Source organism: Phaseolus vulgaris, chromosome 8 (assembly GCF_051622355.1).
Source record: "Phaseolus vulgaris cultivar YP4 chromosome 8, ASM5162235v1, whole genome shotgun sequence".
NCBI classification, from domain to species: domain Eukaryota; kingdom Viridiplantae; phylum Streptophyta; class Magnoliopsida; order Fabales; family Fabaceae; genus Phaseolus; species Phaseolus vulgaris.
The window spans coordinates 32320748-32392836 of record NC_143505.1 but is presented as its reverse complement, the minus strand read 5'-3'; the positions used below and the strand labels follow the sequence as shown (position 1 = coordinate 32392836).

The following is a 72089-nucleotide window of genomic DNA, read 5'->3' as shown; positions in this document are numbered from 1 at the left end:
GAGCTTGATGCTACTAATCCAAATTCTGTCAAAGAATCTACTGTGAATGCAGGACTGCCTAAAGAATGGAAGACTCCAAGGGATCTCACTCTTGACAATGTAATTGGTAAAATTGAGAAAGGAGTATCAACAAGGAATTCACTCAACAATTTCTGCAGAACAGTAGCTTTTGTGTCACAGATTGAGCCTAAAAGCCTGGAAGAAGCACTGCAAGACAGCAATTGGATAACAGCAATGCAGGAAGAGCTGAACCAGTTTGAATACAATGAAGTATGGACTTTGGTTCCAATGAAGCATGAGATGAACATCATAGGAACCAAGTGGGTGTACAGGAACAAGATGGATGAACATGGAGCTATCACTAGAAATAAAGCAAGACTGGTTGCTAAAGGGTATAACCAAGAAGAAGGTATTGATTTTGGTGAAACCTATGCACCAGTAGCACGTCATGAAGCTGTCAGACTTCTTCTAGCATTTTCCAGCATACAAGGTTTCAAGCTGTTTCAAATGGATGTCAAGAGTGCATTTCTAAATGGCTACATAAATGAAGAGGTGTTTGTATCTCAGCCTCCAGGGTTTGAAGATCACAAAAATCCAGAACATGTGTTCATGCTTAAGAAAGCCTTATATGGATTAAAGCAAGCACCTAGGCAATGGTATGAAAGACTAAGTGAATTTCTGCTGTCTCAAGGTTATAGCCGTGGCAATTCAGATAAAACTCTCTTTCTAAAGAAGAAAAGTGAAGATATCATACTTGTGCAAGTTTATGTAGATGATATTATCTTTGGATCCACAAATGAAGAGATGTGTGAAGACTTTGTGAAAACCATGAAAAGTGAGTTTGAGATGTCAATGTTAGGAGAAATGAATTTCTTCCTTGGTCTACAAGTTAAGCAACTCAAGGATGGGATTTTCATAAGCCAAGAAAAATACTGCAAGGAACTGCTCAAGAAGTTTGATATGAATCAATGCAAAGCAATCAGCACTCCTATTTCAACAAGTTGTCAGCTGGATCAAGATTCTGCAGGAAAATCAGTGGATCAAACGAAATATAGGGGTTTAATTGGTTCCTTATTATATCTAACTGCCAGCAGGCCTGACATTATGTTTGCTATATGTCTATGTGCTAGATATCAATCTGATCCAAAGGAATCACACTACAATGCTGCAAAGAGAATTCTGAAATATTTGCAAGGATCTAAAGATGTTGGATTGCGGTATCCTAACAAGGTATCTTTGAATTTGATTGGTTTTTCAGATTCTGATTTTGCAGGCTGCAAAGTTGATAGGAAGAGCACAAGTGGGACTGGTCACATGCTTGGATCAAGTCTAATCTCTTGGCATTGCAAGAAGCAAGCTTGTGTTGCTCTCTCCACAGCAGAAGCAGAATACATAGCTGCTGGAAGTTGTTGTGCTCAAACCTTATGGCTAAGGCAGCAGCTAAGTGATTTTGGTATTCTGTTAAATAACATACCTATAAATTATGATAATACAAGTGCCATAAATCTGTCTAAGAATCCTGTCATGCACTCAAGAACTAAGCACATTGAAATTAGACATCACTTTCTAAGAGAACATATAGCTAATGGAACATGTGATATACAATTCATTGGTACTGAATTTCAACTAGCTGATCTGTTCACTAAACCACTTGCTAAAGACAGGTTTCACTTTCTTTTAAATGAATTGGGTATTATTAGCTTGAATTGTCCTCTGCAGTGAAAATTTCAATCTGTTTTTTTATGTTTTAACATGTTTCGTTCCCGGTTTCAGAAATCACAACTGTGACTAGGAAAGAGAAAGATTTATTTTTCTCTCTCTCACTTTATTGTTGACTGCTTTTACGGTTATTGACCAGCAGATCCATGCAAATCAATGTGTGGGTATCCTAACTAATTGGATTCTGTGTAGATGCAACAAATTTGATGTACCAAAATCAGGTTCCAAGATATTCCTACGTGAATCCACACCTGAACCTGCTGCACCATTGGAATAAAATCTGCAGCATATCTGTGGGATTTGATTTTTCTTCAAAATTCATTATTTCCAAAATCTGATTACATTGCCCTGAATTAAAATTTGTGCTTTTCAATTTTGGTTTAATAATCCTATATAAACCTAGCACAATTTAGCTCGTCTCTCACACCATCTCACTTGCACTATAAGCTGTCCAGGTGCACATTGCTTCACCACAGGTTTTGTTTCTGCTTTTGAATAATAATCTGTAATGTTTTTTTCTTCTAGAATTGTATGGTAATATATTGATGCAGGGAAAAACAGATTAAGCATGGCATCCTCCTCACATAGAAAGAAGAAATCCAAGGAGCAATCTCAAAGCAGCCAAGGTATCCTGGAAAACTGGTTTGCTGGAGATTCAGAGGCAATGACAAGGTTCATACATGAGACTGGCAGGAAGCAAATCAATGTACCCAAGCTGCTTGAGTTCTCATGGCTGAGAGAGGAGAATCTGATAGAAGCCAAAGACTTGCTCAAGCATCAAAAGCTGAAAGGATTTCTGGAGATGAATGGAAATGTTTGTCCAAACTTTGTGAAGGTGTTTTACTGCAACCTTGAACAAGAGGGTAAAAATCTGGTTTCCCATGTAAAAGGAGTGAAGCTGAAGATCACTAGGGAAATCTGGAGCAGTGTGGGTGGAATCAAATATTCAGGACTGAAAGTGAGCAAAGGAAACACTACTGGAATTCAAGGATTCAACAAATTGCAATTTTATAGAAGCTGTGTGAGGAATCCCACTGAACCAGTAGCTAGGTATCATGCAGGTAGCCTAACTCTAATTCCTAGACTCTTAGCGCATATAATTGCTTGGTAGCTTACCCCTAGAGGAAGTAATCATGCTGTACTTCATGAGGAAGACTTGATACTGCTGTATTGCATCATGAACCAGCTTAAGGTAAATTGGGTAAGTACTATGGTTGAACATATGCTGAAATCTGCAAGACTACCTGATTATCGTCTTCCCTATGCAATATTTGTGTCAAAACTAATTGATCACTTTAAAGTGGACACTACCAATGAAAGGAATGACTCTATTAAGGCTGCAAGTGAAATAGATAACTCCACACTCATGAAAATGGGATTCTATAAGGATGAAGATGGCTGGGTTTTTAGAAGGAATGCTGGACAAAGGGCTGAGCAAGAAGCTGCTCCTCAAGGAAATGAAGAAGAAGAAAATGCTGATGGTGTGCAACACATGGACGAATCACCAGTACATTCTGCTGAACATGAAGATGTTGCTGCCACTAGTCAGAATGCAATAGTTGCATATGAGGCACCTGAGTACAGAGGTGAACCTCTGTCTATGTTTGAAAGACAGGTGCTAAGCAGGCTGGACACACTCACAGATGAGCAGAAGGCACACTATGAGATGACTTACGCCAGGTTTCAACACTTGGATGATCAACTTGAAGGAATTCAAGTGCAGCTAGCTGAGCTCTATTACAACAACAAGTGATCCTATTTCTAAGTCTTTATCTTTTATATGTTGTTAAACAATTTGGGATTAATCTGTACTGTTTTTTTTTTGCACTAGTTTTTAGTTGTTTTGTGGTTTGTAATGAACCTCTATGGTTTGTTGGTTTTATTTGAACTGTTATGTATGGCTATTATTTTGTTTCTGTGGTATTTTGTGCTCCCATTCTGTTTGATGAATCCAAAGGGGGAGAAGAATAGCCTAGTACAGAACAGCCTAAGAAGAATAGCCTAGTACAGAACAGCCTAAGAATAGCCTGGTACAGGTTCTGCAGATGATATTCACAGTGGCTGCTGATATGATTCAGATGTTAAATCTGCAGGTATATCATTTATAAATCTGTTTGTTCTGCCTTAACACCTATTTTTCTGGTATATAGTTCTGTACAGGTTTGGTCATGATCTTTCTTCAAAGCTGTGCAAAGCAAATGGAATTTGTCTCCATCAAATAGGGGGAGATTGTTGAAGCTGCAGGAAGCTTCTTCCCTACCAAGGCTTGTTATGTGTTTGATGAAGAAAATGGCTTTAGTGCTTTGAAGATTGTAATAGGTTTTTAGATTCATTTGCAATTAGGCTTGTAAATTGTGTATGATTGCCTTTTGCTGTATAACCTATCCTAGATGCCTAACCAAGTCTAGATCAAGCACATGATGTGGTTAAATGGTTTTTGAAAAGCTTTTGAAAGTGTTCTATGCTGACCACCGACCGGCGATCATGCACCGTTTTTTTCAAGTAGCTGTACTGACCACCGACCGGCGATCATGCACCGTCTTTTTCAAGTAGCTATGCTGACCACCGACCGGCGATCATGTGGAGCATTGCCATCTACGATCGCCGTCTGCTCAGAGAAGCTTTTGAAAGTGCTCTTAAAAGTTTTAAATCAGTACAAAAATAAATCTGTTTTATGGAGAAAGAATCTGTTTATTTCTTCTCTGTTAAAAGGTTTTTTCAAGATTTTGTTAGGGCACCACAGGTAAAGCTCAGTTAGTTATTTCAGTTAAAGCTGAGCTGGCCTGTTTGCTATACTTTAATCTGTTTTACTGTGAAAGAACAGGTTTATTCTTTGGTTTGCTGAAAGGTTTTTTACAAGTTAGTTAGGGCACCAAAGGTACAACTCAGACAATTATTTAAGTTAGCTGAGTTGGCGGTTTTTACAAAATAAACCTGTTAAGTTCAAAAATGAATCTGCTGTTTTCATAACTGCTTTTCAACTGTTTTTTGAAAAGAAGTTAGAAACTGTTTTCTATATAAAGAGAAGTCTCTCTCACATGAAAAGAAGCTGAGAAATTACGTTTTTGACAGAGATAAAACACTTTCCATGTGAGAAGAAGGATTAAAAAGAGTTTTTGAAAGGTTTTCCAAAGACATTTTCAAGTGTGCTTGTTCTAGGAAACCTTTGATCTTGGTGAAGGTGCTGGTGCAGTTCTGCAGCAAATTGAACTACTGGTTTTGAGTTCTTGCATCTTCTTTTCAGGTTTAATCCTTCCTTTATTCTGTTTTGTAAAGGTGTAAGTGTTAGTCACTCCTTGATAGGGTTTCTTGGAGTGCAAGGTGTGCTGAAATAGGGTTTTTCAGCATTGTGTGTGTTGTTCTTGTAGTGTTCAAGAACTGCTGGTTTTGTAAGTGATTGGTACTGTTTTTAGTGAATTCCACCTTGGGGTAAGGTGAGACTGGATGTAGCTCTGTATGAGTGAACCAGTATAAAAACGTGTGTATCTTGTATTCTCATCCCTGCACTCTTTTCTGGTTTTTGCTTAATTCTTTCAAGAACTAAATCTGTTCGTTTGAAATTGAATCTGTTAATTCTGGGTTAAGTGAAAACTGTTCTTCCTGATTTGTTAAAGTTTTCTGATCATAAACAAGGTTGCTGCATACAATGGTTTAAGTGAATCGTGAACAAATTGACCATTCATTAAAACCTAAGAAAGGATCATACTTCTTGAAATCTTGTGTTGTGTAATTTTTAGTTGATTTCTAAGCATAGCTGTATCCTTCATCCTCACAATATTAAGCTGATCTGATTCTGTCATAATTCTCTGTTGATCACAATTTTACATTGAACAAAATTCAAATTGTGCCAAGACTGCTCTGAAGAATCAATCTGTTTCATGTAAAAACAATCTGTTCTTTTTGCCTCTGGAATACTGTAAAATTGTGTGTTCTTGCGAAAATTTTATAAGCTCAATTCACCCCTCCCCTCTTGAACTTAGACTCTAATAGACCCAACATTACTAAGTCAATATTGATGTTTCACTTACGGGGGGAAAGGTGTTTTTCTTCCTTTCCCGCCGTTTAAGGTCACGAACACCCCTGACTTTTCAGTTCATCTTGCCTGAACTCACTCTGAGGTGAGAAGGACTTTTTCTCGCTTGAACTCGCTCTACGGCGAGAAGGACTTTATCTTGCCTGAACTCGCTCGACGGCGAGAAGGACTTTATCTGGCCTGAACTCGCTCGACGGCGAGAAGGACTTTATCTGGCCTAAACTCGCTCGACGGTGAGAAGGACTTTATCTGGCCTGAACTCGCTCGACGGCGAGAAGGACTTTATCTGGCCTGAACTCGCTCGATGGCGAGAAGGACTTTATCTGGTGCCTCAACTTGCCCAGGGTGTACATCTCCTCCCCCCCGGATGCACTGAGGACTTTTTCTCTTTCTCGCCTGCACTCGCTCGAGGGCGAGGAGGTCTTTTACTCTTTCTTGCTTGCACTCGCTCGAGGGCGAGGAGGTCTTTTTCTCTTTCTCGCCTCCACACGCTCGAGGGCGAGGAGGTCTTTAGTCATCGCTGGTGCCTCCGATCGCCGAAAGACGATGAGGACTTTAAAACTTTAACTGATGCCGCCAATCGTCGAAGAGCGATGGGGACTTTAAAACTTTTTCTTAGAAAACATGCAGCATAACTTTAAACTTGCCTTGAATCACGTACGAGCGATAAGGTCTTTTTCTTAAAACTTTCGAAACAACAAGCATGCAATCTTAGAAACTTTAAACTCTTTGAAAACTCTTCTTTATTGGGTGGCCTCATTAAAAACCCTTCTTAGGGAAAAAAGAGTGCCCCCTTCAAACTGTTTTAACAGAAAGCTTGCAAATCTCTTCATGTTCGTTTTTACTTACAAAGCTTTAACTGTAATATAACTTGAGGTGTGTGGCGTTCCAAGTGCGAGGAATCGCCCCTCCTTCCAACGTTTCTAAGCGGTAGGCGCCGTTCCCGAGCGCCTCGGTTATTCTGAACGGTCCTGTCCACTTAGGCGATAACTTGTTTTCCATCTCGTACTGGTGGGCCTTCCTCATCACCAGGTTGCCCTCTCTAAACTGCCTTGGCATCACCTTCGAGTTGTACCTTCGCTCAATCCTCCTTTTCACTGCCTCAGCCTTTACCCTTGCCTCCTCCCTGACCTCATCCAGCAAATCCAGATTCAACCTTCTTTCTTCGTTTGAGTCTTCCGCCACGAAATTCTGAAATCTCGGCGAGCTCTCCTGGATTTCCACTGGGATCATTGCATCACATCCATAGACCAAGCTAAACGGGGTCTCGTGGGTTCCTGACTGCTCAGTGGTGTGGTACGCCCAAACTATGCGGGGCACCTCTTCAGCCCACGATCCCTTGGCTTTCTCTAGCCTTCTCTTCAAGCCTCTTAGCAACACCCGATTGGCGGACTCTACTTGGCCATTTGTCTGAGGGTGCTCGACGGATGCAAACACCTGCTGAATTCCCACCTCTTCGCACAGCTTCTTCAGTAGGTGACTTGCAAACTGAGTCCCATTGTCTAACACCAGGCGCTTAGGCACACCAAACCGGCATACGATGTTCTTCCATACAAAGCTCTCAATCTTGTGTGCGGTGATCTAGGCTACTGGTTCTGCTTCGATCCACTTGGTGAAGTATTCAATCGCCACCACCAAGTACTTCATCTGCCTGATCGCCAATGGGAAAGGTCCCAGAATGTCAATTCCCCACGTATGAAACGGCCAAGGGCTGTAAATTGACTTTAACTCTTCTGGAGGCGCTTTGTGCCAATCGGCGTGCTGCTGACATTGCTTGCAACACTGTGCATACTTCTTGCAGTCCTCCCTCATTGTTGCCCAGTAATAACCTGCACGGAGAGTTCTTGCAGCCAGAGTTCGACCCCCGACGTGACTTCCACATATCCCTTCATGGATCTCGGTCATGATTCTAGTGCATTTTTCTCCGTGCACACATTCTAGGAGTGGGTGTGTAAACCCAAACCTATACAGCTCGCCATCTATCATGGTGAACTTGCTGGAGTTCTTCTTTATCTTTCTAGCCTCCGTCGGGTCCAGCGGGAGAAAGCCATTTGCCAGGCAGCGCTGGTACTGGGTTATCCATGTGTCTGGCTCATGCGTGGCACAGACCTGCGTCATGTTCACCCTCTCCCCCCGACATGCTCTTATTCTCGGCGACCTCAAGGTCTCCTGAGTCAAGGACCTGTGACTCCTCGCCGCTTTCTCCGTCGACATGCTTATCTGAAGAACCAGGTGGTCTGCCACAAATGCTCTAGGCGTCTTCAGAGTTTCTTGGATCACTGTCCTCTGCCTACCCCCCTTGCCCGAACTGGCGAGCTTGGCTAGCAAGTCTGCTCGGGCATTCTGCTCTCTAGGCACATGCACCACTTCAAATGAGACAAAGGAACTCTTCAACTCCTGCACATACTCTAAGTAAGCCACCATTTGTGGATCCTTGGCCTGGAACTCGCCTGTTACTTGCCCCGTGACTAATAACGAGTCACTCTTGGCCATCAACACCCTAGCCCCCATCTCCTTGGCCAGCAAGATTCCGGCGATCAACGCTTCATATTCTGCTTGATTGTTGCTGGCCTTGAAGGCAAACCTCAGGGATTGTTCTATCAGCACGCCGTTGGGCCCTTCTAGAATGACTCCAGCACCGCTACCCTGCTGGTTTGACAATCCGTCCACCGAGAGCACCCAACGAAAATCATCCCCTTCAACTCGTACTGCTTCTGACGAGAGCTCGACCACAAAATCAGCGAAAATATGCCCCTTGATTGGGCCTCGGGGCTCATACTTGATGTCGAACTCCGACAGCTCTACCGCCCACTTCACCATTCTCCCAGCTACATCAGGCTTCTTCAATCCTTTCTGGATGGGCAAGTCAGTCATTACCAGCACTGTGAAACTGTGAAAATAGTGGCGCAACCTCCTTGCCGAAAATACTACCGCCAGTGCAGCTTTCTCCAAGGCCTGATACCTCACCTCCGGGCCTTGCAACACTTTGTTGACGAAATAAATAGGCTTCTGAGCCTGGTCTTGATCTTGGGCGAGCACCGCACTCACCGCCCTCTCAGTCACAGCAAAGTACAACCTGAGAGGGGTTCCTACTAAGGGTTTACACAAAACCGGCGGGCTCGCCAAGTACTCTTTAAGCTTCACGAAGGCTTCTTCACACTCCTTCGACCAGACAAACTTGTTGTTTCGCCTCAAACATTGGAAATACGGGTGGCCCTTCTCTCCGCTAGCTGATACAAAACGAGACAGGGCGGCCATCTGACCTGTAAGCTGCTGCACTTCCTTCACGGTAGCCGGGCTCCTCATCGCCAATATGGCAGCACACTTATCAGGATTTGCCTCTATTCCTCTTTCAATTAAGAGGAATCCCAAGAACTTCCCTGCCTCCACGCCGAAAATGCACTTCTCGGGGTTTAACTTTAATCTGAACTTGGCAATCGTGGTGAACAACTCCTCCAGATCCGAGACGTGCTTGCTCTTTTCTGGCGAGGTCACGACCATATCATCTACGTACGCTTGCACATTCCTTCCCAGCATTGGTGCAAGTACCCTATCCATCAATCTTTGGTACGTGGCCCCCGCATTCTTCAACCCAAAGGGCATCACCTTGTAACAGTAGCACGACCTCTCGGTCATGAAGGCAGTTTTCTCTTCATCCATATGATGCATCTTTATCTGATTATACCCCGAGAAGGCGTCCAGAAAACTTAGCAACTTGCATCCTGCTGCACTGTCGACCAGGGCATCTATGCTTGGCAAAGGATACGAATCCTTTGGACAAGCCTTGTTCAAATCGGTGAAGTCGACGCACATGCGCCACTTCCCATTGCTCTTCTTTACCAGTACGACATTAGCCAACCACTCGGGGTACTGGACCTCCCTGATGTGGCCTGCGGCGAGGAGCTTCTGTGTTTCATCCCTAATCGCCTACCTCCTTTCCTCGTTAAACTTCCTTCTTCTCTGTCGCACTGGTCTGACTTGCGTGTCCATTGCCAAATGGTGACACAAGAAATCGGGGTCAATTCCCGGCATGTCTGAAGCAAACCATGCAAAAGCATCCAGATATCGTTCTATCACCTTGGCGATCTGGTCTTGAAGCTCAACCTCCAAAGATCTTCCCAGCTTGAAGACCTTTCCCCCGATCTCCCTTTCGAGCCACTCCTCGACGGGTTTGGGTCTGGTTTCCCTGGCGATCACCGCCCTGGCGATTCCCAATTCCCTCGCTTCCTCTGGGCGGTTCCTCGCTTCTTCTTCCCGTCCGGCGCTCTCTCCCTCAACCTCAGCATCCACCATGGTGGCATCGCCTCCGGCGGCCACTTCCATCGCCGCATCAACGACTCGCCATTCTGTTGGCTTGAGCTTCACACCGGGAGGCGGCGTCGTGGTGATGTAACTTACGGACCTCTTATTCTTGAGGCTATTCTCATAGCACTTCTTCGCCTCCTTCTGGTCAGATCTGATGGTGATCACCACCCCCTCCATCGATGGTAACTTAACCTTCATGTGCCTGGTTGAGGGCACTGCTCCTATTCTGTTGAGGGTTGGTCTCCCCAACAGAATGTTATATGCTGAGGGGGCATTCACAACGAGGTACTTGATTTTCTCCGTCCTCGAGGCCACCTCATTCATGAACGTTGTTCTTAGCTCGATGTACCCCTGACCTCCACCTGATCGCCAGCGAACCCATACAAGCACCCTCCATAGGGTCTTAGCTGGTCAAGGGGTAGTTGCAACTGTGTGAAAGTCAGCCAAAACATTACATCCGCCGAGCTTCCTTGGTCCACCAGTACCCGATGGACTTTCCTTCCCGCCGTGACAAGCGAGATGACTATGGGATCGTTGTCGTGAGGCACAACGTCCCTAAGATCCTACTTTGTGAACGTGATGTCCACATCTGGCGAGTGATCCTCGAACATATCCACCGTCATCACAGACCTTGCGTATTTCTTCCTCTGTGACGCAGTGAATCCACCACCCGAGAATCCTCCAGCGATGGTGTGGATCTCGCCATGAGTGGGCATCTCGTGCTGCTGAGCCTCACCACTCGCCGGCTGGGAGCTCGACGCACCTCCGGTCCTCTTGTCCAGCAGATAATCGTTCAAAAACCCGCTCTTGACCAGATCGTCGAGCTGGTATCCCAGGGCCAAACACGAATCAACAGTGTGACCAAAACTCTGGTGGAACTCACACCAGGCGTTTGGTTTTGGTCCTAGCATCTTGTCGCCCACTTTCTCAGGCGCCTTAAGCCTGGCTGCTACGTTGGGAATGGCGATCAGATCTGCCAACCCCATCACAAACTTGTACTTTGGTGGGCGATTATACTCCCTGGGGCGTCCTGGGCCCCTTCCCTTGTTCTTCCTCGGATCATAAGGATGGCGAGTCCTCTGATCCTTCTTGGCCGCCATCGTCTCCAGCACCCTCTGCGGCTGGATTCTAGTCTGGGCACGTGGCCTAGCAGGGGCCACGCTCCCTCTCTTCTCGGCGATCTCACTCTCGTCGGCGATGTGGGCCACCGCAAGTCGCCTAACTTCAGCAAACGTGGCGGGGTGAGCCCTAATCAGCGCCTCACAGAAAGGTCCCGACAGCACGCCCTTTTTGAAGGCGTATACCAGCATCTCCTCGTCTTTAGCAGGCGAGCGGACCATCTGTGCTCCAAAGCGATTCAAGTAGTCCCTGAGGGACTCTCCCTGGTACTGCCTGATATCGAACAGGTCATAAGACACCCTAGGTGGCGCCTTGTTCACAATGTACTGCTCGACAAAAAGCTTCGAAAACTGCTGGAAATTGGTTATGTGACCTGTAGGCAAGCTCACAAACCATTTCAGCGCTGTTCCCTGGAGCGTGCTCACAAACATCTTGCAATATACAGCATCCGAGCCTCCTGACAGCATCATCTGCGTGTGAAACGTGGTGAGATGTGCCTCAGGGTCCTCCACGCCGGTGAAAGAAGCTTTCACAGGTACTACGCTCGCAGGGATAGGCGTGTCTGTGATCGCCTGAGCAAACGACATAGGGAAAACGCGCGGTGGTGACGACAGCGCGACCTCTTCAACAACTGGGCGTCCTCTCTGCTCCTGAAGAGCTTGACGCAACTCCTCAGTCACTTTGCTGAGCTCTTCATTCCTGGCCTAAGAGGCGACCAGGTCTTCATGCATCTTCGCTTGCTCTATGCGCGACGCCTCCACATTCGCCTGCAGCGCACGCATGACCTCCATAATCTGTGCCATGGTCATGGCGCCTTCTGCAGCAACTGGCACAACGGGACTTGAACGGTTGCTTCTCATCTTTCTCGTGAAAACTCAGCAGACCAAACTTCAACGAACAAAACCTTCTCCAGCAAACGATTGATCCAGCAATCAATCGGTCAGAAACTCTCAAACTCCCAAGAACTTCCAAAAACGCAACTGCAACAGCACGCCGACAGATTCAGACGTCGAAACCTTCACCAAAAACCTGCAATCTCACCATGAACGGAAAAAGCTCCGAACCAACCGATTGAAAACCGCGCAAACAGCAAGAAACTTCAAGAAACCGATCGAAAGCTCGAAGCACGGTGAAAAACTTTAGACTATCAATTAAAACCCAAACAAACAGCAGAAAACTCGAATTCACCGAACAAAAACTAGAACGAACGGTGGAAAATGGTTGCACCAGCACACAACCACACAGAAACCACAGAAACTTCAAAACTCATGTTGTGGATGGGGACAGGTTTTACACGGCCCCACGGTGGGCGCCTGATGATCCTGCCGGTTGACCAGAGGGCAAAAAGCCTTGCCACGTCAAAGGTACCTTCCTCTGGATCGACCTTGCACCACGCTAGCTTCCGTCCTTCACACCTCGATTCTCCTCAAGAACCTGCAAAAGACAGAGTGGCGCCGCTGCGGCCGATCGCGCTCCGGCGCTTAAGTCAGTGACGGAACCACCAAAACTCTAAGAGAGAAAAGCTAGAAGCTCTAGGAACCGTGCAAAAACTCTCTCAACGTACTCAAGTATTCTCAAAGCGTAAAGAAGTGTTCTGAACGCGCGTACCTCAGAAGTTCGTTAGAATCCCTTATATACCTGTGCACTTTCTCTCTCCTGACGGTTACACCTCTGGACACGTGGCTCGCATCCAGCTGTACACGTGTCACCATCTGAAACGTCCTCTGCTTGAGCGTCACTTCTTACTCTTCAGGTTGTTCGACTAAGTTACCCATGCAAGGAGTAACTCGGTGTATAGCTACCTTGGAGCGCGATCTTCTTCTAGTGGCGAGCACGGGGTGTCACCATGCACACCTTCTCTGTGGTCTCGCCTGCCGCTATCACGATCTGCATTACTTGCTCATCGTGCATGTCCTGGTAAACTGTTCCCTTGCCTCGACCTCTGGCTAGGGAATGATCATCTGATAACTCCATCCTTCGTACTCGTGCCCTTTGGAAGCCTTGAACAAGCTTTCCTGATCTTTCGGCGATGTCCCCCTCTCGGCGATCTCTGACCACTTGGTCGCCTAGGCTCACGCACGGTGACCACGACACAAGCCCGGTGACCGCCGGTTTAGATATGCTAGAGATCGGACCACGCCAACTTAATGATTGGCGACTACACAGACTCCCCGATGTCCTTCCCTTCTGTCAGCCAGGTGTCCCGTTCAACACGCCTATATTATTGCTCGCTGCCACGTCATCACTTCCGACTACCTGGTCGGTACACCTTCCAAGAGGTTTGGAAACTTCTATAAATAGACTTTCATTTTCAAGCATGGTCCACATCTATTCTTCTTCAATTTGAGAGCTATCGAATTTTGATTTCGGTTGTGAATTATGCTATAGGTATGTCTTCCTTTAGTTATGTTTCATCATCAGAAGGGTTTTCAAGTGGAAGTGACCGAGAGAGTGTTGGTGCTAAGGAGAATTCTCATAATTTGTCTGCCGAAGAGAGAGCCGAAAGAGCGGAAGAAAATTGGAGCTTATGGTGTGGTTACGAATGGGTTGATTTCCACATTCGTGAATATTTTTCTTAGTATCCGTGATAGGCTTCACTTCGGTATTTTTTTTTATCAAAGGCAGGTAAATTTAACAAAGATATCATTGCCTTTCGGAGATGTCGAGCCATTAATAATGTCTACCACGGTCAAAAAGATTCAGTTGAAAATTTTCAATATTTCTAATCATGTTTACTTACGGATATGCATATGTGATTTTCCTTGGATGAATTTCAAATTAGAGTGCTTCGCGTTCTAAATTTTGCCCCTACTCAACTTTATCCGAATAGTTGGGTTGTTGTTCAAGCCTCTCTATGTAAATTTTTACATATGAAAGCAAGCCGGCAAGTGTTTCTACACTTTTATAGTACTCGGCCCAGCAAGAGAGCAGGTTGGCTGTCTTTGATAAGCCTAGCACAAGCTACGCTCCTGGCTCTTTTCTCGTCTTCATACAAGAACGTCAATTGTGGATTTTTCAAAGTATTGGTCGAAAAGGATGGCCGTAAATACTTTTATGATGGAGATAAACCTAAGTTCCCCTTTTATTGGACCAAAACTCCTTTAAAATATAATTCTTGGCCTCGTTCCTTAATGACTGTTGATGACTTGGAAACGTTATCGGTTCTTAATGAACTACCTCGAAAGCTTTCAAATCGGAGTCTTCTTCGCGGCTTTCTTTCTCCTCAAGTCGAAGATGACTTCTTCGGTATATTTTCTTTTCGGTTATATGTTTTCTTATTGATGTCTTTTTAACTTTGCTGAATTTTTTCGTATTTATCAGGTATCGTGACTGTTGCTAACAAAAAAAGGCAAGAATTATTTTCGTGATTTAGCTCTAAGAAATTATCAATCTGGAAGTTCTCACGATGTTCGAGCCCGATAAGAGTCTGTAATTTATGATGCAGTGATTCCTATCAATCAAGTCCAGCCAGAAGTTGTTGTTGAAGGTACCACTTCCCGGAAGCATAGGAAGCGAGACTGTTCAAATTGTCAATCTCACTCTTCTAATAAGTCACATAGAAAGAGTCGACATGGTGGACCTTTTGCACCTTTTCCTGATGGTCTTTTCAGCTCTTCATTAAAGCTTTCGGAATATCTATCTTTTAGCTTAAATAATTATGAGAAAGAGCTTTTCCGCAACTCTTCTACAAAATAGCTTTCCAATGTTATGGAACTTGCTGCTTGAACTCTACTTATATGTAGAAGGCTTGGTGATGAGTCCGCCAAGGGTGTGCCTCCTACTGAAGTTGAATGCCTAAAGAAAGAATTAGCTAATTTGGCTCAAACGCTCGAAACAACTCTCAATGCCAATACTTCTTTATCCGAAAAGATGAAAGAGCTAACTGATGTGCATTCTCGGTGTGGCTCTTTGAAAGAAACTCTAGAAAATAAAATTGTAAACTTAACTAATGCATAAGGCCGCTTACTGGGTCAGATGGAAAACGTTCGTCAAGATTCCTATTAACGAAGGAAACTTTGATGTTATGAAAGATTTTCACAAAGGCCAGTTAATGCCTATTGATGAGATTTCTAACGATGAAAAAGATGAACATGAAGATGTTGTTGTCAGAAACACTGATAACCGTGAAGATAATAATCTTGTTGATATTAACTAGGGACTATCAATGTGTTTTGTTATATTTTGCAAGTGTATTGTGTTTTGATTTTCTTTAGGCCTCTCAATTTGTCAGCCTCTTAACTATGTAATACACTTGAACTTTTGTGGATAGATTCGTGTTTGTCTTGTCATTAATTTGCTTATTCGCAAGATAATTATTTATGGTTGATAGAGATCAAATAACGAAAGCTTTCTTTCGGCGCTAACTCAGTTAAGACCAAATAATGATTCTTGGTAAGAACAACATCCTCAATCGAGAGGTTTACTCGGTTTTAGTAAATACTCACCTGATAATGATAGCTTTCCTAACCAAGATGTCTTACTTGCTTTCAGTAGAGATTCATTTTACAATAAAAACTTTCTTAACCACGAGACTTAGTCGTTTTCGGTAGGGATTCACTTAGTAATGAAAACTTCCTTAACCAAGATGTTTAATTGCTTTTGGTAGGGATTCACTTAGTAGTGAAAACTTCATTAACCGATATGTTTAATTGCTTTCAGTAGGGATTCACTTAATAAGGAAAACTTCCTTAACTGAGATGTTTAATTGCTTTCGGCAGGTATTCACTTAGTAGTGAAAACTTCCTTAACCGACATGTTTAATTGCTTTCGGTAGGGATTCACTTAATAGTGAAAACTTCCTTAACTGAGACTAGAAAAAATGAAGACAAATAAATAAGACAGATTTTAAACTTCACGATGAAATGCTTCATTTATTATGTGAATACATTAAGTACTTTAAGCAAAATAATGTTTCAAATGACTTGCCATTTAACTCTTTAAGCCTATATGCTCCATTTTTAAGTCTTTTGTAACTCTAAATGACCTTTCCCAATTGGAAGTAAATTTCCCATGCCTTGCATCCTTTCGGGCTTCCTCCATACCAAATAATTTTTGTTGAAACATTTTGGTATCAACTTAGCATTATACCTTATGACAACTCCCTTATTCTCGCCTTGTCTCTCAACTCCTCTTGCAAATCTAACTCGGTTTTAAGACACTCTTCATTCATCTTTAAATCTAAAAATTGTTTGCGTATGTTGGTTCCCCAATCTCTACCAGTTTCATCGCATCTATCCCGTATGTTAAATTGAAAGGAGTTTTCCAAGTTGTAGTCTGGGGTGGGCATCTGTAAGTGATGTGAGTTTATTTAGGATTGCACATTTTATGTGTTACTCTTTTGTTTGAGTTTTTTAGATTAGCAATTATGGTGAGAAACCCAAAGAAGATTCCCACTGGACACGAACTTAACCAAGTGGTTAAGTAAGTGTGAAGGTGCACTTCTAGAGACCCAATTTCTAGGAGACAAAGCTCACTAAACACTCCTGCAGATTTCCTTTCTATTTCAAATTCAAGTGTAAATTACATGAGGCAATGCACCCTTTATATAGGAGAAAGTGACTTGGAAAGCAAGAGTGGGAGGGGTAGAGGAATCATTTATGAGAAACCTTCTAGAAGGCAGGTCAAAGAAACCCTAAACCTAGGTGCACATGTCATGAAAGGTGGGCTTGACACAAGTCCAAATTACTAAACACACCATACTCAAATTAATAAGCACACCTTACTCTATCTTATTCTTCTATTTGGACCCCCAAAGTGAGCTCAATTTATTTACAAAACCTTGTTTTTTAAAAAGACAAGATGAAGGAACATCTGATGTTTTGGCCCATGTCCAATTCTTCTTCTGCTAAGGTCCTTTTGCAATTTTGTGGGGCCTTGTCTTTGATGCTGAGATGACTGACTTAATTTTTAAGTGTTTGTTGTGTCCCTAGTCATATGTTTGTCGAGATGGTTTATATCATGCCCCCCAAGTTGGAAAGAATTCGACCTCGAATTTAGAACTCCTGCAAATAACATAGTTAGTTTGTTCACTTGATTTATATATGTGAGTTGTGAAGCAAACTTATGTTCATTGAATTTTAGGAGTTTGGGTGGAATGGTTCTAGTTACATGTATTGTTTGTAGAGAATGTGTAGGATCAAAGGAAATTTGGTGTGAAAAGCTTCTTATAAGGTGTAAACCTTCAGAAGGATTTTGAAAAATATTCTCACATTTCTCTAACAAATATTGCATGTAATTAGAGCTATGAATAAATAAACAAGAGAAGGAAGGAGAGTACCGAAGTGAGCTGACAATATTTATTTTTGGACGAATCAACATTACGGTTTTCACCACGTTTGGTTAAGTGATGAGCCCCGTGTTGTTATTTTCGTCATCTTTTTTGTTTCATTTTTATTTGGTCTTTATTTACCTCTTTTGGAGATAAAGGTTTCAATATGATCTCACGACCTTGGAAGTGAAAATAAATCTTGTTAGTTAGGCCATCATGTAAAGTTTTCCTATCATATTGACATGGCTTTCCTAAAAGAATATGGGTTGCTTCCATGGGAACAACATCACATAACACCTCATCTTTATATTTGCCAATTGAGAAAGATATGAGAAATTGTATATTAACAATTATTTCACCCTCTTCACTTAGCCATTGCAATTTGTAGGGTTGTGTATGAGAAATGGTGGGTAATCTGAGTTTCTCCACCACTTGTACTTGCCACATTTGTACAACTACCCCCATCAATTATCAAGGAACATAATTTGTCATTAATAAGCACCGGGTATGGAAAATATTTTCCCTTTGACTTTCATCAAAAGGTTTTTGAAGTTACCCTAACATGCGTCTTACTACTAACAAATCACCTTCACATGGTATTTCACACTCGTCCTCACTAGGGGTTTTTGAAGAGGAAGGGGAGCTAGCACTAGATGATTGGGAACTATGGTCACTCACGACTATCCCCCCTTTAACCATCATTGTTCTTTTACTTGGGCAATTAGCACCAATGTGCCCATAACCTAGACATTTAAAGCATTTTTTACTTGAGGTTTTGAGGGTGATTTAGGAGTAGAAGGTTTATCTTTATAATTTTTATGATGGGGTGGTTTCATTTGAGAAATTGGAAGGAACTAGTATTGGTTTTGAAATTTGTGTTTGTCCTTCCAAGATGATTTATAAAAGCCGTCATTATGAGTATTTTTTAAATAATTTCTCTTCAAAACTTGTGATTCAACTTTGATGACTAGGTGAATCAATTTTTCCAAAGAAGTATACTCATATAATTCTACAACATGTATTTCTCACTGTAATCCACTCACAAATCTAGCAATCTTTGACTCTTCACTTTCATGCATATTAATTTTAGTCAAAGTTACTTCTAAATCTTTGAAATACTCGTTTACACTCCTAGATCCTTGATGAAGCCGTTGGAGCTTCAACAAGAGTTTCTTCCTATAGTGAGGAGGTACAAATTGCGGGCGCATGCATAACTTTAAATTGCTCCAAGAAACCATGGTTGGCCTCTTGTTTAGTCCAATGTCCATTACAATTTGATGCCACTATTGCATGGCATAGTCCTCAAATTTTAGGGAAGCTAACTTAACCTTTTGGTCCTCTTTGACCTCATACACATTAAAAGTTTGTTCTACCTTAGCTTTCCATTCTAGATATACATTTGGGTTGCTATCCCCATTAAAACTAGGTAATTTTACAAAAGGTAGGGTCTTCTTTAGTTGTTGATGATGACGCCTAGCTTCATAATTTTGCACTCTCCAATCTTCTTCTTCTTGACATCCATAGTTCATGTAATGTCTTGTATCTCTCTAGGATCCCATCTCCACTCGCGGTTTTGTCTTGCTTGTGTATCCTCTAGCCTTTGCATCCTTTCCATTAGTTGTTGCATTTCCTCTTCCTTGTGGGCCAAACTCCTCTTGGTATCCTCAAACTCCCTCAAAAGAAGTGCCTTTTGAGGAGATTGTAGTTTGGAAGATTCCCCTAAAGATAAATGATGTATATTTGTGCACAACAAAAATTAAACAAATAGTTTTTAACAACAAATAATGCACTCACTCACGTGTATCACTCGACTATTTAGTAAAGAATGAAGAAAAGGGTAGAATCACTCAAGAAAGGTTCTCAAAAACACCTAAGGGTCTATACTTGGCAGCAACACTTCAAGTGAAAGAGGTCAAAACTCTTATCACTTGCTCATGCAAAGAATCCCAAACAAAAATTAAAGAGAATTTAATGACAAGCAAGAAAAGTTTAAAGAAAGAAAGCTAAATCAAAATGGAAGTATGATAATGACAAAACTTAAACAAGACAAACAAGAAAACACACTTATGAAGACTCAAAGAAACTTACTTAAACTTTTAACTATGAAATTTTGATTTTCTTAGAAATTGTAAAAACAAGAAGGATAAAATTCCACAACTACGAAAACAATTTGTCAAATAAAAAGAATCCTATTTTGTAATTAAATTTTGAAATTTGAATGTAGTCAAATTGTTTCTTTTGTCTTTGTTTTTATGGATTCAATAGCTTCACATTCTTGCTATGCATATTTTTACTTCACTTTTCAATTTTCACAAATGGATTGAGATTCAAATCATGTGATCACTTGAGTTCTTTGTTTGGAACTAAATCAACTACCACTTAAACAAATTCTATTTGTTTTTTTATTCTTCACAATTTAAAGAAAAGTAAGCAAAATGGATTTAAAGAATCCTATAACATTAAGAACATAAAACTCAAGGAAAAATAAGTAATGAAAGATAAAGAATGTCACAAATAATACAAAAGCATAATTTAAATTTCTTAATGAATAAAAAGGCAGAATTGTAAATGACAAGAATTTTTTATACATCAAAATCGTGATAGAGCTTCCAAAGCGAACAATACACTATAAGTTAATCATTAAATAAAAATCAATTTCAGAGACAAAAAAATTAATTAGTCAGCTAATTAGATATAAATTTAGAAACTAGTTTTACATTTTATTAATAAAATAAATTACTTTAGATACCAATAATATTTTTAGTCTCTAAAATAATATCTAATTTAGTTAATATAATGACTAATTATTTTTTGTCTCTAAAATTGGTTTCTATTTAATTATTAACTTGTAGTGTACCTCGAATGTGGTGATTGACTTTAGGGATGTCATTTCAACGAATTTGAGGTTAGAACATTAGTGTCGTATGTGGGAATGGAAAAGTGGTTCTAAAGGAAAACTCTTGTTCCTTTATTTCTCGACTATGAGGCTTGTTTCAGTATACTCAATAGTTTTATATTGCTTAGAAGTCGAGGCTAGGAGAAATTTAAATACATATTCCTCCATTAACCCCCCGATCCACTTTTTAAGGATAAAACATGACAGAGTTCTATGCTAAAAAACAAACAATGCCACATATGGGATGAGTGACCTTAATAATATCTCAACAAACTTAAGATCGAAACATTAACATTATTTGTGAGAATCGAAATTAATGTTCAGAACACTAAATATATTAATCACAATATAAAACACATAGAATTACAACCTTTGAGAAATTAAATGTGTAATTCAGCCAATAAAACATATTTATTAGAATTAAAATCAGATGTAAAAGTTTTCGAAGGAGAATTAATTTTTTTTACTTATGAATTAATTAAAATAGTAAATGTCTTTAAATGTATATGATAAGTTCGGAAATTAAATATTGCACTTTTATTTATTGATATTTCAATATATTTATTAAAATAGTAAATGTCTTTAAATGTATATGATTAGTTCGGAAATCAAGTATTGGGAATTAATTTTTTTACTTATGAATTAATTAAAATAGTAAATGCCTTTAAATGTTTATGATAAGTTCGGAAATTAAATATTGCACTTTTATTTATTGATATTTCAATATATTTATTAATTCTCTCTGGATATCTGCACCTAATATTTTAGGTTGATTGCTTTACTTTATATTATACATAAAATCCTTACTTTATAAGAGTAGAATTCAAAAATGAAAAAAGAATATGTTGTTCCAACATAAATAAAATATAAACATCAAACTATTTTCTCAAATTTTCAATAAAATTCATTTACTTTATTTTAAATATTATACGTGACAAAAAAGGTATTAGAAAGAATAATGTTATTTATACCATTTGTGTACCACTACAAAAAAAATCAGTATTATCTAGGAATTTTTACCCATGGATATGAATTCGTAGGTAAATTCAGCATTATCTATGGATATTACCCACAGACAATATTACATCCGGATATTACTCATAGATTCTGAATCTGTAGATAAATTCAGTATTACCTACCAACTATTATCACGAATCTCTATTACCTACGAACTAACATACATAATCTTTATTACCTACCAACTATTATCATGATAATTATATACATAATATTAAAAATATTATTGTAATATAAATAATTATAAAATCATAATTAATATTCATAGATAATAGTAATAAATAATAATAATCACAACTAATAAGTATACATATTATTAATATTATAAAATTAATAATATTTATATAATAATAAAAATAATATAATTAGTATTATATTAAAATATGAATAATAATAATAATAATAATAATAATAATAATAATAATAATAATAGTAGTAGTAGTAATATTAATAGTATTGATGATATTAATAATATAACAAAATTAATAATATTAGTAACAATAACATTAATAATATAAATACTATTAATAAAAATATTAATAAAATTAATATTATTTATAATATTAACACTATTTATAATATTTAATAATATTAATAATATTATAATATTTAATAATAATAGTAATATTATAATATTTAATAATAATAATAATAATAATATTATAATATTTAATAATAATAATAATATTTAATAATGCTTACAATATTTAATAATATTTAATAATATTAATAATATTTAATTATAATAATATTAATAATATTTAATAGTTATAATATTTAATAATATTAATAATATTAAATATATAAATAATGTTATTAATTTTTATTTTATTAATTATATTAGTATTGATAATTATACTAATAAATATAATAAAAATTATGATAATAAAACTTGACTGGTATAATGGTTAAAGCTTTTTTTGGACATTTTTGAAGGTACTTGACTTCGAGTTTCACCTGCAGTTTAACTCTAAAGGTAAATTACCTACCTGTGTGTAATTCATATACGGATTTTGGTTGTTACCTACGGAAATCATCTTGGATTTTGCTTCCTTATAAAAATATATATTGGTTGGCAAAACATTTTACAACATGTAACCACTTGCAGGTTCTGTTAAATTTCCAAATATCACAGAAGAATTAATTTGTAGCTTCTCTGATAGGGAGAGATACAATTTATAACCACTATGGTTGAGCTTTTGGCTGTGATATTAACTCTCCTCTCAGGCCTTATTGCCTTTGTTTATCTTCTCAAATATGTTAACAAAAATCAACAAGATTTCCCACACAAATTGCCCCCAGGAAGCATGGGGTGGCCTTTTTCTGGGGAGACTCTTGGCTTTCTCAAGTCTCATAAATCAAACTCCTTGGGAAGCTTCTTAAAAGAACATTGCTCTAGGTAACTTATAAAGTTTATGCATATATCATTGTCCATTTTCTATCTTTACCTTTAGATTAAAATTAGTGACTTACTACTCTATGTGCTTCAAAAGTTAAGCAGCGTGTATGTATATACGCGTGTGTTGTACTCTATGAAGGTTGGTAGTGGGCTTTAAATCTAAATTTCTAAGTAGTCGTTGTTTTGTAGGTACGGCAAAGTTTTCAAGTCACATCTGTTTGGTTCTCCCACCATAGTTTCATGTGACTTTGAGTTCAACATGTATATTCTTCAGAATGAAGGGGAGTTATTCCCTGTTGATTACCCCAAGGTAATGCATAACATCCTCGGGAAGTTCTCTGTGCTTCTTTCCAAAGGAGACCTTCACAGGAAGCTGAGAAGCACCATTATCAGTTTTGTCAGTGCAACAAAGTACGAAACCAAATTTCTCCACTCTATGGAAATCCTTGTACTCTCAACCATTAATTCTTGGGATCCAAACTCTAAACAAGTTGCTTTCTATAAAGAAGCTAAAAGGGTACGTATGCCTCCAAATCAATTTACTTGTTTGTTTTGTACTCTTTTAAGTACATTCCTTCGCGTTTTCTACATGATAAGCAGAATAAGTGAATATAATAGTACTTTAATCAACATATGTTGGAGAAATAACAATTTTTTCAGCTTTTGGGAGAGTGTTTGTTTTTTTTATAAAGAAGAGATGGCCTTTTAAAAATTTGTCATTTTCGAACATATGATGTGTATATTTTCTTCTATGTGAAACAGTTTACGATCAATGTTATGATGAAGCACCTACTGTACATTAATACTGATGAGCCATTGGGCTCCAAGATTCTCGAAAACTTTGAGAAGTACATCAAAGGATTTATTTCATTGCCAATAAATATACCTGGAACTGCATATTTCAAAGCTTTGCAGGTACTAATATTATCATAAATTATTAACCATTTAATCCAAGTGCCAGAATAAGTGTCCTTATTCTGATATAAAATGTTTTACTATTTGGGCATCTATCAGGCTAGAAAAAGACTTGCGGCCATTATCAAAAATATTATACTTGGGAGACAAAAAAGTAGTAATGCGAGGCCTGTGCAAGGAGGGGACCTCTTGAATATGATTTTGTCAAAGCAGAACCTAAGTGTTGAAGAGATGGTGAGCATTGTGTTAGACCTCTTGTTTGGTGGTTATGAGACAACTGCAAAACTTCTATCCTTGATTGTCTATTTCCTTGGTGGAGCCTCTAATGCTTTACAACGGTTAAAGGTACTCAACTTTAAACCATTTCGAATGAAGAACACATGTCTTCAAAATCATTACTGGTTTGATTAATTATATTAACTGAGAGCCTTTTGCAGGAAGAACATCAAGAGATAAGGAAAAGAAAAAAGGAAGGAGAACCACTTAATTGGGATGATTATAAGCAAATGGAGTTCACTCAAAAGGTAAGAAACTAACCAATTAAATGAAGTTACCTGTATTAAGTAACTTCTGCCCCCCTCCAGGTTTTGTATTTTATCACTAATAATAGAAGAAACAAATCTTAACACCAGGTGATATACGAAGCTATGAGATGTGGTAACGTAGTCAAATTTTTGCACAGGAAAGCTGTCCAAGATGTCAAATTCAAAGGTATTTTACTATGGGATGATTGTCAGCCCCAACTATTTTAATTACGATATTATAAATTTCTCCTTAGCTTGTCAAATGTAAAACGTCATTCACTTTACATTTTTTCTTCTTGCACTTCGAAGTAATGAGATTTTACAGTCAGACACAAAAGTAAAATTAGAATTTAAAATTTACAAACATTACTGCTATGGTCCATCTACTAAGTATTAAGATGACTGAAAATACCGATAATTGGAATTGAAACTTTGTCTTATTAAAAAAAATTGTACAAGCAATGTATTTATAACTATCAAAACAAAATGAACTAAAAACATTCATAACAGAAATATCTAGCTTTAGATTTTGGATAGTTAGAACTAAGAACCTAACTCTTTTATTTAGTTTATTTCAACACTTCTAACTCATAATCATTTTCTTAGTTCTTCAAATCTGTCTAACCTAAGTTGGTATGGTAAATATATCAGCCATTTGAGATTGGTGTTGCAATGCTGCACTTCTAACTTGGTCTCTATGTGTTTACCCCTCCCATGTGAGATTGAATTCTTTGCAAGATTGATGACAAATTGGTTGTCCACGCAAAGTTGCACGGTCTTCACATGTTCTAGCTTTAATTCATCAACCACAGATTAAAGCCAAACAAATTGACAAGCTGCCTCTCCTGCAGATATATACTTTGCCTCACAAGATGAGAGAGCAACCACAATTTGCTTCTTAGAACACTAAGAGATTGGTGCTTTCAAATATTAGAAAAAAATATCCATATGTGCTCTTCCTTCCCACGTTATCATTGTGTTGGAAATTAATTTGATAATTGGAATTGAAACTGAATTCTCTTATTAGAAGAAATTGTATTGATACAATACAAACAATACTATGTATAACCGTCAAAACACAATGAATTAAAAACATTATGATAAACAGAAATATCTAGTTTTGGAGTTAACAACCTAAATTTTTTATTTAGCTTATTCCAACACAACACGTGAGAATTATAATTGTATTCTGATCAATACAATTTTAAAACTATTTCATTTCAATAATATTTTTTCCGTTAGAATCTAATTCACGTTTGTCAACGTATTAGCAGTCACCATATATCACATCTACTTTGTTTCACAATGACATGTTTATTCACTTTGGGTGAGGTGTATACTTTGTGTTGTATATTGTTAAACTGAAGCCATCCTCACGCATTACTGAAATTGTTGCAGATTATGTGATACCTGCAGGATGGAAGGTTCTTCCTGTCTTGTCTGCGGGACATTTGGATCCCACCCTTTTTGAAAATCCTTTGGAGTTCGATCCCTTTCGGTGGAATGTAGGTTCTTGCATAAATCATGCTAAATAATGTCTTTGAAATTCATAAGGCTAACTCTTGTTTAATATATAGCTTTATTCTTGCATTGCATATATAAATGTGAATGAACACACCACACGAATACGCAACAACTTTTATTTGTAACCCTAGCAGATAATTAGTTTTTGTCTGTATTTGCAGGACAATTCGATAAGAAAGAAAGTGGCACCATTTGGTGGGGGTCCACGACTCTGTCCAGGGGCTGATCTAGCAAAAGTGGAGACAGCATTCTTCCTTCATCATTTTGTCCTCAATTATAGGTACTTTACTCATTGCACTACCCACTTACATATTTTAACATGCATGCACAGATTATGGTAAGCACTAGCAAGATCGGCTATATATCCATTTATTAATTAACGCCTGGTTCCCCCATTTATTAATCTGTAACGCTTTCTGTCCAGGGGCTTAATATGTCTAGTATAAAGCTACCTACCTGTACTGTAGAAATCATTTTGATGACTTTTTTTTCTCATGTTATTATTTCCCTTTGATCTCCTCCACCTACTACAAATTTCTTTTCTTTGGTGTTTAGGCATTTTGACACTTATGGAAGGGTGCATAATTGAAATAATATCAATCACACACTATTTTTTCTTATCGACAAAGAATAATTGAATTAATAGGCACATTTCAGGATTCTCTCTACCCTTATACATAAAAGATGACCTACTACCTAGCTAACATAAAAAAGAAAGAGTTTAGGCAAAGAGCATGATAAGCAACAAGCTCTTCATAACAAAATATGAGCCCTTGCACTTATAGAGCCCGCCCAACAGTTTTCCGAAAACTAACCAAAACACCCCAGAGCTGGATGGGATGCTTCTGGTCTGCCTATATGAATCAGCTATGCCAAAAAACACTTAAAGTGAACTAAAAATCAAGAATTGAAAGAACAAATTAAGTTCTATCTAAAATAAGGAGCAAGATATATATTCATGGCAATAGCTCTGTCCTTTGCACCATGTACTCCAACACAACCTCTCTTATAGGTTCCAACGCTTGCTGCATAATTATCTAGCACATATAACACATTAAGCACCCCCTCGATTGTATTCCATGCTCCCTGCAATTCAATTATCACTTCTTCATCTCCCTATCTTCCAACATCCTCTAAACCTCCTTACACAGCCCGCATACTCCCTATGGATGGATCCTAAAAAACAGACCAGCAGTTGAAGTTGGAATTCTGCACTGGATGGGACTGCATAAAACCAGGATAAAAACTGCAGCTTCTTAAAAAATCATTCTTCCTTCATCTACCATCCTCCAATGCATTCTCACTAATGGTTTGCAGCGGCTACTGCATAATTCTGCAGCACCTTGATACTTCTCCAAAATATTCATAGCAGACCCTCAAACACCCCAAAAACTATGCATCCCTGCTGTAAACGAATGGGCTATAGCATGTCATAGCTGCATTGCACAGTAGAACTGTTGTGCCACACTGCATAATAGAGAACCTTGACAGCAACTCAAACCTATGCTTTGATACCTCATTCTTCCTTCATCTTCCATTTCCTGCTACATTCCTCTCCTTCACATATTCCTGTAAAAACTCCTCTACTGTTTGTTTATAGTGGTCCAGTTTGACAGCAGCCGTGCATCAGAACCAGAACTCTCTGTGTTGTTCTGGATTCAGTACTAACCAAGCTGCCACTTTCTTCTTCGTATGCCCTAAAAGGCCAATGAGCCTAGCCAAAGATGAAACAGGGCAGCTGCTGAAGCATCAACTAGCCCCGGTTTGCTTTGCAGGCAGTCACACACTCCTTCATGCCCCTAAGCCATAAAGCTCTGCACTAGCCATAAAGCTCTGCTCTAGGCATAAAAACTGCTCCACTAAAGGCACATCAATTGCTGCATACACCTTGTTCTCAACCCTGCTACAGTCTGCTTTGTTTTATGCATCAAGCCAACTTCCTCAGTGCTTTAATCACTGATATACATCCTCCTTGCCTCTGATTACCCAAGGCACCTACGGCACACACCAACAACTAAACTGCTGCTTAATTATGCAGAGCTGAGAAGAGTTATGCAACTCCTATAACATGTAGAAAAATAGAACATAGAAGAAACACCTATAAAAGACCATGGGCTAACTGAGTAAAACACTCTGCCTGCCACTAAGAGGTCCTTGGACTGTATCTTCACACACCATTTCTGCGTTCCCACACTAAGATGGCTCTACCTTTCCCCCCTGCACATCGTTATAGTGACCAGCATACCATCCAGAGGGTTGCCCTTCCTTATTACCTGAAACTCTTAAAGCAAAGGTCAGGATTCAATTGCCAATTCGAAAAAGACTAATTGAAAGAACACACCCTATATTTCATCCAAAGCCACACTCTAAGTTGTGTAAAATGGAAAATTTCTTCCGCATCCGATACCCCTTCTTAAAGATAACTAAATTTCTTTGTTCCCAAATGCCCCTCACCACTGCCACTCACATTCCTTTCCATAGCAGATTTTTCTTGATTTTTTCTTGATGTTCATATGTACCAAGTGAAAGTTTTCAAAATGAGACAACAAATCCATTTGTTGAATAGACATAATACCTATCCATCTAAGGCATAATGACCATACCCATTGTGCAATGACGCATTACAAGAAAAGGTGTTGAGATGTCTCTTTCGTAGCTTGGCACAACCCACAAACAGGTGATTCCACTAACATTCCTCTTCTTAATAAGTTGTTTGTGTTGCCATTTTGTCCAATAGAATCCTCCAAGCAGTAGTCATTGCATTGGGACAAGCTTTAACCACAACTGTTTGAAAATGCCATAAGGTTGGGTAGTGACATGATTAGCCAAGCACTCATAAGTCGATTTCACTGAGATCCCCCTGTGGTATCCCCTCCCCACACTTGAAGGTCTGAAGCTTCCCTATTCAGAATACCCGTAGAGATATGCCATCATTTCTTCTTCTTGTAAAGATTCTCATTCAAACCTGACCCTTATCCACCTTAACTTCCAACACCACACAGATTCTTCCCAGACACCTACCTCACCCACCATCAGTCCCTGATCCAATGACAGAGAAAACAACCTAGGATATAAGGTATTGAGATTATATCTACCTAACCAATTGTCCTCCCATAATTTAGTTTTGTCCCTTGATCCAACATACTTTTGATAACTCTTACCACCAAGACTAGAGTTTCATCTGGCTTTGCCTTCGACCTGATTCCAACCCATATTTTGATACTAAAATTTCTTTCCACTTCCCTTGTTCACTAACCGCCATTTCCATTTGGAAAAAAAGGCATTGTTAAAAATTCTTATACCTTTAATCCCTAGCCCACCTTCCTCCAAGGGTTTGCAAACATTCTCCCATCTTATCCAAGATATATATTTTTTGTCTCTTCCTCACCCCCACAGGAATTTTTGAATACTAACAATTCTCTTGTACACTGATGTCGGGACCGGACCTTATAGAAAGACATATAAAAGAGAGGTAAGGCAATTATTACCGATTTAAATAAGCATATTCTTCCTGCTAGCAACAAAAACCTCCCTCTCCAAGCACTTAGCCTGTCACTTATCTTATTTAGAATTGGCTCCCAAAACTGCTTCTTCCTTTGATTTCCTCCAACTTCTAACCCCAGGTATTTAAATGGTACCCCATTAGAGTGCAATTTAAGGATTTTGCATAAAGTTCAAGGGCATTACCAGTGTTATCAATATCGGATAACGGATCATATCGGAGACCCCAAATTTCCTTTATAGAGTTATAACGGAACCCATATCGGGTTATGGCGGAAGCATGGCGGTCAAAAGAAATATAATATATATATATATATATATATAAATAACTTCAAAAAATGCAAAAATAATGAAAGAGACAATCATAACTAAAGATTAAATTATGTCTAAGAATGTGTAGTGGCTGTGGTTTAGGTTTAGGGTAATATGTCTCTTAATTGGGCCAAAATAGGCCCAAAAGCCACACATCAGTTTTTAAAATTTTAAGGTTGAAAAACCCACTAATAAGGTGTTTAAATTAGGGTTGCAGCCCCACCACACACCACATGTCAGTTTTAAATATTTAGTATTTTTAATTTAAATTTTAAATTTTTTATTATTTTAAATCTGAAATGGGCCAAAGGCCCAAATCTTTTTATTTTAGAAATTAGGGTTAGGGTTTTGCACCCTTCTTCTTCATCAGCCGCCTTCTTCATCAACTCCGAGCCTTCTTCTTCATCAGCCGCCGCAGCAGCCCTTCTTCTTCATCAGCCGCCGCAGCAGCCCTTCTTCTTCATCTACTCCTTCAAGCTCCGCTGCCTACCGATATTTTGGATATCTCCGATATCCGTTACCGCTCCGCCATGCCAATAGCGGCCGCCATGGGCCGCCATGCGAAATCCGATTCGCCACCGCCTTGTTGTGGCGGTGGTCTGGAATTCCGCTACCGAAATCCGCCATGGCGATGCCATGGCCGATATGTGATAACACTGGGCATTACTTTCAACATTTATACCAGTCGGCTTTAATTTGTAGAAGTTGATTTTCAGCCCAGAAGCAAGTTCATAGAACCTTAGGATTGCTTTTATATACATAACTTTATTGTAGGTGTCTTCACACATAAATAAAGTGTCATCAATGAATTGTAATACAAAAGCTTCAACCTCTTTCTTCCCTACCTTTACACCTTTAAGCAGGTTCGCCTTGATTGCTTCTCTTACTAGCCCAGCCAAGCCTTCAGCTACAATTAAGAAAAGAAACGGGGCTAAGGGGTCTCCTTGCCTCAACCCTCTTGATGGATGAAATTCCGTCGTGGAACTTCTATTAACCAAAACAGATACCAATGCAGACTCCAAGCAACCTCTGATCCACATAATCCATTTACTGTGAAAGCCCAACCTGTGTAACATATCAAATAAGAAATCCCACCTTACCGAATCGTAGGCCTTTTCGTAGTCCACCTTCAAGCACAAGTCTCTCCTCCCGTATCTCCTTAACTCCTCAACAACCTCATTGGCCACCAAGACACTGTCCAACAGTCCTCTATCCTTCAAGAAAGACGATTGGCTATCATCAATAACCACAGGCAAAACCCTCTTAATACGACATGATAAGGCCTTGGTTATGATTTTATACATAGCATCCACAAGGGAGATAGTTCTATACTGATCGAGTTTATGGGTACTAAAACAAATAGCCAACTACCAGCAAAATCTATATGCCACACATCTAAATACCTAAATGGTTTAACTCCCTAATCAAAAGTGAATTGTTTAAGTATTATAGCACAATGACCAGAAATAGTTCTATCCAACGCATTGTTTATTTTTTGGCCAAAGATCTAACCATTCTTATGAAACTAAGATTCTATGCAGCCTACTCTTTGTACCATTGATTCTATAACATGTGTATTTTCTCTCAATCATTGGAAATTTTAGAATATTCATATTCTCATTGAATATATATTAAACTACCTTATCTCCTTTATTCCACTACCTATTTGAGATAATGTTATCCTTTCTTCTAGTTTTCTAACTGCATTGAAGTCACCTAACATGCACCACACCATGTTCTCATCATCCATCCTATTCTCCTATTGCATAGTAACTCTTCCCATATTGATTTCTTTTCATTACATGACTAGGATGAATATACGTTCACAATATAGTCGTTATTTTTTATCACCCCATTCCCCTTTAAACAATATATATCATTTTCTACATGTTGAATTCATCGCTGAAAATTTATTTTATTCCAGATACTCAATACACCTCCAACTCCACTTTGTGTACCCATTCTATATTACTTGGCACTGATCATATGTTATTGACACCATTTTTGTCTCTCGTATGCATACCATATTTATGTCCTTCTTTGTAATTATTTCTCTTAACTATTTGTCTTTTGATGACCCTTCTAACCCTCTAATGTTAAATCTTATGATCTTCATTAATCTATATGTTTATTCCCTCCCTTGATTATGTGCTTGTGGCTATTATCTCTTTTTCCCATTTCATTTATTCTCATTATTATGTTTTGTTCCTCCCCCGAGTAGGTGAATCCAATTTCTTTCCATATGTTCCACAATCTAAGTGTTTTTATTGAGTTATTTCTAATACAGAATAGAATAGTCTATTATAATTATTGATATAGAATAGTCTATTATAATTATTGATATCTATATCAGACAATGAATTACTCATTGAGTGGATGACTAACCTCAATTGGCTTCTTTGTTTAGGTTTTATGCCTAAGCTTTTCAGTGTGGCATCTCACTTCAGCGAATAACTTGTGTCACCAACTATTAAATTTTTGCGTAGAAGTAGAATTTTCATATCAATCTTCGTTGCTCCTCTATTTATTCCCCTTCTTGAATGTGACTATCATTCGTTTTCACGCTTGTACTTCCATTCATGCCCCCTAGTGTAGTGGTTGTTGCATTTTCCTCGAGTATGCCTTCCTCCTCTGATTGTGGTCACTCTACCCCCATTATTTCGTCTCTTCCTTGAGGATACTTGTATGGGCATGTGGATTATAATCCAACAATTTGTATTGGGCCAGACCCATTTGATCTCTACTCACATGTTTGTATTGGGCCTGTTTGTTAACCTGTGTGTTGGGTGCAGGGACTAAAAAAAACCCTAATTTTCATTTCATTAAGGTTAGTTTACTCTGTTGGTGCCAATCATATTTGAACAATTGGGTGCCAATCATATTTGATTGGGTGCAGAGAGAATCTGCCTTCTTCCCGTTGTGAGTCTCTGGCGAAGGATATTTTCCCTTGATCCTCGCTTACACTTGTGATCGTACATTCTCTAAATAGTAATAACATACCTAGTTATAATAATATAATAATATTTTAACTGTGTATGGTGTTAAAGGATCACCACCCTTTTCCATTCTTGTGTTTCCCTGACCCCCTTCACTGTACTTGTCTGTGACATTCTAAAACATTTTCACTCTTATTATGTTATTGCTGCACTCAGTTTGACTCGTCGTTGCAAGCACTCTCTGTTGGCCATCAATGTTTGACAGTTTATTTCGTCTTTACCGGCGAAACCACCGATGTAACCTCCTTATTCAGTTGGGATATTGTAGAATAGCTCTAGATCAAATCCTTTGGCTCTGTAAGAGTACGATAAAGAATCATCGTATGTCTTCTTTCCCCAAAATCTACCACAACGCTTTGACGAACCCTTTGATGGTGTTTCCTCTTCAATTGATACCTGATACACTACCATTAATCTTGATCTTCGTGCTCACTTTTGCTTCAACTTTGATAGGTGTATATTCAATCTTGCATACTCAAGCTCCTCCCAATCTTCAGTAGCTTTATCAATCGTTATTAGGGTACCTATAGTGGCAAACCATTCCCGCCCTCCAAAGATGTATTGGTATTCCCTATAGTATTTTCCTTGGTCCAAGATGTGATAGATTCAAACATTGTTGACAACTAGTCCTTACTCGCTTCCCCTTCACCCATGAGAAGCATCCGATTATCTCCCATATATATTATAATTGAATGAAACTGAATCCATTGAGTGTAAAGCTTTCTCAAATAGCCTTAATGGTACATGTGTCATAGATCTTCCCAATATAGCTACGTTGAATCAAATCGTTGCCATCTTCCTTCACCTGGAACTCCATACCTTTTCAACCAATGTTATAAGCGTTTTCCTTTGCTCCCTTCACAACTTAAGCATAACTTGGCATGTTATCCTTCCTCTTGTACACTTTGTTGTGTGTCAAAGGTTTAAGGATCTTATACCATCCATTTTCTCTGTTCGTCCTTCCTACTGCCATTGATGCATTTTCACCTTTTCGGTACTTTGGGTTTACGTGGATTTTTATGTTTCCAATCTAGATATTATCCAATTGTTTCTCGAGCTTCGGATTAGGGATCCTGTAATACTTCACAAGATTCAGTCTTCTTGAGAAGAAAATATCATGTATTTTCCCCATCTTTGAAAAAATCGCCACATTTTGTATACACCATATATAGTTGGATGGAAAGTGAGAGAAGAAAGATGTAGTTAGCTCCCTCATGATTTGTTTTGAAAGAGAAACTTATATATGCTTGTTTGAACAAGTATGATGATATGATAGTGAAAAGCTTGTGACACAAACTACATATATCTCTCTCAAAAACCTTTGTAGTAGGGGTTGTTCTTCTCCTTATGTTTATTTTAGTTAATATCCTTACACGTTTTTATTTGGGGGCTGGGAAGTGAAAGTTAAATTTAAATATAATTTTCCTTCTTTATTTGTTATCGCGAATGAACATGGTTAATGTTGATATTACTTTGCTAACAGGTGGAAAATAAAGGCTGATGATCCCCCACTTGCTTTACCGTATGTGGAATTCACGGGAGGGTTGCTATTGGATCTTGAACCCATAAGCTGAACTTCTCGGAAACACCTTTGATAGTTTGGTTTTTATATGCTGAAAATCAATAAAACAATAATATGTAAAAGTAATTCTCTATTTACAAAAACGGGAAAAAAAACTTTTAAATTCGGAATTTTATTACATTATCTTTTCCATTTGGTCTCTGAACAAACAATTCTACACTATGATTTACACATCCATATCACCTAACTTTCTTTAATGAAGAAATAAACGGCATGAAATTTTTAATGACTTAATTGTTTCCCTATGGGTATAACAGAGAAAATCGACAATAATCGCGTATGAAATCATGAGCTGTTTAAATAAGTTAAACCTTCTGTAAAAGAAAGCATGAAATTGTTCATGAATTAATATGTCCCTGTGGGTATTGACATAAATTGCACTTGAAATCATGAGTCCTCAAAAGTTAATTATAGACACTATTCGTGAACAGTGTTATAACAAAGAAAGACCGGTGGCAATGAAAAAGTCAAATTAAGAAATGACGAATCAAAAATTTTGTTTAATGTATTTGAATTTTATTTTCTATTTAACATTGATTAAGTAAGAGTGTATATTAGTTTTACGTTAATGCATTTTTGTTATATTTGTTTAAAAACTATAAAAATAAATACTAAAATGTGAAAGACTAAACAAAAAAATAATTAAAAATTTAAATTTAAAAATTATATATCCAGATCAATGGTCAAAATTTAATCCATATATTTAGATGTTGGTATATCACACTTCTTTATTTATTCTTATTTGGTCCAACATTGTATGAATTTAGTTGGACTTGAATCACTTTCAATTGTAACTCAATTTAAGTCTTCTTACATGTTCCGTTGCTTTTATTCTCTTCGTGTTGGACGTTAGTTGAATCTTCAATTAAAGGCCAATTCTGTCATAAACTATAATTGTTATTTAAAGGAAATGAATCCAAAATAGAAAATAGGTAATAACTATATATATTTATGAGCAAGAATACTTTCTCTTGTCTTATACCTTGTGACTTTTTTTGGAATTATGTACTTTCTTTGTGAGTGAAAATTATTTTATAGGGGTAGTCATCATGTATAGATTTGTGATCATATTGTCGTGGCCTTCCAAGCATAATGTGCCCAAATTTCATAGGAATAACATCACATAAAACATTTTCCTCATAATTGTCCATGAAAATGAGTATACTTATTCTTTGACTACTATACCACCATCATCATTTATCCATTCAAGTTTGTAAGGTTGTGGATAGGGTTTAGAGTCAAGGCTAACTTTTCCACCAACCTTGCATTGCAACATTTACAATTGTAACCATTATCCATAATAACAGAACAAAGTTTTTTTTTAAATTTTACATTGTGTTTGGAAGAGGTTCTTATGTTGTGACGGTAAAAGTACAATTAGTTGACTTTCAAGAAGCCTTCTCACCACTAGTAACTCTCCTTCACAAGGACGGATTTCCTCTTCCACAGAATCTAAAACAACTTCTTCACCGGGTGAAGAATAAGAATTACCCTTACTTCCTATGTCTTCGTCTTTTAAAACCATTTCTCTCTTATGAGAGAATACTCAAAAGAGTAGTGTCCCTTTTCAAGACACTTAAAGCATTGAATATTTATCATTTTAGCCTCTTTAAAAGGTTATCTATAGTTATTTTTTTCTTTCTCTTTTTAATTTCTCCTTTCTCTTTCCCTCCTTTCTTCATGTGGGTGGGAACTCATGTTTAGATTTGGAGGCTAACCCTCCCTCTTGTAGTCTCTTAGAATAGGATGTGTTTGGGTGGTCCCTTTTATAGCAGATTTTGTTATAAGTTGTTGTTCTACCCTCACACATACTTAAACTAAATCATTATAAGGTAATAGTTGAACTTTATCCCGAACGGTGTGATTAACGCTACTTTGGAACCTTGCCATTGTTATTATAGGTTTTTCTCTAATTATTGTCCTCATCAATAGTAACTCCATTTTTTTTCTACACTCCTCTGTAGTCATGTCTTTTTGTTGGAGTCTTTGGAGTTTGTACATCAACTCCTAAAATACTATAAAAAAAATGTGAGAATTAGTTGTTATACTGGTGGAACGTGCTCGGGGCCCGACCCGAACACTTAAGCATACCATTTTGGTCTGCCTAGCTTAAAAATCTAAATACTTAACTCAGCCCAAACGATAACATGCCTAATGATCTGTTATGGAGTCAGCCCAAGCGGTTGGCAAAATATATCAAAAAATGGGCAACAACTATAAAACAACTGAATGTATAACTGAATCAATTAGGCACAAATATTTGCTATAAATCTGATGAAAATAAACAGTAAGAGAAAATGCTCTGCCAACACCCCTAAAATAAATTAATAGAATATCTTTATGGTTGTTAACTCCTAAAGGCAGGATCTACGAGTATTATAAAAGGGCCTCAAGACCCTGAACAAAGGTAAGTGTCATTCCATACACTACACACTATACTCATATTTATATGCTCTCACTGACTTGATTGTCGGAATCTTGTCAATAGGTGGAGCTTCCCTCACTGCTGACTTAAAGCATCTCAAAGCAACAGTAGAAAAAAGTTGGCCCAAAATCTACCTTCAGGACTCGATCCAGGATAGTAGATGAGAACATTTGGCAACCACCGTAGGGCAAGTAAAACTGATCTCACTAACTACGTTACGTATGACATATAAATGGTCATTATCATTTAAATCTGTTGTGATATTTTAAATTTGTTATCATATTATTATGAAAATCACAAATATATTTAAATATGGTATCATATTATTTTGAAGATACCACAAATGATTATTATCATTTAAATCTATTATGATATTTTTCTGAAGATAACAAATATATTTGTTATCATATTATTATGAAAATAACAAATATATTTAAATTTGTTATCATATTATTCTGAAGATAACATAAATGATTATTATCATTTAAGTCTGTTGTGATATTATTTTGAAGATAACAAATATAATTGTTCTTATTTAAATTTGTCATCATATTAGTCTGAAGATTAACACAAATGATTATTATTATTTAAATCTGGTGTGATATTATTCTGAAGATAACAAATATAATTGTTATTATTTAAATCTATTATCACATCATTATGAAAATAACAGATATATTTAAATTTGTTATCATATTATTCTAAAGATAATAAATATAATTGTTATTATTTAAATCTGTTATCATATTATTTTGAAGATGACATAAGTGATTATTCATTTAAGTCTGTTATGATATTATTCTAAAGATAACAAATTATATTGTTATTATTTAAATCTGTCATCATATTATTATGAAGATAACACAAATTATTATTATCATTTAAATTTGTTGTGATATTATTACGAAGATAACAAATATAATTGTTATTATTTAAATTTGTTATCATATTATTATGAAAATAACAGATATATTTAAATTTGTTATCATATTATTCTGAAGATAACATAAATGATTATTATCATTTAAGTTTGTGGTGATATTATTATGAGGATAACAAATATAATTGCTATTAATTAAATCATTTATCATATTATTCTAAAGATAACATAAATTATTATTATTTTTATGATGTTGTCAAAAATATTTAATTGTAATTGGTGAGATTTAATCCAAATAATAAGGTTAAACAAATTTTATGAGATATCAGTCATAAATTTATGAGATGTTTTATTTAATTTTAATCTCTCTGTTTAAGTTATAAAAAATCACTTGGGAGTGGTCATAGTACAATATTTCTTCTATTCTTTCACTTTTCCCAAACCATAATTTTTATAGTACCCAGTAGATGTTGGGTCTATTAGTGTCTAAGTTCAAGAGGGGAGGGGTGAATTGAAGTTATAAAATTTTCGCAAACCCAAACTGTTTTACAGTTTAACTGAGGAAAAAGAACATATTGATTCTTCAAAACACTTTAACACAAACATAACTTATCTAGATTAGAATTGAGATCAAGCAATGAAAGATAGCAAAATTAGATTGGTTCACTTTTAACAGTTTTGAAGAACATAGAATATACCAAAAGAACAATCAAATTTATTCAACACAAGGCTTCAAAGACAATGAATCTTTATCAAGGATTTAATGAAGAAAACTGTTCGTCCTTAAACCAATTACAAACTTATATTCAAAAGCTTTGTTTATGATTAGAGAACTTTTCCAGATCAAGAATAACAGTTTTTATTAAGCCCAGAATTAACAGGTTTAATTTCAAATGAACAGATTTCGTTCTTGGTAGATTAAACCAAAACCAGAAACGAGTGCAGAGATGAGGAAATTTATGCAAGCACGGTTTATACTGGTTCACTCATAAAGAGCTACATCCTCACCTCACTCCAAGGTGAAATACACCTAAAACCAATTCCAAACAATTACAACACAGCAGTTCTTGAAACCTACAAGAACAATACAACCAAAGTTGAAAAACCCTATTTCAGCACACCTTGCACTCCAAGAAACCCTATCAAAGAGTGACTACACTAGTACAAAATATAAAAACAACGACCCTTTATTTAGTGCGGCTTTGCGCTTAAACGCATTTGTAAAAAACGCGGTGGCATTTTTAAAATTAAATTGATTTACAAAAATGCGGTTCTAGAGTAAAACCGCATTTCTAAATCAATGCCAATGATTTACAAATGCGGTCTTTAATATGACCGCATTTGTAAATCAATGTGCAATGATTTACAAATGCGGTCATATTAAAGACCGCATTTGTAAATCATTGCACATTGATTTACAAATGCGGTCATATTAAAGACCGCATTTGTAAATCAATTTTACCCTAAAAATTTGAAGCGCGCCACTAGTTTCAGACTTTCACTTTCTTCTCCGCTCTTCATTTCCACGTTCTTGCGCTTAGTTTCAGTTTCTTCTCTCTGCATTTTGTAAGTTTCAGTTTCATTCATTCGTTTTCGTTTTTCGTTTTCGCATAATTCATTATTCACTTCGTTGGCATTGGCATTTTCGTTTCCTAACTTCGTTTGTGCATTTGCATTTAGGTTACTGTTCCATTGGTCTTCGCTGGTGTTTTCCTGCTCTGCCACCGCCACCGCTTCCGCCGCCGGCTTCGACTTTGTCTTGTGCCTCTGCCACTCCGATCACCATCAAGCTTGTTCACGACAGAAAGGTTGGTGTTGTATTTAAATTTTTTTGAATTTTTATTTAATATTTTGAATTTATATTTTTCTGTATTATAATATATATAACTAATAACTAATACAACTTGGAATTTATAACTAATAACTAATAATTTATATATTTGTGTGTATTTTGAATTTTTGTTTATTATAATTTATATATAATTTAATAAATTAGTTACGGAAACAACTAATTTATATATTATTATATATAAATTTGTATTATATAATTTGTATTTTCTTAAATTCATATTATATAATTAGTTAGTTGTTAATTACATTTTAATAAAAGTTTTATGTTATGTTAGTTATTGTTACTTTTAGAATAGAATTATCGTGTTTGGATTGAGTCTGGGGGTGTTCGACCCTCGGCAAATGTGTGAGATAGAATACTAATTATTAGAAAATCCTAACTATTCCAGAATATATAATGGATCGAGGTTGGATTAATGTTGTTCGTATAAGTGATGAGTACGAAAGGGGAGTAGAGGAATTTATACAATTTGCGCAGCGTAACGCGATTATTAGTGGTCATGATGGAGCAAAGATCAGGTGTCCGTGCGTTAACTGTTTGAATGGAAGGATACTGGATGTGAATATCATGAGGGAACACCTGCTATGTGATGGGTTTCTTCGATCTTATACAACTTGGACATGGCATGGTGAATTATTAAATTTACCACGTGTTTCCGTAACTGAAGAATATGTGGGTTCTACCATGGATGAAGCAGTACACGATGATGGAGATGATGATCGATTGGAGGACATGATTCGTGATGTGGGAGCTGAGTGTTTTGCAAAAGCGCATGGATATGGAAGTATGTCAAAAGATGCAGAGACTCCTTTGTATCCTGGATCAACTAACTTCACACGGTTGTCGGCGGTGTTAAGATTGATGAATTTGAAGGCAATAAACGGATGGACTGATAAAAGCTTCACGGAATTGCTCCAGCTGTACCGACATCCAGCTGATTCTATTCAATGGAAGAAATTTGATGATGACTTTCCAGAGTTTGGTAAAGAATCAAGAAATATCCGACTTGGTTTAGCTACAGACGGAATGAATCCGTTTGGTAATATGAGTATAAATCACAGTTCATGGCCTGTATTACTAGTTATTTACAACTTACCTCCTGGATTGTGCATGAAGCGAAAATACATGATGTTGTCTATGATGATATCCAGTCCGAAACAGCCAGGGAATGATATTGATGTTTATCTAAGTCCCCTAATTGAAGATTTGAAGTTAATGTGGGATCAGGGTGTTGAAGTATTTGATGGATTTGCTAATGAAACTTTCAAGCTTCATGCCATGTTATTTTGCACCATCAATGACTTTCCGGCATATGGTAACTTATCAAGTTATAGTGTTAAGGGTCACAAAGCGTGTCCAATATGCGAAGAAGACACTGTTTCTCAACAATTGAAACATGGAAGGAAAACAGTATATCTTCGGCATCAGAGGTTTCTTAGAAGTCATCATCCTTACCAGAGGTTGAAAAAAGCCTTTAATGGACACCAAGAGGGTAGTGGTCCACCAACTCCATTAACTGGTGTTGAGGTTTACGAAAAGGTAAATAACATAGACCACACCTTCGGTAAGTAAAAAAAAAAGTCATCTGTGACAAATATTTGGAAGAAGAAATCAATCTTCTTTGATCTTCCGTACTGGTCGAGCTTAGAAGTCAGACATTGTATAGATGTAATGCATGTTGAGAAGAATGTGTGTGATAGCTTAATTGGTACACTTCTTAACATTAACGGGAAGACGAAGGATGGTCTAAATGCTTGTTTAGATTTGATTGAGATGAACATACGCGACGAGTTGGCACCCATAGAAATGGGTAAGCATACATATTTGCCCCCAGCCTGTTACACAATGTCAAAAGATGAAAAAATTAGTTTTTGTCAATGTCTAAAAGGTGTGAAAGTGCCACAAGGACATTCCTCAAATGTGAAGAGCCTAGTGTCAATGCAAGATTTGAAGTTAATTGGGTTGAAGTCTCATGATTGTCACATCTTGATGCAACAGTTGTTGCCGGTAGCTATCCGTGGGATCTTACCAAAAAATGTTAGACATACCATAACCCGTTTGTGCTCATTCTTTTCTTCCATCTGTTGTAAAGTCATTGATCCCTCAAAACTAGATGAACTTCAAAATGAAATTGTTGTTATCTTGTGTGAATTGGAGATGTTTTTTCCTCCGTCTTTTTTGACATCATGGTTCATCTAGTTGTGCATCTGGTAAGAGAGGTTAGATTGTGTGGACCAGTGTACTTAAGATGGATGTATCCTGTTGAGCGGTATATGAAAATTTTGAAAGGTTATGTGAAAAATCATTATCGTCCAGAGGCTTCAATGATTGAAAGGTACATAGCTGAAGAAAGTATTGAATTTTGTTCAGAGTACATGACAAAAGCAAATCCAACAGGTGTTCCAGCTAATTCATGGCACCACAGGCGTTCTACAAGTAAATGTTTACGTGGTGTGAATATTGTAAGCAAATCTCGATCAGAAGTCTTGCAAGCACATTTGTACATATTGAATAACACAGATGAAGTTGTACCTTACATAGAAGCTCATAAAGCCATTGTGAAGGCAAATAACCCAAGACAAGCAGAGAAATGGGTCTTGATGGAACATAATAGAACTTTCATGCCTTGGTTTAAAGACGAGGTGTTCAATGATTCAACGGCATCAGAGACCTTGACCTGGTTGACTGCTGGATTGAAGTTTGATGTCATCTCATGTACAGCGTACGAAGTGAATAATTGTATATTTTACACGAAGTCCATGGATGAAAAGAGTACAGTTCAAAATTCTGGTGTTACTCTTGAAGCCGAGTCAATGCAGTTTTCGACTTCGAAAGATACAAATCCAGTACTTGGATCAATGGCATACTATGGGTTTATAGAAGAGATATGGGAGATTGACTACACTAAGTTTTCCGTTCCAGTTTTCAAGTGTAAATGGGTTGACAATAAAAGTGGGGTTAAAATTGATGATTCAGGATTCACACTAGTGGACTTTCGAAAGATAGGGTATCGAGATGAGCCATTTATAATGGTTCAACAAGCATCTCAAGTTTTCTACGTGAAAGATCCTACGTCAGAACATTGGTATGTCATTTTATACGACAAAAAACAAGGGGAGACCATAGATGATATTGAAAATGGTGACCCCTGTTCATTCACACCAAAGATAATTAATAAAGATGACGATGTAGTTGATGATGTACATGCAACCCGTAAAGACCACAGTGAAGGAATTTACATATGGACTTTCAACCCCCATGCAACTTGTAAATAAGCATTTTTTATTTACATTTTTATGTATTATTTTTATAAGATTTTAATTCGATGCAGATTAACTAATGTTTGTTACCTAATTTTTTTAACAGAGACATGGATGACGATCAGACCCCACTCAAATCTCGATCCGGACGAGGTAGCAGAGGACCTACTAGATTGAAGTGTCTCGCATTGAGACGTGCTGCTGGTGAGAAGACACGTGTTGACATTGACGTCAACACTAGAGTGGCTTTTGGTCCTAAGGCAGATGAGTTTATGAGCTATCTTGGAGTTGTTTCTCATGAGAGGCTCTCCATTCTGATTAATTCATGGGATGAGGTGTCAGAGGTCGACCGTAACATGATCTGGGAGGATGTTCTGGTAAGCTTTACATTTTGATATAATGCTTTTTAATATTCATTGATTAATTTTAATTTGCTGGTGTTATTTTGCAGGCAAACTTTGAAATTCCTGATGTGGAACCGCTTCGATCAAAGATTATATCCAATATCGGACTCAAATTTCGTACCTTTAAGTCAAGACTGACTTCGAGATACATTTTTGGCGACCTTAAAGACGAAAATCCATGTTTAAAGTACAAACATATTGATGAAGAGACATGGCGTCTTTTTAGAGAAAGCCGTGAAAATGAGGCTTGGATGGTAAATGAAGTAAGTTTTTTGTTTATATAACATTAATAAGTTTATCTTATTTACTTCAGTTTGTTTATTTCAATTATGACAGGATCGTCGGAAGAAAGCTCAAGAGATAGCTTTGAAGAATCTTACCCCGCACGTTATGTCTCGTTCGGGGTATCGAAACTTAAGCAAACACTGATGGTGGAAAAGGAGAAATCTCAACAGGGGACGTTGTCTGAGAATGTGGAAACAGGGGTCACTTCTCCTCCATCACCACCTTTTCGCCATGTAAAATGGAAGAGGGCCCGAATTAAAAAGTCGGGTGCACCAAGTTCTGAGCAATCCGGGGTTATCATCGAAAAAATTGTAAGTTATTTTTTTTTATTTTCATTTATTTTAAAGCATTAATTATATTAATGCTTGAAAATATGATTTTTGTGTACTCTTGCAGGATTCCTTGGAATCCGACTGTAAATGTGTTGCTGAAGGTCGTCACGATATCCTGGTTGAAGCAATTGGACGACCTGAGCACTCTGGTCGTGTTCGTGCAGCTGGACAAGGGGTCGAAATTAAACTATATTTTGGAGTTTCAGAACGACAGTCATCCTCCTCCTCCAAAGAGAACGAAACTCAAATGAAGACTAAGATACGTGAAGAATTAATGGAGGAGATGAGGAAGGAGACTGATTTGATGCGGCTAGAGATGAGAAAGGAGAATGATCGAATGCGACAAGAGTTTCTATCGCAACAAGATTGTGCTGAGCCGATTGAACCCCTTGTTAGTCCCACTCCCAAGAGCACAAAGGGGAGTTGTGCGGCTCCTCCAACAGGGGATGATATCAATGGGCAAACGGAGGATTGTGAGCTACTGGTAGTGGGCGGCAAACTTCCTCGGGTGGTGGCACTTGGAAAAGTCTATAAAAACGCCACCACCTTACATAACGTTCCTCTCTCCCCTGATGTGGCGAAGGTAACAGTTGAAAAAGTACGATTTCTTGATGCTCGTGTTCCACTATCTTCAGATGAGGTAACCACTATGGCCGATGCATTTCAGACATTCGTTGCCTGGCCCAGAGAGCTCATTCGATCTATGCCCGAACCTCATGTAATAATTTCATTTCATTATATTATTTTTTTTATTTATATTTATATATTACATATAATTTAATACAAATGTTGTTTATCTTGTAGAAACCTTTTCAGCCACCAAGTCCGGAAAAGAAGCGTGAGGTTCCAATTGACGATCCTATAGCTTCCTTACGTCTCATTGCTACTCAGATTGGCAATGAACCTTTTCTAGTTCCGTGGGATAATACATTTTTTCAAATAAACACTGAACTGCCACTGATGATTTACAACACAAATTTATCAGAATTTATATATGGGAAACAGGAGCTCAATATAAGTATAATTCAATTTTTTATGATGTAAGTATCTTTACCTATTATTCAATTTACTTTATGTTAAATTATTATTGATTATGCTTTAACTAAAAACTTGTAGGTTTTTGCATAGAGTCTGTATCACTGAGGGGAAGGAAAATATGTATGGATTCTTAGATCCTGCATATACTAATCTCGTTGGACCAAACTCATCTGAGACTCAAGCATACATCACTAACACCCTGGAAAAATAGGGAAAACAAATTTATTTATGCCCTTATATTAATGAGTAAGTTTAATTATATGTCATCAATTATTATTATTTCATGTTTTAAATATTTACTAACTCTTTTCATTGATGATATAAGCATCATTGGCAGTTACTTGTCTTATCAATGGTTGATAAGACTGTTGTGTGGTTCTGTTCCCTACACAAGAAGATTCCCACAAACTTTAAGGATATCATTGATACGTAAGTACATTATAAACTGAACTTTGTATATGTTACTAATTAACCATCTACTTACGAGGTTTTTTGTATTAACCAGTTCATGGCGTGGATATAACATCCTAAAAGGTCGATCAATTTCAAATAATTTGAACTGGATAAGAATAAAGGTTTGTAATTTTTTTCTTTCTCTATTATCATTGTTTATCAATATACTAACATATTACTTTTTATTGAATTATAGTGTAATAAGCATCAGGAAGCTATGAGTGTGGCTATTACATTATGCAATGGATGATTACCATTATAAGACTAGGTGTTAAAACTGGTTGGAAAGAGGTACTATATATGTTAAGTCATTTTTATAATTCTTGAACATATATATATCTAAAAACTAATTTATGTCAACTTTGCAATGTAGTTATTCACAGAAGAAACACCAATGAATGAGGAAGGCATTTCATATGTTAGAGATTCTTGGTCCACATATTTCATAAATTTTTATAACTCTAGCATAGGTAAACAATAGTGGTTTTATTATATGTAATTTGATTACTTGTAAATGTACATTTTGATGATCTCAATTGATTACTATATTTCTGTATTTGTCTGGCTGGGTTTGATCATTATGCAGGTTATTAATTTATATGGTTTATGCTCAATACAAACTGCACTTTAAAAAAAAAACACTATTTACAAATGCGGTCATTTACCAAAACCGCATTTGTAAATGTGAATTCCCTATTTACAAATGCGGTCATTTACCAAGACCGCATTTGTAAATGTGATTTATGAATGCGGTTTTTACCAAGACCGCATTCGTAAATCCTAAACCCCTAACCCTCATCCCTCATTCAGAATAATATACAAATGCAGTTATTTTAAGTAACCGCATTTGTAAATCTAATTTATAAATGCGGTTCTATGACCGCATTTGTATATGCCCGATTTACGAATGCGTGCTGATCAAATACGGTTCTATGACCGCATTTGTAAATGTAAAATAGCCGCATTTATTTTACATTTATGCACTAGTGCTAACACTTACACCTTTTACAAGAAGGAATAAAGGAAAGATAACACCTGAAAAGAAGATGCAAGAACTCAAAACTAGTAGTTCAATTGCTGCAGAACTGCACCAGCACCTTCACCAAGATCAAGGTTTTCCTAGAACAAGCACACTTGAAGGTCCCTTTGGAAAACCTTTCAAAAACTCAATTCAATCCTTCTTCTCACACAGAAAGTGTTTAATCTCTGTCAAAATCGTGATTGCTCAACAACCTTTCATGTGAGAGAAGCTTTTCTTTATATAGAAAATAGTTTCTAACTACTTTTCAAAAAACAGTTGAAAAGCTGTTATGAAAACAACATATTCAGTTTAAAAACAAACAGATTTATTTTAGGAAAACTGCCAACTCAGCTAACTGAAATAACTGAGTGAGTTGTACCTTTGGTGCCCTAACCGAATTTCGAAAATCCTTTTAGCATAACAAAAATAAATCTATTGTTTTTCAAGCAAACAGATTTATTTTTGTGCAGTATCTTGATTTTTGGAGAAAACTCTAAAAAACTTTTTGAAAAACTTTTAACCACTTCATGTGCTTGATCTAAGCTTGATTAGGCATCTAGGATAGGTCATGTAGCAAAAGGCAACCTTACACATACACAAGCCTAAATACAAGATCATCTAAACCCATTACAACTTCAAAGCAAACTAGCTATTTTCTTCATCAAACACACACAATGACTGAGTAGAGAAGAAGCTTCCTCCATCTTCAACAGTAGAGACTGAGATGTCGCTTCATCATTATCATGATCTCACACATCAAAAATAAATTATTCTTGTTACTGGATATACGACGTAGTAGTGTAAAAGTGCATGTCTAGAAAAGTTCTGGCAAGGAAAGACTTGGTATTTAAGCACGTCCATTGATGATCGATCTCTCTTTCTTGGGAACTTACTTGGTGTACTAGTTCACGGTCTACTATCACTATTCCAGTAAACATTATTATTCATAGTGTGTAATTCAATTTTAACTTTATGGGCAAAAAAAAAGGAAAAAAAAAAAGGAAATACATACAACAAAGATCAAACACTTTTGCCATAACTCATGCGTCGAGAATGATGAATGATTATGTTGATGTCCTATCATAGCTCACCAATAAAAGGTAGTACAACACCAAATATTTATACTTTACAGAATCATATAAGTGTTGGGAAACATAGCATATTGACTGGAAATTCTCGACGGAGGAGTAATCCCAAGAACATGGTACACTTTTAGTTTTAAGTTTTATTTTACTACTTTGAAGAACAATTTAACTACTTTAATGAAAATTTTCATGATGACACTCTTTTCCCTGTAATAACTAGGGTGTTTTTATTGCTATTCTTGCACTACATTACAAACAATTTTTTAGATCAGACGACTTTGCCGAATCCTAAGATCAGACCAACTCGCCCGTCAACAATTTCTACAAGTGGACAATTTGGACAAACCGTAAGGTCAGACTAACTCGGTAATGTCATCTTCAGCATATCATTTTAGCGGAACCTTAAGGTAGGGCTAATCCGGTAACATATCTATTATACACATCGTTTAGCCGAACTCTAAGGTTGGACTAAGTCGGTAACGTCGTATTCAACATATCATTTTAGCAGAACCTTAAGGCAGGGCTATCCGGTAACATGTCTACTATACACATCGTTTAGCCGAACCCTAAGGTTAAACTAACTCGGTGACGTCGTCTTCAGCATATCAGTTTAGCGAAACCTTAAGGTAGGGCTAATCCTGTAACATATCTACTATACACATCATTTAGCCGAACCCTAAGGTCATACTGACTCGGTGACGTCGTCTTAAACATATGATTTTAGCGGAACCTTAAGGTAGGGCTAAATCGGTAACTTATCTACTATACACATTGTTTAACCGAACCCTAATGTTGAACTAACTTGGTGACGTCGCCTTTAGCATATCGCTTTAGCGAAACCTTAAGGTAGGGTTAATCCGGTAACGTATCTACTATACACATCATTTAATCGAACCCTAAGGTCGGACTAACTTGGTGACGTCATCTTCAACATATCATTTTAGCGAAACCTTAAGGTAGGGCTAATCCGATAACGTATCTACTACACACATCGTTTAGCCAAACCTTAAGGTCAGACTAACTCGATGATGTCGTATTCAACATATCGTTTTAGCGGAACCTTAAGCTAGGGCTAATCCGGTAACATATCTACTATACACATTGTTTAGCCGAACCCTAAGCTCAGACTAACTCAGTGACATCGCCTTCAACATATCGTTTTAGCGGGACCTTAAGGTAGAGCTAATCCGGTAACGTATCAACTATACACATCGTTTAGCCTAACCCTAAGGTCAGGCTAACTTGGTGATGTAGTCTTCAACATATCGTTTTAGCAGAATCTTAAGGTAGGGCTAATCTCATAACATATCTTACTATACACATCGTTTAGCCAAACCCTAAGGTCAAACTAACTCGGTGACGTCGTCTTCAACATATTGTTTTAGCGGAACCTTAAGGTTGGGCTAATTCGGTAACGTTGTTATCTACATATCAAATTGACTAATAATGAAAGACAAGCAACGAAGAAACACCAAGCAACTCGGTTGACCCTAGAGGGGTAACCCAGCGACGACCTAACTTGTTTCTAGAAGACATTTCCATTATCTTGGGCACTCTATCCAAATTCAGGTCAACAATTTATAATTTTCTTAGTCATGCTATGCTTGGTGCCTAAGCAAATTTAGTTTGTAAGTTTTGTTTAGAACATCGCATTCATTTATATGATTATAGGCGAAGTTGTCGACAATTTAAAAGGCATAACTGTAGGAGTTCATAAGCTTAAAATATACAAAATGGTTAAGACCTTAAGTATTGTCTAGGTCCAAATGTCAAATATGCACATAAAAGTTAAAACATATTGTTCATAATTTTAGGAACTAGTGAAAATAAGTAGGGTTCCCCAACAAGTTTCCCATCAACTACTGATTTACATGGGCTCAGCTAAAAAAAGTTCATTGAGGGGTGAACAAGGGCAGCTTGTTCCATGACAGCCTCAAAGCCGACGATGTATGACTGGGTCGCATCATCCTTTAGTGTGTTAATTGACTTCGAGAACTCGGTTTCTTTATAAGCCATCTCCTCTTCTCGTTCTCCCATTTTCTTCTCCAAAATATTAACTTTATTATCCAAATCAGTTTTCTCCTTGGCCAAAACAAGTCCTTCTTGGGTTTTGCAGACCAACTCCAAGCGTAAATGATCGACCTTAACGAGCTCGACTTGGAGGCGCTCATTCTCTTTCTGGAGTTCAACAATCTATTGAGCGCTCTTGCTTTCAGTTTTCTTTCGCTCCTCCGCCCTGATATCGGCTAGGCACACTAGTGTAGTAGCTTGATCGAGGAGGTTTTTAGCATTGTGGCAGAGTCGATCTTCATCAAAAATCTTTAGCCTCGCCATATCCTCTTCCAGTAAAAAACATGATTTATTGTGGGTCGAGATGTAAAAGCTTGGATCCAACATACTCTTTCCTTTCGAGCTTCCTACGCAGATTCTTGGATTTTCAGAGCATCTGGGTAAGAGCTCGACCATCCGAGTGTGAGTGTACGGAGGGGACTAGAGCTTTCGATCTCGTCCTCTTGCAAACTAGCCCAGAAGTGATGCATTCATCCTGTTTGGATTGGACATGAACGACACTAGTTGGGGCAACCTCCTTCGATACTAAAATATCATTGGTCGCTCTCATCTGCTATACGTGTTCAACCATCTCGGTTTTACTTATCGAGGAAAGCATGTTCTTTACAAAAGAAACAAGAAGCTAATTTCAAAACTTACAAATCTAAACATTTTTCAAAAGTTGAAGTTGGAAAGAGTGTGTACCAATATAAGCTTTGAGAGAACACAGTAGGTATTCTCTCGTCAAAAGCGTCGATGTGTCAAAAACAACCTTGAGGTTCTCTAGGAATTCGCAAATACCCCGGTCCCTTGGGGAGAAGTCTTCGAGATGCCAAGCACTATGGAAGCAAGGTTTGGGCGACCAATACAGAGGAAAACCATCTAGCAAAGATGGGTTTTTGACTGAGGCACGAAATTTTATAAATCGACCATTAAATTCTTATAGGATGATTTGAAGAGGGTGAGAAGACCTCTTCCAGGGACACCATATAAATAAGCCCATAGATGTCGACCAGAGTGTTTAAAATCAAAGAAATAAAAGAATACTTCCATAGTCGGTGAAATACCGAGTTGGGAACGCAAGATAACAAAACTTCGGATAAACGCCCAGCTGTTCGGATGCAGCTGGGTAGAAGCCACGTTAAGCTCGATCAATAACTATTTCTAAAAATTTGAAAGAAGAATACTAATACAATCCAAGCCAACAAGGAGATGACCAAGAACTCAAATTACCATTCACACTATGAGAAGTCATCTCAACTTTCAAGTGAAAACCCCACCAAGGATCTAGCAGACCTCACCAGAAGAAGAAATGGGCAAAGACCAGAACATCAAATGTTCTTCCTACTAGTCTTCTTAAGAATAAAACAAGCTGTAAATAAATTGAGCTCACTTTAGGGGTCCAAATAGCAAGATAGACTAGAATATGTGCCTTTAGCATACTAAGGGGGGTGTAGTTATCATTTTAGCTTGTTTTTGACCTAGTTTCTAGAAGAAGTGGCTTAAAGTGTGGTTTTGACTTAGTCAAACCCTAAAGGTATCCCCCTTACACATTTACCATCTTACCCTTGCTTCTTGTTTACCAAGGCATCATCTCCTATAAATAGGGTGCCTTACTCCTTGTATTTCTCATGTTGAAATTTATTGAAGAAGGAAAACTCTGCACATTTTGTGTGAGGATTGTTTACTCTAGCAATAGGTCTTATCTTGAGTGAGTTTGAGAGCTCTCAAGTGGCGTGTCCCTTTTCAATTTCACACCATAAGCTTTCTTCTTCCATCATTTTCTTTCATTTCCATTACGCCACTTTATTATTGTGTTCTATACTTGTTATAATTCGGTTTTCCTTTGTGTTCTTGTGTTGTTCTTCCATTTAGTATTCGGCCATGGCCATCTTAATTGTTTCCTTTCATGTCTTTCAATTTTCACAATGCATCATCACTATCACCTTACCTTGATTTTCCTATTTGCTTTTGGAAGTGAACCTTCACACTTACTTAACCACTTGGTTAAGTTCGTGTCCAGTGGGGATCTTCCCTAGGTCTCACCATATACTTGTTAAAAATCTAAATAATAAGTAAAATGTCACTTCTAAAATGGAACAATCTACACTACAAGAAAATCTACAATTACATACAGCCAAAATTCGTATGTATGACAATAAATCCGTATGTAAAAAATAATTACATACGGACAAAAATCCGTATGTAAAACTGTCGTAGGTAACAGTTACATACAAATTCTGTATCCGTATGTAATATCCGTATGTAATTACATATGGATTTATCCGTAGTACAGACTTACATACAAATAAATCCGTTTGTAACAGGGGGCAGGATTACATACGGATAAATCCATATGTAATAGGGGACAGGATTACATACGGATAAATTCGTATGTAACATGGGACAGGATTATACGGATAAATCCGTATGTAACATAGGTAGGATTACATACGGATAAATTTGTATGTAACAGGAGGCAGTATTTTGAATAATTGAAAGCACTGGAAATTCGTTCAGAACCTGCATACCGAAAGCAATTCCAGTTTTCAGAATTCATTCAATGACAATATCCATCAACATTTAGACCTGCCCAAAAAATACAATATTATTTCTGAATGTTCAAAATATCCAATATCCATCAACATTCATACATGCCCATAAATACAATACTATTTCTAAATGTTCAAAATATTCAAATGTATTTTTCATTAAAGCATAAAAAAACATCTAATAAAAGAAAATTCAAATCATTACAAAGTTTGAAGAAGCTAATACTTATTATAATGTTGACCAGGTGAAATTTTTTGTTCATCATGATTACTATCATGTTGTATTGCATTTGATTTTGTTGAGTTGGTTGCGGGATATTTGGCTACTGAAAAATATTTTGTGCAACTGGTACTGCTTCTGGTGGTAGATATTGCATCATAAAATTTTGAAAGAATTGAAATTGAACATTCATGTCTTGAATTTGCTGCTTAAGTTCAACAATTTCTTCTGAATTAGCTTTCTTATTACTAAAAGATGCTTGTGTTTCTTGTAGGTAGTGATCAACACAGTCGTCCTGATGATCGACACATCCAACCCCATATACTCGTCCTTTGTACCTTCCACCTACAGATTGTAACCAACAACTGTTTCTTAATCTTTCCTTCTCAACAACTTCTAATGGAGTAGCTATTGAGGTAGTCGTAGATTGTGACTCAGATACTACTCGAGAGAATCTACTTTCAAAATCTTCCTATTAAAATGAAAGATATTTGTTATCATAGTAATTAATGTAAATGAAAAAGAAATTAAAAAAAAAGTTGAAAAAACACTAACATGTGTCCGCCTCAATCAATCATCTACAAAATCTCCAGTGCTCTTCTGTGTATGTGTTTGTTGAAACACTTCATCAATATGGATCGAGAGGTCAAGCTCCTCTGTCTGTAAAAAAAACATTTTATAAATTAAGGAGGTAATAATTAATCATATATTAGTACAAAATTTTATATGGAAGTCATACCAAACGAATAACGTGTTCATGCACGCTAATGGATCCTCTGGTGTGCAAACATCCACCTTTTTTAGACAAACGATTTTTTTAGTTGTATCGCATTTGGATCGATACAGAGGCATGTTCCACTATTCCAAGAGGTTGTTCCAAACATTATTGTCAATCCATTCTGGTCGTTTACCTTCTTGGTGAGCCACTTTAAACATTTGTGAAAGGGTGTGAGAAGCCTTCGTATGGAAATTTTTGTTAACTTTTTCCTCATCCTCAACCCTCCATGTGACCTTCCTCTACAAAAAAACAATCATCAATCCAAATTGTAAAATATAAGCATTTTTAAAGGGACTAAAAAACAATTACCTTAAAACGTTGAAAAAATAGATCTCGATCAACCTTTGGGATTGCCCCCCCCATGTTAGCCATGGCTCACCAAATTGTTGCTTAATGGTGGTAGTGATGGCCTTTGATGCAATTTTTTATGGATAAAACCTAAATACCAAACACAAAGTTAGTAAACATTATAAGAATAATAGTAAATTATATAAATTGAATTTTATTATATTCTTACCTTCCCCCAATAGGCTGAATCAGAGGACGATCACCAGCTGAGAGAACCTTGTCCTATAAGTTATTGGCTACAGAGTTTGAATGTGTCCCTCCCAGATTTGTATATGGAGATGGTGTAATATTTGGGTTTAGGGTTGATTCATTAGAACCAACATGTGGAAATTGTGTTGATGCAATAACATCTGCTACTAGTGGGGTGGATTGTATGCATCTGCTACTGGTGGGGTAGATTCATGTGTATTGGGTTGACTGAATGATGGATTTTGATTCTTAAATCATGATAACAATTTTATCACATACGGTTTTTTCCCCTTTTTGTTGCTACTCGGTGATGGTTGATCAGAACTTCCTAATGACATCTATATATATGGCATGAAATGATAATGAAGGTAATATAAGTTTATCAATGGAGAAAAATATATTGAATATAGTTTAATAAAAAAATTCAAATAAACATGCAAAAATTTCATTAGCAAAACATAACCCAAGAATATGACATCAGATTAACTGGAGTAATAAACAATATGTTAACAACAACAGTACAACAGTATTTCCTACAATAGATATTATTTGTTAACATTGGTTGCCTAAGTCTATTCAGAGCTAGAGATGTCAAAGTCTTCTCCCTATTCATCTTCACTTTCTCCCTCCTCATTGTCTTCTTCCCATTCATTTGTTTCTTCATCTATCTCATCTTCAAATGATGATACATTGTTTATGTCAACTTCTTCAAGCTCAGCCTCTAAATATCTTAATCTTGAAACATGTTCAACTTCAATCACTTCATTAACATGTGACATTTCATCAACTTGATATGGCACTTCAACTTCTACATCATTAGAATCTATACAACCTTTGGGCTTTGTTTTGATTGCAACACGCCAGGGACGTTTGTCTCTGCGTGATGTTGGATATGGTACATAATAAACTTGTCGAACATTATATGCAATGATAAAAGGATCAAATGACACTTATCTTCTATCCATTCGAATATCCACAATACCACATTTGGAATCCACTCGTGTACCTCTTGTTGATGGATCAAACCAATTATAGTAAAATAATACAACTTTCTTATCTGAGGTCGAAGATTTGTACTTTACCTCATACATGTGTTGAATCACACCGTAGAAATCATCCTCACCTCCTTCTGTAAGACCCTTTGCATGGACCCTACTATTTATTGTTTTCTTTCCCTCGCTCCATGCATGAGTGTGGAATTTGTACCCATTCACAAAGAATGTGTGTCATTCTTTTACACACCTTAAAGGACCAAATGATAAATCTCTTAGGTGTTGGTTCTTCACAGTTAAAGGGTCTTTATGAACCTATAAATATATGAATGTCATTATTTTTTTATGAAATGGTTAAAGAAGTCAAGAAATTATAGATTTTGTAGATACATACTTGTATCCTAAATCACAAAGGGAAATCTGCATGTATACGAGCCGAAGCATGGGATTCGGAAATTTCATTAGAATGTAAGAAAAAGCTGTCAAAATATAGGTGTCAATGCATTAGGTTAGCGATAACTTAATGAATGAATAACAATGTTTTAAAAGAATATCGTGCATGTGGCTTACTAAGGTATGGTTTAACTTCCTTACAGTTGATTAAAACATGAACATGAGCTGAGTTCAATTCTTCATCAGTTAACCAACGAGTGATCTCCCTTCCAGAATGATGTCCAGGTTGGTCAAAGACAGATAAGATTGATGGAAGCCTTTCACTTTCAATGTTCACTTCATTTCTACTATGTTGTGGTCCTAACATGAAGTTGTTGAAATAGTGTGAACAAAAATGAGTTGTCTCCATATACAATTAAGTCTCATTTATTCAAAATTTGCATCAAATCCACAGTTAAGTCTCATTTATTAACTACAAAAAAAGTTAATTTTACCAGGGGTTTTTTAGAAGAGGTTATAAGAACCTCTATTAGTACATGGGGTTTTCATAAACCCCTGATAAGTTCCTAAAGTTTTCTCAAAAGTAATATTTTTTTTCTTATTTTTTACTTTCCCCAATACTTTCTCATGTTTTATTTTTTCACACACTACAACCTTTCTCAAATTTTTACTCCTTCTTCATTCAAAAGTTCAGCAGCTCTCTCACTGTTAAACATTTCTCCCTGTTCCTCAGCTCACGTTCCTTCAGCTCTCTCACGTTCCTTCAGCTCTCTCACGTTCTCGTTCTTCCCTTCGTTTTTGCCCTAAAAAATCATCTTCAGCTTCTCCATTCTTCCTCGAAATTGAAGGTTCATTTCTCACTCTCCTTTTGTTATATTAGGTATTCATTTTCGTTTTTTGCTATATAATGTTGATGAACCTTGTGTGAAAGGATGTTGTGTTGCTGTATTGTTCTGCATAATGTTGATGAACTCTGCTTTTTTTCTGTTTTTTGTTTTGTCCCTGCTGCATCCTATTTTAATTTGTAGTTTTTGGCCTTTGAAAAAGTTTAGTTGCTTCTGTTTTGGTTAGTTTCACTGTAGAGACGGTGTGGTTTTAATTAGTTGGAGTGTTTGTATCACTATCAACTAAGATTAGGCATGAGGAGGGCCACTGCAACCAAGCCAAAAACATTTAAGAAATATAAGTTAGCGTGGTGAAAATGGAAAGATAAATATAGTGGTGTGTGTGTGAGGTTCTAGTGAATAGAAGTTTTGAAAGGTGAGTGAGTGCAGGTGGTTATGATTGGGGGACCACAACACTGAAGAAAATAGTGTCGTGGAGGCATCCATCAAGATATTTCTTCACTCTTATGCAAAATGTACCCTTAACTATATTTCCAATCTTTCACTAATATTTATGTTCATTGCATATTCTTCTTTGTTGATTTCACGTTCATTAGATATATTTATTTTCATAATATATAAAAGTGACTAAAAATAAGTTTATTTTCTAATATTTCTCTCAAATACATTCAACTATCAGCTATAGCATACAAACAACTTATATAAATTTGTGTAATCAGTATGCTTTTCTACATTTATGTTTTTGCAGCAAAATAATCAAAGAGTTCAGTCAAATGTTCAAATGGGATTAATCTTTAACAATATTATACTTTTATGTAGAGTGTTTTTCAATGTTAGTTTTTAAATAGACAAGTTAAGTAAACTAGACAATTAGAAAGTTTGAAGGTGAGAATGATTGTTGAAAAGTATTGGTAGAGATGGTATTACATGGTGTGAGTTTGATACATGAATAAATATGATAAAATATGATAAGAAAGATGTCATTGATGTCAAATCTACTGCCATTTACATTTACAGAAGTTGTGACCACACACTCTTTATGATTAATAGCTCTCAGTCTCCAAAAACATCAAATCAGTCTCCAAAACATCAAATCAATGAACTTTTACAAACTTCACCCCAATATTTGTAGTGGAAAGAATGTCTTTCTCTACTTCTAATAATTGAATTAAGTAAGTTTTTTTTTTTTTTAAATTGGTCCTGTTCTAACATTTTTAGCATGTTCATTTTTAAATATTTAATAAATATAATAATTTGGTAAAAAGTACTTTTAAATATGTTAATTTTGATTATGCAATGTGTTAAGAAGATTAATATGATTATTCATTATTACTTTTTGTGTAGTTGTTTAAAATTATGTTTATTTTTTTATTTTCTATTATTTTTTGGTTCTCCCTCGATCTTAACCAAGTTATTCTCATTATATCTTTATAATAAAAATTAATAAATAAATAAAAAAAATTATAGTAAGACAATTTTTTTATATTTTTTTAACATAATTAACTTATATACCTAGTAATCTATGTCGAAATCATGTACAGTAATTATTTAATTATTGAAGTCTATTTTGGAGCAACATTATCATCCATGAAATGTTAGTTTTATACTGAAAATTTATTTTATTTATACATGTGATTTGAACATAAAAAATAATATTATAAATTTAGATAAATCATACAACTTCATACGAAAAATTGTGTCAAATATATATAATTTTACTATATATTTTATATACGTAAAAGTTTTACCATAGTAACATGATTTTAGCTGTATAACATAAAAGTCATAAACTATAATTACTTTACAAATTTTAGAAAACAAAATAATTAATTATTATTTGATTAAATTAGAAACTATTTTATAAATTAAAATAACTACTAATATTTAAAGTTATTAATTATAACTTTCTCATACACTTCTCTTTTATAATCTTCATTAGGATCCTAATCCTCCAAAGTCAGAAAATTAATCATAAAAGTCTCAAACAAAACCTCAAATCTACAAAGATCATGCAAAAGGGAGACCAAATATTACCCTTTTTTTCATTTTTTCATTTTTGTATGGGATTTCATTCACACACCATCTTCATCCTTATGTTATCCTTTGTTACCTAACATGACAGAACAATCACGCTCACATGTTTGGTGTTGTGTCACTGAATTGATTTCTTTTGTATAGAAATTGGAGCAATTAAATGCATCCAATTTTGTTAAAGATTTGTTTTTTATCTTTTCTTAATATTCCTTAATCATTAAGAAAATATAAAAACAAATGATTGCATCACCAATTGAATACTTTCAACAGTTTTTTTCTAATAAAAAATTAAGATCATTGAATATATTCTTATTGAAATAATTAACTATAACATTTGTTTAACTATGATATTATTTCCTTGAAATGATTTATCAATCGTTGTTTGAACAGACCTCATTTCAATGGATAAATCTTGGATAAACATGCCAAGAAATACACCAGAATATATGGAAGGGTTGAATAAATTTTTGGACTTTGCATTTGCTAATAATGGTGTGAGGGGGAAGATAATATGTCCATGTCAGAAGTGCAACTTTAACAAATGGGAGTGTCGTGAAGTAGTGTATGAGCACTTGATTGTTAAACCTTTTTCAAGTGGATATAAAGTTTGGCTTCTATATGGGGAGAGAACAAGAGTAAATGCAACAGATGAAGCATATGTAATGCCGCAAGAAGATAATGAAAGAATTGTTGTTAATAATCTAATGTGTGATATGGTTAATGATGCATTTGGGCATCATCAATATAGCAATGACATGGTGAATGATAGGGAACCGAGTGCACAACCAAGCCATACTGTGAATGATGATATTGAAGATTTTTTTGAGTTAATGCAAGATGGTCAAGAGAGTTTATATGAAGGGTGTGATAAATATTCTAAACTTTCTTTCTTGATCAAGTTGTACCACATCAAATGTCTATGCAAAATAAGTGACAAGGCAATGTCCATGATACTAGAGTTGTTAGTAGATGCCTTTGAACATGCAAAGATTCCGCACTCATTCTATGAGGCGAAGAAAACCATTAAGAAGCTTGGTCTTCATTACACCAAAATTGATGCTTGTCCGAATGATTACATGTTGTACTTTGGAGAAGACGCAAATAAGGATTTTTGTAAGAAATGTAAAACATCTAGATGGAAGTAAAAAAAAAGAGTACAATTGCTTATGCTACAGGTAACAAACGAAAAAAGATTCCTGCAAAGGTTTTAAGGTATTTCCCTTTGAAGTCACGCTTACAGAGGATGTTTATGTCTTCTAAAATAGCTGAGCATATGCGATGGCATGCATCGGAAAGTACAGATGAAGGCATCTTAAGGCATCCAAGAGATTCTGAAGCATGGAAGTCATTTGACTTTAAACATCCTCAATTTTCCTCAGACCCTCGAAATGTGCGACTTGGTTTGGCTACTGATGGGTTTAATCCATATGGAAATTTAAGCACTAGTCACAGTATTTGGCCAGTTGTACTCATACCGTACAACCTTCCTCCTTGGATGTGTATGAAACAAAGTTCATTCATTCTCTCTATGATCATTCCTGGAAAGCGAGCTCCAGGAAATGATATTGATGTATATTTACAACCATTAATAGAAGAGTTGAAAGAGTTATGGAATACTGGCGTGAAAACTTTTGATTCATATGGAAATGAAGTGTTTGATATGCATGCAGCTATATTGTGGACTATTAGTGATTTTCCAGGTCTTGGAACCCTATCTGGATGGAACACACATACTGGGTTGGCATGTCCTAGATGTAATTTTGACATCATTCCTAAGAAGCTTCTTAAAGGTGGTAAATTTTGTTTCATGAGTCATCGTCGTTGGTTAGATGGAAGGCATAGATTTAGACTAGCTCGCATGAGATTTGATGGAACTATAGAAGATAGAAGTCCACCTTTGAAAATCTCGGGATATGATATCTTACAACAAGTTCAGAATCTTAATGTTGAATTTGGGAAAGAACCAATACTTGAAGAGCGGGCAAAAAGACAACGGGGAGTTAATCATGCAAAGTTAGACACTCAACAATGGCGAAAAAAAGTATATTTTTTGAACTTCTTTATTGGGTAGACAACTTATTGCCCCACAATTTGGATGTTATGCACATTGAAAAAAAAATGTATGTGATAATGTGGTGTTTACATTGTTGAATGATAGTTCAAATAAATGTAAAGACAATCTAAAGGCACGAAAGGATTTACAGCTTTCGGGTATTAGACCTGATCTTTGGCCTGATGAAAATGGTAGATATCTCCCTGCTATATATACACTGACAAATGTAAATAAAGATATCTTTCTCAAAACATTGAAGAACATAACTATTCCAGATGGTTACTCTAGTAACATTAGCAGATGCATTGATGTCAAACAATGTAAGCTTGGAGGATTGAAAAGTCATGACTCACATATTTTGATGGAGCAACTTCTACCTCTGGCAATGAGAAATACACTTCCTAAGGAAGTCTGTTATGTTTTGATTGATTTATGTTGTGTTTTAGAAAATTGTGCAATAAAGTTTTAAAAATGGATGAACTTGACCAGCTACAAAGTACAGTGGTCCTCACATTGTGTCACATGGAGATGTTATTTCCTCCTTCTTTTTTTACAGTCATGGCTCATTTAATTGTGCATCTAGTAGAAGATGTCAAGCTTGGAGGACTCGTCCAATATCGATGGATGTATCCCATTGAGAGGTATCTAGGAAAATTAAAGTCCTATGTTCGTAATAAAGCACAAGCAGAAGGGTCAATAACTGAAGGATACATGGCTGAAGAGGCTTTAACTTTTTGTTTGAGATATTTAGATGGAATTGAGACTGTATTCAATCGATTGCATCGTGTTAATGATGAGCCTGCAGTTATGCCTTCTAATGAAAATACATTGTTCCCGCCAGTCGGAAAACCAGTTGGGGGTTTTACTTATTTCACTCTATCTACAAATGAAAAGTTGCAAGCACATCATCATGTGTTAACTAACTGCACCATAGTTGACCCATTTCTGCAGTAAGTTTATGAACCATAGTGTTTTTTTTTTATAATTGATTTTCTCTTTAGTATTAACTTATATATTTTATATGTTTAACATAGGGAATTTAGAGATACTCTACGAAGACAACTAAGAAGTCGCACACGATCATCCTCTATGATAGACAAGAGGGTTCATAGAGAATTTGCAGAGTGGTTTTCACGTCGTGTATGTATATGATAAACATAGTTTTTTATTCATATATATATATATATATATATATTTATATTACATTTCATATGATATTTTTTTTGTTAGATAAGGAATGAATCAATTGGTATCCATTCAGATGATTTAAAATTCTTAGCTATGGGTCCGATTGATTGTGCAAAGCAATATAGTGCCTACAATGTTAATGGGTTCAAATTTCGTATATTGGAGCGTGACCTTTGGCTTAAAACACAAAACAGTGGAGTGTTTGGTACATTTGGAACAAGGAGTTATGCAAGTAGTAATGATAATCAAATGCGGTTTGGAGGTGTACCGTATTATGGTCAATTGATAGACATAATTGAGATAAACTACCATGGTCGATTCTCAATTGTTTTATTCAAATGTATGTGGACCAATACAACTACTTCTGGAGGGATTATGAGTGATGAGTATGGATTTACATTACTAAACTTTTCACGCTTGATCCACACTGGTGATAATGATGATGATGAGCCATACATCCAGGCATCAGAAGCTCAAATGGTGTATTATGTAGAAAATGAGTTTGATAAAAATTGGTGCATACCTGTACATTTAAAGCCTAGGGACTTGTACAACATGGTTGAAGATGATGTTGACAATTTTCATGAATCTGAGCCATTTGAACAACAAAACATAGAAACATTATTTCTAGATGTGGAAGAAAATATACAACTAACAAGGTTTTTTTTACTATTTCATTTTAATTTATTATCCTACAACTTTGAATTTATGTAATTATTATCCTTGTTTTGCATGTGAAGCAATATTACCTTTGTAGATGTGTTTACTATCCTTGTGATGCATAACTTTATGTGTTTATCTTATTGTTTGTAGACCACCTGAAGATGAAGAAAATACCAACCAATAAGAATACTTCATCTGCAGCTTATCCTCCATCTCATCCAGGTATTATGTTCAATTTAAAAATTTTGAGTTTTAATTTTCATTAATATGTAATTTTCATTAACTTCAAGAGTTTTATTGATTGTTAGGAATCTTGAAGATGAAATTTGCAAACTCAAGTAAGTCTAAGTCAGAAACTCAAGTGAGTAGTAATTCTTCAAGGCCTAGTACTCACCCTTATAAACCTGGTTAGATGTCTGAACTTTCATACAATTTATTTGTCGTCTATAAATTTCATTCTTCAATATATTGATTCATTTGTAATTCACTTGTAATTTTGTGATTGATGCAGGACTTGAAACAAGTAATCCTAAAGGTATTCCATCTCCATTTCCCCATCCACCTCCATCTGCACCTCAAGAAGGTACTAAACATGCTCACCCTACACCTCCAACAACATCCCTTCCACCTTCAACTGCATCTCAGCCAAGTAATTTGTTTTTCAATTTTATTAATAATCACATCATTAGATACAATTGTTTTTTTTTTCATTGAGTTTATTTATTTTCAGGAACCTTGAAAGTTAGAATATGTTCAAAAAGTAATACCAACTCTGCTCCTACATTCATTGTTCAACTACCAATAGCACCTCAATCTGATTCTCAGCCACCACATCAATATGTACATGTACCTGCACCAACAATACCTGGTATCAGATGTATATTCAGAAAATGAAGAGGAAGAAGACGAGGAAGCTGAGATGCAAGTACATCAACAAAGGCCTCCAACCCGCAAAAGAGCATGGCTCGTTGATATCACTGGTAAGTCACTTAAAATCATACAATGTTATATATAGTTATGTAGTATTATTTTTCTGTTTAGTCTTATATCCCTTAAACACAAATGTTTTTAATATTTCATAGATGAGCAAGGAAAGAGAAACACAAAACAGCTAAGAACCAATGATGTTTGGCATCTACCTCCTAATGAAAGGATTCTTGTGAAATGGAATAATGAGGGACAACCTATTGCAGATGATGGAGCATTATTGAATATGTTCTTAGGTAGTATTGCAAGAAACCATAATGCATTTCCTATTAGTTATTCTAGTTGGAGGAAGATTCCTAAAGTTTATAAAGAAGATATACTTAAAAACACTATTCAGGTAAATCATGTCTAAAGTTATACTATAATTAATTTTTTTGAATTTAAATATGTTATAATTATTGTTAATTTTATTTGTAGACTGTTTTGAAGGCTAAATTTGATATCCATTCTGATGTTCATATAAATCATGTCCTTAAATCACTTAACACAAAATGGAGAGACCACCGACAAGAATTGTGGCATCAAAGGAATGATAGAACACGTACTAGAGATGAATTGATTGCAATGGCTCCAGAAGGAATAAATAGAGATCATTGGGCTTTGTTTGTGGATTACTGTCTGAATTCAAAAGCGAAGGTATAACTAAAACATTTTTTAGACATTTACATTTGGATTTATTAATTTTTATATGTTGATGAATAGGAAAATGCTCTAAAAAATAAAGAGAATAGGACAAAGCAAACCATTGCTCACACGGGTGGATCATTGCAAGGAAAAGAGATGAAATGGTGAAAATAATACATATGTTCATGTTAAATTTATGTTTTAATCTCTATTACAACATGTCATATAATTTTTCTTCATTTTAATAGGAAAAAGAGTGTGGCCACAAGGTTAGTAGAGGAGATATATTGATAGCTACACATAAGCATGCTAACGGAGCATTTGAGAGTGATGAAACGAAGGAAATTGGTGTAAGTTTAATTCTAATAAAGTCTATAATTGTCAATCACACTTAATGTAAGTTTAATTTATTTCTTCTTGTGTTCTTTGTAGGAAAAAATTGAAGCATATGGATTAACCTCATCATCACTCATATCTAAAGAAATATCAACAACCGATTCCTTAGCTTGTGTTTTCGGAAGTCGGAAACATTGTGGACGTGTTAGGGGTTTAGGTTTGGGTCCTTACCCTTCTAAAGTGTTTGGCTGCAATACTCATTTGTATAGTGGGACATCTTCCAATACAGATTAAAATCAGGTTCATTATTTATTACTTAGCTATATCAAGATGTTCATCTTTGGTGGTATAGTGTGAGATGTTTGAATCATATTCGTAACTCTACATTACTAACTGTGTGAGACGTTTGAGTTCATTGCATGATTTGATGAATTTCATCAAGAAAGAATTTGTCGTTACTATTAGTCCTACAATTAAATAAAAGAAATAGAGTTAGGTCAATTATATTTTAGGTATTTGTTCGTTTATGATATAGTGTTTTATTAGCGAGAAGATTAACTTAATCGCATTTTAAGCATTTGTTCCTTTATACTACTGTTTGATCAGGAGAAGATAGAGTTTAGCTTAACTGTATTTTAAGCATTTGTTCCTTTATTCTACTGTTTGATCAGGGGGAAGATAGAGTTGTTTAGGTTAATTATGTTTTTAGCTATTTCGTCCTTTATGCTGCCCTTTGATTTATTATTAATTATTAATATATACTCACCTTTTCACTTTCATCTATCCTTCTTTTTATATATCACAAAATCGGCCCCTTATTCTCTTTTACTTTTTTTCTTCTTTTTATCGCTCTTCTTCCACTTTTTTATTTTATATCTCTTTGGTTCTTCCTCCCTATATGTTACCTTTATTCTTTTCCGAGATATATGTGCATCCTACATTGCTTTCATGATTTAACAGATAATTTTTTTACAACGAAAATAATTAAGATAAGTCACTTATATTTTCAAATACAGTTGATAATAAGATTATAAAAGATTTTACAAAACAAGAATAAATAAAAGACGACATCAGCATCATTCCAATACCTCACTTTTCATTTGTATACTCTTAAGAAAACACTGAAAGGTTATTTTGTTTTACAATTAGATTTAGTTGATAATCAGTGTCTTCAATCATTGGTCTTTGCTCTCACTTATTCCACTATTTTACAAGACAACATTTCAATAAAAAGTAGATACACATTATTCTTTTAAATATGCTTTTGGTGAATAGATTTCCAGCTGCTGTTATATGACTTCTAAAACATTTTTCTTTTAATATTTATTTATAGAATATTAATTAGTGTGGTGTTATGATGTGATATAAGTAGCCTTATTATTGTAAGTTCTGTTTTTTTTAGAAAGTAGTGATTTAGTATAAAATAAAGAATGTGTGATTAAAGGATATAACTCTTTATTAATTAATTATTTACTTTTTTTGTTTTTAATTGTATATTATTATATTTTAATTGTTAGTATGGTATCGACTTATTTGATTTGGCAATAGTATCATGATAGCAAGTGATTAATTTCATTTATTTTTTTTAAATTAGGTTTCTATGTTGACATCACAAGTCAATGAAATGAAGGCAATGATGACTTTTTTGGTGCAAAACTATTATGGAGATGTCTCATGATTTTGCTATGTCTCATGCATCACCGGTAATCTTTATTAAATTAATATATATTTTATATTATAATTGGAATGTTACTTATTATAACTATTTTTATATATTAGGCATCAGATCAAGGAAGTGTTCCTAATGATGAAACAAATGATCAACATCAAGAATCATAGCCGAAGAATGTTATTTAGTAGGAACTGTTTTATTATTCACTTTCTGAGATTTCATAGGTTTTAGTTATTTGTGGGTACTGTTTTGTTTGTATGGTACACAAAGAGGGTTAACAAAGAGCTGCCACTTTATATTTTTAGTGTTGGTTTGTCTTTTCCTTTTTTTTAAACAATGGAAAAACTTTGTCTTTTCTCCATAAACTTTTGTATGATTTTCCCAAGTTAATTTGAAGTTAGTTGGGGATTTTTAGCTACTAAATTAATGTTTTAAAAATTTTGGATTTGAAATTTTAGAAACATCGTAGTTGGAAAGTTGCAATATAAATAACCCGGTTGGCTTTATACTGACGGACCCTTCCAATAATTTTATTAGCAGCCACAGGAATAGGTGTTAAAAAGGTTTCTAGTAATAGTAAAAGAGTAGCCAGGAATATCCTTCTATTTTGATTGAAAGAGATATTGCACATTTATATTTATTACATATTATGCAATTCTGCATTTTTCATTGTGTATTTTGATTGTATAATTCCAAATGAAAATTTCTATTCTACTTATGCTTGAGACTAGTCATTATTAATTTTAAATTGATTAGAGGGGAAAATTTTGGACTTCGTAGGTAGTATTTAGTGTTCAAGTGAGAAGCATGGGTATACTTTTAATCCAAATTTTAGACATGAGTTTCTCTCATCATAGGTTGATCCAGTTCATATACTTTTGGTTCTCAAATTAATCAAATCTTAGTGTACAGGGATCGCCTTTGTGCTTCTTAATATGACTTGTATGAAAAATTAAGTTTGATAGTATTTTTTCTACTTCTTACATAATTAAACAAATTGCATACATAAGATAGTACTGCCTCTTGTTAGATAAAATCAAAATCTGAAACTGTTAATCAAAATCAGATAGTATATTTAAATTAGCGCATTAAATAATCTCTCCATTTTAGTAAATATTATCTAAATAATAAGATAAGTATTACAGCCAAGTGTACAATGATATTATCTAAGTATACATAACAGGTTTATGTAACAACATGACTTGTAGAGGAAAACCATTGGGCTATTTTGATTTACCATATTTACTATTTGTCACCTACTTTTTTTTATATATACACCTCCTAAAAGTAACGGGGGTTTTCAAACCGCCGGGAATAGTGGGTGTTTCCAAACCGCCAGGAATAGCGGGGGTTTTCAAACCGCCGAGAATAACGAGGGCTATCAAACCGCCGGGAATAGCGGAGGTTTTAAACTGCCGAGAATAGCGGAGGTTTTCAAACCGCCGGTAATCAGTTAGCGACGCTGGATCTACCAGGAGAAAAACAAACCGCAGGTAATGCACTTAACGGGGGTTAAAACCGCCGGTAATACTAAATATAACCTCCGTTAAAAATAATTTTTTTTATAGTGATTCCAAATTTACTCCCACAGACTTGGTGTGTAGTGAATGGTAATGCTCGAGAGCTTTGTGTGATTTCCTGAAAGTGTTTTCTTATTTTTATGCTTCTTAGCTTTAATAATATAAGATTACCATCAAATCAACTGCTAGTTTGATACTATTATATATAACATGTATCTAAGAGTTGATGGTCACCTCTTCCTCTGCAGAAGCTAAACATGAGAATCCTCGTGAGAATTGGAACCAATCTGTGAATAGAGATTATTTACCTTCTATTGTTGGTACACATAATGGAATTTATATTTTTTATCTAGTTCTTTGAGCATATCCTATGTTATGTCATTGGTGTCATATTGTTCTTTCCTAGAACCACCCAAATATTTTCATTTCGTTGCATGAAAACTAAAAATCCTAAATTACTTCTATTTTGTCATACATGAGGAATGTGGGATCTTTAACATTCTAATTCATATCCTGTTTGGACATATTCTTTTGTGTAGAAAATGGTGAATCTCAACATCCTAGACTACACAAGGTAGTTCAATTCCCTGATTATGATATTTCTGATACTGCCACATAGCATATTAGATAATATATATTTTCTAACTGATAGTGTGGTGGGGCTCTTAAGTTCAAATACATCGAAAAATGCCAATCCCAATATTCAATTATTGGGAACAAGTTTAGCAAACTACAATGCTTCTTCAGCTGAAATTTCATCTTCTTTTGGTCAAAAGAAATTGTATGCGGAACCCCATACAGGAAAGTCCACTTTTCATACGCTTTTAAACTGGACTTTTTTCCGTATTATGAACCATTCACTTTCTTTTAACATGTGTATAACAGGAAGATTAGAAAATTAGTTAAATGTCTATATTATTTAGTGTTAATTGGATAAGATGCAATTAACAGACTTATTACTCGTTTGATAGAAAATTATTTTCTTGTCCCCTTTTTGAAAGTACCAACCAAGTCCAAAACTTAATCATAGGAAGTACTAACCAAGTCCCAAGCAAAATCAAACATCCACATCAATTAAAACAAGCAAAATCAAACATCCACATCAATTAAAAGAAAGAATGCAAAACCTAAAATATAAACTAGGTGTGGTGTAGAATAGAACCTGAAAATAAAAAAGAAAACTAGGTTTGAGATTCCAAGCCCTTGTAAGAGAAGTTTGTCTCCCCTTCACTACCTCATGCCACGACCAAGTCCTTCCAAGATTCCAAGCTCTGTGCACAACAAGAAATCGGTAAAAGAAGAAATTCAACCTTAAATGCTAGAAGGAAACAAGAAATACAGCAATAAACCAACCACGAAAGAAGAACTTGAACCCACGAGCAAAAAGAAGGAACAACAACCTACGAATTTCAAAGCATATGAAGGCACCAGTATAAAGAAGAGCTGTCAAATTTTAAGAAATGGAAATACAAATGAAGCAAAATCTTACCAAATTCAAACCATTCAAACCGCAACTCGCCTCATCTTAAGCAACCTAGGGTTTTTGAAATGGTGGTTTGTGAAAATTGGGGATTCAAGCTCAAATTAGGTTAGCTTACCTTAGGTTAGGGAAACGAAAATTGAAACTTAGGTTGGGGAAGCTTAGCTTGGGAAAGCATGTATTCGGGTTCACAGAGGAGTGATACCAATGAGAACTCTCGCACATATACAAAACCACACATTACCATTTTAAATTTTTTATTTTTTTAAAACTTTAAAAATCCGCATTTAAGTTCCGTATGCAATACACGTTGTTGTTTACATACAGATCCATCTAAAAAAATTTCCCCTTTTTATGCGCCACCATTAGATATTGTTACATACAGAAAAATCCGTATGTAACAGAACTTTACATACGGATATAATTTCGTATGTAAAATCCGTATGCATTTCATGTTTTACATACAGATTTGTGTCCATATGTAATTATCCGCGGGTAATGAGCATATTTCTTGTAGTGCTAAAATCAACTCACATCAAAGACGCAACATGACTTTGGTGAAAAAGGTGGTGTAAAAGAAACAAAATGGCCATCAGGGTCTAACGACTCATCACAACACACTGGTTTACCCTCTCTACACACTACTACTATCACTAAGTTCTCATCTGTTTTGCTTAGACCCCCTGACTCCGTCAACTCTCTAATTATTAAACGAGTGGTATAAACAGAGGTTTCCTTATGCAATTCGTTTTTGGCCCAAGGGTAAGCAAAGGCATAATCCATCTCTAAAAGAACAGTTCAGCATAGGCACCGTATGAACCAAACCAAATAGCACATAGGGAAGCACGTTATAAAAAGGTCAGGATATAAGTTCTACTATTCAAAGGATAGGAACGGTAAGATGTACCTTGTTCATGGTGGTTTACAAAGGGGCATGCAGGCACACAGACAATGAGGGGAAAGTCTTTTTCTTTCTCTCTAAGTCTTACACTACAAAAAATCGTGTATGTGGTGGCGGTTATTAAAAACCGCCACAATTAGCTGTATAATACGACAGCTTCATAAACGCCATAATGTTCCTTCAAAATATGGCATTTAGAACCGCCATAATTAGCTTCCGAAATAAAATTTCTCCCGCTTTTCGTTCCCTCCATGAGCTTCATCTTTCACAATGTTTTTTTTTTTGTTTTCCCCTCTTTTAGTCTTCTTCAAAAATATACCTCTTTCACTCTTCATATTCTTCATTCACTCAACCTCTAAACCCTCACTCTCACCCTCATCTTCTTTCAATCTTCACATTAAACCTCTAAACCCTCACTCTGACCCTCACCGTAATCTTCCCTTCTCAGCCCCATTTCGAAAACCCTCGCCCTCACTCTCACAACAATCGTTCCCTTCCCAATTGTATTTTGTAAACCCTCACTCACCTCCCAATTTCGTATTCCCCTTCTCTCACTGCAATCGTTCTCTTCTCTATCGATTTAGGGTTTTCAATCGCATTCGTTCTCCTCGCAGTCGTTCTCATCGGAAACGTTCGCGCAGAGGCAATGCTGCCGAGGGAGGTGCCAAGAATAAAACGATGAGCGAGCAGAACCCTGCCACTCGCAGGTCATACGTTCTCAGTTCCTCAAACTCAAGACTCTCATCAACGGTACATAACGTTACCACTCACTCTTCAATTTATTTACAACGCTAAATTCAATTTTTATCCCTAATTAGCTAACCCTAAACAAACCTAGCAGAGAAAAGAGATGATTTGTTGAACACGGAGTCCGACAACTTCGACACCATTTTGGACCAAGGTAGGTAGTTGTACTTGTTCCTTTGCTTTTGTTCTTGTTCTCGTTCTCGTTGTTATAATCTTAAGTTCTCCGCTGGACATCTGATTTAGCATTCTAGTGATTGGTCTGGTTGGATGGAATTTTGCAGTTGAGAAGCCCAGAGAGCAGGTTGCAGATGCAGAGGCGTTGTTGGATCTGACACGCACTCTGTTAGGTCTTAGGCGAACGAGGGTGTCACCCCTTCTCAATTTGTTTCCTCTTTGCTCATACGCCATGGCCAAGGCCAAGACTCAATCGATTAGCAGAAACTTGGCGATCGTACCCTCGAAGAGGCTGCAGAACAAGATCGTAGGTTTCTCCCCACATCTCATGAAACGGATCCAGAAGGGTTCTTTTCGTGGCATCTCGCTCAAGCTGTAGGAGGAGGAGTGGGAGCAACTCATGGACTTCGTCCCCAACATCTCCGCCATCAACACTGACCACATCGAGGTGGACAAGGAAACCATGGATATGTTCCACTCTCTCGTACTCAACTAAATCAGCGACATCACCCAGGTTGACCCTGTCCCTATCCAACAAAACTTCCCCTTCACCAGGAGGTACTTATCCATCTGTCATCACAAAACCTCGGAATTTCACTTTCACTTTTTCTTTTCATTCATGCTTTTTAGTTTTATCATGTTGTTGCTAAATAACTAAGACGATACATGTAAAAGGCTATCTGGCTATGCAACTTTTTTCAGAACATTATCTACATTCTTGCTTTAACTAAATTTTACGAGCTCTCTCCTGCAAACATAAATTTAGAATCAATATCTCGCTAATTATTAGTGTTGGCTACATTTAGCAAAACTAAAATGCTAAGCTTGTCTATAATTTGAGATTGTTTCAGGCCAGAAGATGGGAAAACATTGAAACCTATTTGCCTGCTACAACTTTGCCGCATTTGAGTGATTATATATGATTTTATTTGACATTTCCTGGCTGAAGAACTACTATAATTTTGGGTTTGATCACTTTAACATGTCATGGAGAAAGATGGGCATATGGGGTCTTGTTAACTGTCTATTGGGGAATGCGGGTCCATTTGGTTCAGGAGATTGGGTCCTCCCTGATCTTACAATTCAAGGCTCTACAAGAGTCAATTACCCCATGCTTTTCATAAAAGTTTTGCAGATGAGTCAGTGGTGTATCCTCCCGATGTTCCTCCCCTTATAAGGGATATAAGTTGGTTTTTAAATGCAATAGATAAACTATTTTTTGCTTCCTTTGACAAGTACAGTTTCAAACACATTAGTGGGGTCATTAACTATTTATTTTATCATTATTTTCTGTCAATTTAACTCTTGAGTGGGATGTTTCCTTGTGTTTATTTGAAAATAAATGTTTAATAGTATCCAACCGTGCATTACACAAAAATTATACAAAAAGTCAAGATGGATTTCAAGTGGGAAAAAGTGATTTCAACCTCAAAGTGATATGCTTTGTAGTTTATGAATGTCTTCTTCTTCTTTCCCCTTCTAATATATAACTTATTAACATTTTTTTTGGTAATAATACAATGATAGTAACATCTAAAAACATCAATAATATTTTAAAGAGTAGTTAAGTTGTTGTTTAACTAATATTGATGATCAATAAAAAACTTATAAGATTCCTTGAAAAATATTTTAGAAAAATTATTTTACTAATATGTTACTTTTTATTGTGCAGGGATGTTGACTGGCAAGATAATGATGGAGCACTAAACACAATATCCATGACTCATCTTCTCCTGCCAATTGAACACCCTAACTGCTTGGTTGAAAAGGAATCAGATTGCAAACCTTTATATCCTGGCATCTGGTCCGTAAAACTAGCACCCTATATACTTTTTTCCCATAATAATTCATAACATAGTCAACCCTGTAGCCTTTGGCTTAGCTTTGCATTATTTTGTTATATCTAAAGCTATATGGTCTACTAAATTGGTTCCCAGGATATCAGTATAGTGTAATGACCTCTTTTTATAAGTTGCATCAAGAACATCTTTATTAGGAATTTTTTATGAATAAAAATATTATTTTATTGTGGGTCTCAAGTATATGAGTTCTTTAAAATTAAAGAGAATGCATGCATGTGAGACTCGCATTAAAATAACAAATTTTGTAAGTGTATTCCATTGAAGATGCTACTAAACCATCTAATTTCTAATATGATATTTTGGAATTTGTCCACGAAATTAAGCACTTTTTTTGTTC

At 36.1% G+C, this 72089-nt stretch overlaps 1 protein-coding gene, 1 long non-coding RNA gene, 1 other non-coding gene and 2 pseudogenes across 3 annotated transcripts; 3 read left to right on the top strand and 2 right to left on the bottom strand.

Moving 5' to 3' along the window:
• Window positions 1-22451: 22451 nt before the first annotated feature.
• On the top strand, window positions 22452-34344 carry CYP724A1 (cytochrome P450, family 724, subfamily A, polypeptide 1). Its single transcript, XM_068632100.2, has 9 exons — window positions 22452-22756; window positions 22946-23273; window positions 23519-23671; window positions 23771-24016; window positions 24109-24195; window positions 24304-24382; window positions 25594-25700; window positions 25881-25999; window positions 34012-34344. Exons 1-9 carry the CDS (start codon window positions 22545-22547, stop codon window positions 34100-34102), a joined length of 1422 nt encoding a protein of 473 aa, XP_068488201.1. The 5' UTR covers window positions 22452-22544; the 3' UTR covers window positions 34103-34344.
• LOC137826214 (uncharacterized) lies at window positions 24598-32205 on the bottom strand. The gene is made up of 2 exons (XR_011083431.2): window positions 31918-32205; window positions 24598-25040 (listed from the first exon to the last, which is right to left on the bottom strand). It is a non-coding gene; the product is annotated as an uncharacterized LOC137826214 (long non-coding RNA).
• Window positions 34345-53853: 19509 nt separating the features above from the next.
• LOC150025559 (uncharacterized) lies at window positions 53854-55075 on the bottom strand (annotated as a pseudogene).
• Window positions 55076-57946: 2871 nt separating this feature from the next.
• On the top strand, window positions 57947-60552 carry LOC150025558 (uncharacterized; annotated as a pseudogene).
• Window positions 60553-60879: 327 nt separating this feature from the next.
• LOC137825166 (uncharacterized) lies at window positions 60880-65074 on the top strand. Its single transcript, XR_016514930.1, has 12 exons — window positions 60880-61419; window positions 61611-61671; window positions 61758-61856; window positions 61961-62098; window positions 62180-62209; window positions 62325-62429; window positions 62532-62773; window positions 62866-63072; window positions 63139-63224; window positions 63309-63410; window positions 63493-63696; window positions 64991-65074. It is a non-coding gene; the product is annotated as an uncharacterized LOC137825166 (transcript).
• The last annotated feature ends 7015 nt before the right edge of the window (window positions 65075-72089 follow it).

Bases quoted from the DNA above. Each gene is read 5' to 3' on its own strand.
- CYP724A1 (XM_068632100.2), top strand. From the start codon at position 22,545: ATGGTTGAGCTTTTGGCTGTGATATTAACTCTCCTCTCAGGCCTTATT. The intron at 23,672-23,770 runs GTACTAATATTA...GGCATCTATCAG, and splicing joins CATATTTCAAAGCTTTGCAG to GCTAGAAAAAGACTTGCGGC. The intron at 24,196-24,303 runs GTAAGAAACTAA...TCTTAACACCAG, and splicing joins AAATGGAGTTCACTCAAAAG to GTGATATACGAAGCTATGAG.